General features: G+C 42.8%; 3 protein-coding genes and 1 long non-coding RNA gene across 12 annotated transcripts; 1 reads left to right on the forward strand and 3 right to left on the reverse strand.

Annotated features, from left to right (window-relative positions):
* Positions 1-2,868: 2,868 nt before the first annotated feature.
* Positions 2,869-8,678, reverse strand: MRM1 (mitochondrial rRNA methyltransferase 1). Of its 2 annotated transcripts, none has more exons than XM_042967408.1 (5): positions 7,685-8,678; positions 7,374-7,467; positions 5,546-5,678; positions 5,325-5,444; positions 2,869-2,902 (listed from the first exon to the last, which is right to left on the reverse strand). In XM_042967408.1, exons 1-5 carry the CDS (start codon positions 8,245-8,247, stop codon positions 2,886-2,888), a joined length of 927 nt encoding a protein of 308 aa, XP_042823342.1. In that variant the 5' UTR covers positions 8,248-8,678; the 3' UTR covers positions 2,869-2,885. The 2 variants fall into 2 exon arrangements, with proteins under 2 accessions (XP_042823342.1, XP_007099456.3); XM_007099394.2 differs by lacking the exon at positions 2,869-2,902 and adding an exon at positions 3,141-4,892.
* A 212-nt stretch (positions 8,679-8,890) lies between these two features.
* DHRS11 (dehydrogenase/reductase 11) lies at positions 8,891-19,849 on the reverse strand. The gene is given in 7 exon segments (XM_042966868.1): positions 8,891-9,868; positions 10,100-10,166; positions 10,361-10,453; positions 11,074-11,203; positions 11,603-11,697; positions 14,715-14,927; positions 17,597-19,849. Coding segments are annotated over 7 exon segments (1,116 nt in total). The 5' UTR covers positions 17,954-19,849; the 3' UTR covers positions 8,891-9,707.
* Positions 19,850-19,954: 105 nt separating this feature from the next.
* GGNBP2 (gametogenetin binding protein 2) lies at positions 19,955-54,383 on the reverse strand. 8 transcript variants are annotated; one of them, XM_042966861.1, is made up of 15 exons: positions 54,198-54,383; positions 53,505-53,700; positions 44,264-44,344; positions 42,751-43,004; positions 39,811-39,909; positions 35,889-36,014; positions 35,683-35,796; positions 28,685-28,894; positions 27,191-27,365; positions 25,305-25,484; positions 23,348-23,495; positions 22,931-23,056; positions 22,700-22,848; positions 21,920-22,168; positions 19,955-20,597 (listed from the first exon to the last, which is right to left on the reverse strand). In XM_042966861.1, the coding sequence occupies exons 2-15, from the start codon at positions 53,595-53,597 to the stop codon at positions 20,394-20,396; spliced, it is 2,208 nt and encodes a 735-aa protein (XP_042822795.1). In that variant the 5' UTR covers positions 53,598-53,700; positions 54,198-54,383; the 3' UTR covers positions 19,955-20,393. The 8 variants fall into 8 exon arrangements, with proteins under 8 accessions (XP_042822795.1, XP_042822792.1, XP_042822791.1 ...); XM_042966858.1 differs by having other exon boundaries at positions 25,290-25,484; positions 54,264-54,382; XM_042966857.1 differs by having other exon boundaries at positions 25,290-25,484; positions 54,228-54,382.
* A 54-nt stretch (positions 54,384-54,437) lies between these two features.
* LOC122233628 lies at positions 54,438-55,514 on the forward strand. The gene is made up of 2 exons (XR_006211277.1): positions 54,438-54,729; positions 54,846-55,514. It is a non-coding gene; the product is annotated as an uncharacterized LOC122233628 (long non-coding RNA).
* The last annotated feature ends 3,537 nt before the right edge of the window (positions 55,515-59,051 follow it).

Here is a 59,051-nt window from a genome sequence, read left to right on the forward strand (position 1 = left end):
GCCTAGCCCTACCACCAAACCTCATGGTCTCCCTGTGTGCTCTCTGGGTCTTCTTTCCATGGGTGCAATGAGAGTTGGGCCAGTGACTCCAAGGAGGGACTCCAGCTCTGCCCCCTGCCTGGGAAAGGGGAGGGAGAGGAGCACAGCCCTGAAAGAGTATGTGTGTTTACGGAGGGGTGTGTGTTAGGAAGAGCCCTGCCTCCAGGTGCTAGAGGGAGGGGCTGAGCAACTCTGTGAGTGGAGTCCCATGTTTGTAAACATCATTAATCAGGGATTAGCAGATGGGCATGCTAATTGCACCTGTGGAAGCCGGAGACCTCGAGGTTGATTACATTTACAAACTGTGGGGATCCCTGGCGCCTGGCCCTGCAAGAGTGATGGGGGAGGGTCTAGTTTAGGACCTCAGCCTCGGGGAAAGGAGCTGGCAATTTCCCCTCCTGCCAAAACCCAACCAAACAAACAAACTTCCAGCCCTGCAAGGGGCTGGGGTGCTGGCCACAATTCAGCTGTTCTGGAATACCAACCTTCTGAGACCCTTTCCCTCTTGGCTGGGGAGGCCTGACAAAGGAGGATCTTGCCAATGTCATTCCAATCCCCTCCCCTCTCCAACCCCCTCCAGCTGCTCTCAGGAGTACATCTCCTTGTGTATTGCAGCTGAAATATGTCTTAGAGTCTATGGGAAAATTGAGGCCAGGGTGGCAGGACAGCGGAGCCCATGCAGCTCAGGTGCTGCAAAAACAGCTGCCATGCTCCTCCAGGATTGGGCTGAGGGCTTTACATGAGTGAGCTCATTTAATCCGCACTCTGATCCTCTGAAGTGGAGGCTGTTGGAAAAGTTAAGGGATATGTCCATATTTACACTACCAGCAAATCAGAATTGGAACTCAAAGCAAGAGCTACTTAACAGTCAGTCTCACATTCTTAAATGTGGCTCTTCAGGGTCATCCTTACCCTGCCCTGCAGAGGATGGACCTCCACCTTGCCTCTGTCTTCATACCCACAGCCACAGCTGCCCCAGCTCCTGTGTATTTAACCATACTTGCTGAGCAGCCTGTATGCATCAGGCCACCACAAAGAAATTCAGACCTCATCCTTTGCCTTAGGGTCTCAGGTGCTTCGTTTTGGAAATGCCTGGTTTGCACGACCTAACTACATACCTGTGTGCATGGCAGGTAATTACGGCCTCAATACCTTTTAGTTCAAGTGAGCCTGCCTTCCCAGAGGCCAGCTGGCTTGCTGCCCATGGGATGAAGCAGGGAGGAGCCCCTGTGCCTGGCTTTTAGCACCGAGAGTGGCCCTCTAGATGGCTCGGACTACTGGGACCCAGAAAACTGAACAACATGCCCAAAGCAAGTTAGATAAGTTCCAGACATGACATAGGAGTCCATGGGCAGGAAAGCAGGCTCTGAACCCCGAGTACCCCGAACCCCAACTTCTAGGTTCCATGATGGGTTTGTTCCCAGAGAGCAGAGCTCGATTCTCTACTGCCACATGGAGGGAACACCAGGACATCTCAGTTCATTTCCATCAAGTCTATTAGTTGGGATTCTCCAGAGAAACAGAACCAACAGGTGATATATATATATCTGTATACTTATCTATATACACACATATAATGCTTATTTATTATGAGGACTTGGCTCATGTGGTTATGAGTCTGGCAAGTCCAGGTTCTGCAGAGAACAGCAAGCTGGAGACCTTGGAGAGCCAATGACGCAGTTCCCATCTAAAGGCCAGCAGGCTTGAGGCCAGAAAAAGCCCATGTTTCAGTTCCAAAAGGCAGGAAGAATTCTTAGGGGAGAAGCTTTTTTTTTTTTTTTTTTTTTTTCCTCCCTCTATTCAGGTCTTCAACTGATTGGATGAGGTCCACCCACAATGGAAAGGGCACTTTGGCTTACTCAGTCTACAAATTTAGATGTCAATCTCATACAAAAACACCCTCACAGAAACACTGAGAATAAGGTTTGACCAACTATCTGGGCATTCTGTGGCCCAGGCAACTTGATACATAAACTGAGCCATTATATCCATGTCTGTACTATCATGTGCTAGTCCTGGGGTGCACAGTGCCTAAGATTACAGAATGCTTTTTACTGATACTCTCTCATTTTGTTTTTACAAATCTTTGTTGGGGAGGGGTTGGCTGGAGCAGGTACTGAAGGCACTATCCCCATTTTATAGATGAGGAGGCTGAGAAGCCATCCAGGTAAGAAGCCAATAGAGTCAGGGCTCAAGCCACCATCTTCTGAACCTAGGGACAGATGAAAGGCCAACTGGCCCAAACTTTTAGGCATGCACTCAAAAGGACAGGTATGAATGATTTGGAAGCAGTTTCTTGGACATGAGAAGGTGGCTTGAAGACCAGTGATTCTCAGATCTGGCAGCATACTAGCATCAACCGGGGAGCTCTAAAAAACATGGGACCTGGCTCCTGCCACAGAGATTCTGATCTAATCATTCTGATGCCTCTGGGCAGCTGGAATATTAAAGCTGTCCCTCTCCGCACCACCACACATACCCCCAACCCCACCTAAGGTGTAGCCAAGGTTCAAAACCACATTAGGATCTTGGCTAAGAGTGCAGCATAGATAGGGGAGGCAGTGTGATATGCCCAAGGCTGACACATGCCAGGGTCAGAATCTGTGTGGCAGTTGGGGACAGACAGCTCAAGGGTACCAATGCGGTAGAGATCTCTATGGAGTTTTATGAAAAGGTTCTTCTTCGGGGCGCCTGGGTGGCTTGGTCGGTGAAGCGTCCAACTTCGGCTCAGGTCATGATCTCACGGTCCGTGGGTTCGAGCCCCGCATCGGGCTCTGTGCTGACAGCTCAGAGCCTGGAGCCTGTTTCAGATTCTGTGTCTCCCTCTCTCTCTGCTCCTCCCCTGTTCATGCTCTGTCTCTCTCTGTCTCAAAAAATAAATAAACGTTAAAAAAAAAATTAAAAAAAAAAAAAGGTTCTTCTTCTTTCTTGAGAGGAAAAACTTTGACTTTAAAGCAATCTTAGGCCCTTTTATTTTATTATTTATTTATTTTGAGAGGGAGTGAGCAAGTGGGGGGACAGGCAGAAAGACAGGGAGAGAGAATCCCAAGCAGGCACCGCATTGTCAGCACAGAGCCTGATGTGGGGCTCAATCTCACGAACCATGAGATCATGACCTGAGCAGAAGTCAAGAGTCAGATGCTTAACCAACTGAGACACCAAGGCGCCCGTGCAATCTTGGGCCCTTTTAAAACAAATTCAAATGTCTTTTTAAACGGGAATCCCAAGATAATTTCATTCCAAAGAGAAAAGAGTGGTACCTCTTACTGAGCACTACCGTGTGGAAGGCACTGAGCTCATGTTGCCCTCTCTATCCTCCCACAACTTGGGAAGGTAGGGTGATCCCCCTTCACCAATGAGGAGACTGAGGCTCGGGTGGGAAAGGAACTTGTTCAAGGTGACAGAGCAATTAGGACTTTAACTTAGGTTGCTGTCCTCCAGGATCCATACTCCAGAACAGTGGTTCTCAACGAGGGCGATTGTGTCCTCCAGGGGACATGTGGCAATGACTGGAGACATTTTTGGTTGCCACACTGGGGGGCAGGGGGTGCTCCTGGCATCTAGTGGGTAGAAGCCAGGGATGTTGTTGAACATCCTATGAGGCACAGGACAAGCCATCCAACAAAGAGTTATCTGGCCCAGAATGTCAATACTGCTGAGGTCCTGGAGCCCCTACTCCAGTGGTTCTCAGCCTGGGGTACACATTAGACTCATTTGGGGGCAGGAGGGGGGGGCTTTCAAATTCCTGATACCCAGGTTGCCCCCTGACCAATTACATCAGATTCTCTGGGGGTGGGTCCCCAGTGTGAGTTGTTTTTGAAAGATTGCCAGGTGGTTCCAATGGGTAGCCAAGACTGCTCTAAACTACTTATACCGGGGGCTTCTGCTCCATTTGTGGGACCCTGTGGGAGGAGCACCAAATCCATGTGGGTTGTACAATAAACAGCAACACTGTCCCCACCACTCCACAGAACCAAAGGCCAGGGCTCTGGTTCATTGGTTCCTTTCTCAGAGGTGCACTGACTGATGAGTCACTGGTGAGGAGGTCTGGAAGGCCAGTGAGGTGAGAGGTGTTTGTTAATCTTTCCCTTGCCTCTCTGGGGGCCACAGCCAGGAATCTCCAGAGATGGCTGCAAAAACTTCCAGAAGAGACTACGGATCAAAGAGCAAGGCTGCCATCTAGTGGAAGAATGGGACAGAATGGCCCAGGTGACATTTTATTGGATCCTCACAAAGAGCCCTGTGAGGGACAGCAGGATGAAGCCTCGTGCTCAAGGTCCCCACTGGGGCAGGCAGGGTTGGAGCCTGGATTTGTACCCGTCTAGTCCACAAGAGGAACGAGGCCTTCCTCTACATTCTCACACTGGTTCAAGAGGAATAGGACACCTGGACTAGGCTGCCCAATTCCCTTTGTATGTCTTGACTTCCAGGCAGGGCCCAGGAGGAAAGAGACCCTCTATCCCAGCACAATCTTGGAGACTAACAAGCTGCCACTTCCAACCGCAAGTCCAAAATCAAAACAGGAAACTGAACTTTCCTTTGGTCTCCATCGCAGAGCTTCCTGCCCTACAAGATAGTGCCTAGTAAACAGGGGCCTGGGTGCACTCTCAGGCAAGAGACACCAGTACATTCGATCATGTGGATGTGTGTGCCCTCTAGCACACACACCTCAGACAGTCCAAGTCAGCCCCCATTATGCCTCTCTTGTTCTGGTTCTGAGGACAGTCCTGGGTGCTGAGCCACTCTGGGCCCTGCTGATGTGGCTGAGGTTCCTTGCGGGTCTTAGAGAAGTTGCTCTCTCTTCTCTGCAGAGAAACCCTTCCTCTGGCTGCAAATGGAGTGAAGAAGAATTCCTGCACCAACAGACAAAAGGACAAAAGGGGAAGAGAGAGGATGGAGAAGAGGAAGGACCACGTGTCAGCACTCCCTCTTCTCATCCTCAAAGGATGCATTTGGGGCACCTGGGTGGCTCAGTTGGTTGAGCATCTGACTTCAACTCAGGTCATGATCTCATGTCTCATGAGTTCAAGCCCCACATCAGGCTCTAAGCTGACAGCCTGGAGCCTGCTTCAGATTCTGTGTCTCCCTCTCTCTCTGCCCCTCCCCTGCTCACATTCTGTCTCTGTCTCAAAGACAAACATAAAACAATTTTTTTTAAAAAGATGCATTTTCCCCATCTGGCACATAAAGTGACTGAGGCACAGAAAGACAGGGAAAATTGTTGAGTGTAAAACACCTACACATGTGTGGTCAGAGGGCAAGAAGTCAGGCAACAGTAGACTCACCTGCAGCCACGGAGACATTCAAGGAGTCAAGTCCAGAGGGCAGCTGCCGGCCAGGCAGGATTGTAAGGAGAAGCTGGCAGGAGGCCTGTACCTCCTTGGACAGACCAGAGCCCTCATTACCTGCAGGGCATAGAGGCAGAGGGTTAAGGATGCCCCAGTTAGACACATGGGCACTCTGGACATGCACATCTGAACAAGGAAAAGTGGGGACATCTACCTACCCAGCACTAGGACAGTAGGCCGGTCCCAGAGGAACTCCAAGCAGCTAGTGACAGGGATCTCAGAGAACGAGGAAATCTCAGGCCCCAGGCAGCCCACTGTGCCAGCTACGAGCCAGCCCTCCCGGGCTCTGGCCTGAAAGGAGGAAGAAGAAATCAAGTTCTAGGTCACGAAACCTTCATTCAAGCCCCAGCTGAGGAGCTGGTCTTGTGCATATAGTCATTCCCTTGCTGATCCATTCAATTCATCAACAGTTATTAAGCCTCTAGAATGGGCAGGCTCTGTTCTAAGTGATGGGGACAGGGCAGAGAACAAAATGGGCCCAAATCCCAGCTACCCAGTGGAAGGGTGATCAGGGAAGGCCTCACTGAGGCAATACTGGAGTGGAGACCTGAACGAGATGAAGGAGTACCAAGCATACATCTGGGGGCAGAATAATCTAGGCAGAAATGAGTTAAGTGCAAACGCTGAGGCTGGCACTTATGTGACACATGGGAGGAACAGTGGAGTGGCAAGGTGGTGGCGGGTGGGGAGGGAGGACGAGAGGGAGGGAGACAGGAGAGGGAACAAAGAGCCACATAAGGTAGGACCTCAAAGGCCACTAGAAGGACTTTGGCTTTTGCTCTCTGAGAGAGATGTGAAGGCTTTGAAAGGTTCTGAGCAGAGAAGTAACATGTTTCAACAGAATCACTCTGCCTGCTGGGTTGAGAGCCAATAGCAAGAGATGGGACATTCCCACAATAATGCAGGCAAGAGATGATGGAAGCCTGCGCCAGAGTGGGAGCTGCAGAGATGGGGAGGATTGGTGGGAATACAAAAATACCTTCATGGTAAAACCAAAAGAATTTGTGGATAGGGTGGGCCATGGCAAGCAGGAAGAATCAAGGCCACCACAGCACTGGGCCTAAATAAAGGGATGCGGTTGCCATCGATCAAGCTGGGCAAAGTCTACAGAAGGAAGTGCTTGGCTTTGAAAATGTGAAGTTTGAAATGCCCCTCAGACCACAAAAGAAGCTGTTGAGTAAGCAACTTGATAATATGAATCTGGGGTTGAGAAGTCAGATCCAGGCTAGCATATACATTTGGGAGGCAGCCAAGCATAGGTGGTATTTAATGCCCTGAGACTGGATGAAACCAAGAAATGAACACATACAGAACAGAGATCCAAGGACTGGGCCTGGGAGACCTAGGGGGGCAGATGGTCATGGGAGCAGTCAAATGCAAGGCAAGACTGCCCCCTTGTGTCCATCAATAGAAGCACAACTGAAGACAGAAACTTGGACCAGGAAAGGGGTTTCTTTACTTAGGTTTACCCCTTCCTGGATATCAAAGTTGTTGTTGGTGGTGGTGGTGGTTTGTTTGGGTTTTGGTTTTCTGTAGGGTTGGGGGGCGGGGTGGGCGGGAGAAAGGCATAAGTGAACCTGTCTTTCTTCAAAGAGCCTTTCAGGCTGTGCCCCCACTCAGAATGCATGACTCCTGCCAACCAGCTTCTCACAGTCCATCACACCATTTACTGAAAACCTACTTAGTAGGCAGCGAGGATCTGAGGTATACTAGCCTCCAAGGCAAAGAGGTAGTACAGTAAAGGAAATGAAGGAGTACAGTAAAGGGAATGAAGCTAGGAAGTCTTTAACTTCAGATTCTGCCCTACTTATGGTTTTGAAAATTCCAGAATCCTTCCCTTCCAAAAGGGATTTAGAAGGACGTAGGAAACGATGCCAACATTCCCCTTCCTCTCCCCTTCTTTCATCAACTGCTGGATGAGTGCCCTTGGAGAGACTGAGTTTGTCTCGTTTCTTCTCTACCCACCGTCCGCCTCCCCGCCATTACCTGTAAAAAACTGGCCAGGTCATCAGTGGAGAACAGGTCCATCACCTCCATAGCACCCGCGCTGGCTTTGCTGACTACTGGGGTGAGTGGGCAGCTGCAAATTTCCCCATGCCCTGCATTAAACTGGGTAATCTCAAACCCGGTGCTTTGCCCTAGCCAACCCCCACCTCCCCGCCCCGCCTCCCTGGCCCTGGCCCCCAAGGGTTAAGGGTGAGAATTCTGACGATGGGACGAGGGATCAAGGGTCAAGGTGCTTAGAAACTCGGCTGTGCCCCAAAGCGGGGCACATGGGGATTAAGGGATGTCCATGCCTGTTTCTCCCGCTGGTGATGACTTTATCCACTCCGAGAAAATGAGCAGAACGCAGCACACCCCCAAGGTTCCGGGGATCCTGGAGCCCTTCGAGGACGAGCCACAGCTGCCGGGGGTCGTCGCCTGGCCTCGCCTCCCCGACCTCAGTCCAAGGCCGAGGCTGAAGCGGGCTCACCTCCATGCAGACGCCCTGGTGGGCCTGGTAGCGGCACAGGGCGTCCAGCTTCTGCCGTCTGGGCCGCAGAACTGGTATGTCACGCGCCTCCGCCGCCCGGAGCAGCTCGGCCCGCTCCCCTTGCAACCCTGATCTGCCGGCCTGGAGCAGAAGCCTGGCCACGCGGCGACGAGCAGCTCGCAGAGCCAGGAGACAAGGGGACAGGCCAAACAGACGCTCCAGTCCCTCCGCAGATCGCGGGGTCGGCGCCAGGTCATCCAGTAGCAGGCGGCTCAGCTCCTCCCCGCCGGGCCGCTCCCCACGCCTCGCCGCTTGAGAGGAATGACGCGCGAGCAGGCGACCCGAAAACCGCGAGGTCGCGCCCCTGACGGCCCAGAGCAGTGCCATGGTCGATGCCCCCTGCTACGTCATCAGGATTGGTCACTCCCGCCGCGGCCCGCTCCGGGTCCCCAACATTGGCAAAGGAGACCCGATGGCCGTCTCTACCTCGCCCCCTCAGAGTACGAATAGCCTGGATTCTCGACTTAGACTACCCACAACCAGGTAGCCTAACCAAGGCCGCCCCTCCCCGGCTCCCACGTGGGCTACTCTGCTTCCGGGTTCGGGCGGCCTGCCCCCTGCCCGCTGACGCACTGCGCATGCCCGACCGCCCCGCGGTGCCCACAGCGCCTCCTGCAGGACTAGCTGAGCCGCAGCCTTCTCTGTACTGCGACCTGCTGGGCTGCCCCCTACTACCGGCATCATTCTGTGCCTTTCGAGGTCCCAGAAGGCTGGAGGGCCACATTCACCCAGACACCGGCAAAAGCCACTTGAAAAGGGATGTGTTCCAACCAGGTCAGTCGTGGTGATTCCCCCCCCGCCCCCCCCCCCCCCGACATCCAGTCCACCACCAGGTGCTGGGGATTTTCCTCAGAAGCTTCTGCATCCAGCCCCTCCTCTGCACCTCCACTGCCTTGTCAAACCCTCAGCATCAGTCAACAGGACGCCAGCAGTAACTTCCTGTCCCGTGGCAGCTGATTCTCCAAGTGACAGCTCTGTGCCTCTCCTGCACCTGCTGACAAGCCAACTGATGTCCTTGGCCCATAGGTAATCACCAGACTCTTTGCTCAGCACACAGACCTCCGGTGATTCAGGCAGCAACTTCCTTTTCGGCCCCATCTCACTCCTGCACTACATTCTGTGCTGTTCCCATGACATTGCCTGCTTTTTTGGCCTCCCGGCCTTGTATCCACTGTTGTCCTCTTTCCTGGCTGGCAAACTCCTACCCATTTTCAAGACTCAACCCAAACCCACATCTGCTACCTAAGGTAATCCATACTCCAGGAGTGATGCCCCAAAGCGCCCACCTTCCCACTCACCTGGAAGAAATTCTGAGGCACAACCACCCCTGATCACAGAAAAGGAGAAAGAACAGAAAGATACTCCTAAAGCCAAGGTAGGTTGTTGCAATTTTTCTTTTTTAATTATCACAGTGAAACCCAGTTGGGAGGCAGGGCCCGATATTCAGCTGCCATAGTCAGTGTGGAGTGATGACCCCACTGGGAGCAGAGAAGCCAAGCCTGGGCTGGAGAACTGGGGTGGGTGAAGAGAAGAGGCAATGGGGGCAGTAGGGCAGGGAGAGGAGGAAGCCTAGGGCCTTGGATAGCTATTCAGATAGAAGGTGAGGGCTTCTCTCTGCCCCCTCCTCCTTGAGGTACAGGGGTTGGGGTACAAGAAGATAGGGGGAAGCCCCCCTTTTGGCCACAGTTCCTTCCCCAGGTCAAAAGGAAGAGACCAAAGAGAGCACACAAAGGCCAAGGAGCCCAAGAAGCGGACCAATAATTAACCAAATTACCTGTTAACCAAAGTTAACAGGTAAAACAATTGGGGACACCTAACCTCCTCTCCCCAGCCCACTGTTCATATTTGTGGTGGACATAATTTGATAAGACATAAAAACTTCCAAAAATTTGTAGCCCCTGGTGGGTTGGAGAGAGGAAGCAGAATCCAGGAGTCTGGAAATCAACACCTAAAATCCAGAGGCAGGAGTCAAGCCGTGAGGCGTGGGGACGGAAGACAGAACTCCCCACAGGAAACTAGATCACCTACTCCATGGGCCTCATCTGGATGTCTCCAATCTGCTGGAAGGCACAAGGCTTGAGGCAGACAGGATGCTCTCCCCACCCGCTAGGCCTCCCTGCTGTCCTCCTCTGGGATGGCTGGGCTCTTCCAGGAGGTGGCCAGTCAAGGCCAGACTCACCTGGACACGTGGAAGGGTGCTTGAGGACATAGATGACAGCCTCAGCCACATCTTCAGGTTTGAGACACTGGAGAGTATGAGAGGGATGGTGAGGGCAGAGTGAACCTCCCACCTCTGACGTCCTCTCCAACATCTTCATCCCTACCCCAACCCTCCAGGAGGCATGACAGGCTGGCTAGAAGAGTGTGGTCTAAAGGCCAGGGTTCCCTCTGCATTCACTTAGGGAGTGAGTGGCTCACTGGCCTCAGAGTGAGGCCTCACCTTTATGCATTCATAGATGGCAGCTGCCTTCTCAGGGTCCTTGTTGTGGAGTTTGAAGGAGAATTGTGTCTTCGCCACTTCTGGAGAGATGCACTGGACCAACAGAGAGGGCCTGCTCAGGAGCTGAGCTGAGCCCTGCCTCCATCCCAGTCAGAAGCTAGGCTTAGGGGAGAGGCAGGATGGAAAACATGGGGGCCCCCCTGCTTCACAGTGATGGCTGCCCAATGTCCAGCAGCCACCTCCTCCTCCCAAAGCTGCCACTAGCAATGATCACAATGACACCTACCACCTATGGAGCCCTTCTCAGGTAAGTGTTTTACAAAATGGTGTCCCTTAAGACTTCATCACTGGGTCAGTATCACCATCTCCATTTTACAAATGAGTAAGGCTGAGGCTTGGAGGGGTTAAGTGAGTTGCCCAAGGTCATGTGACCTTCCAGGGAAGAGCCCAGAGTCTGGGTTTACAGCCACGGTTTCCCACAGCCCCTGCTCTCCCTCAGTCTCACCTACTGTGTTCCCTTCTGGTCAGCCCCCTCCCATCTCAAAGTCAGTGACCTGAAGTTCAAAGGGCTACTCAGGGTCATGCAAGCAGCAGCAGAGCCCAGGAGCTCTGTGCCCCTCACACTCCCAGCAGGGCATCCTGAACAGTATGAGTGTGGGGTGCGGAAGGCCTGTGCCTACCCTGTCCCCACCAGGGCCAGGCCTCACCCTCACTGTGGCTCAAATGTGGGTCTGGGCCTCCCGAAGCTCTTGCCTCAGTCCCTTTGTCAGTGTGGTGATGGCATACTTGGTAGCACTATAGAAATGGATCACAGAGTGGGGTGACACTTGGTGACCAGACATGCTGGGTGGAAGAAAGGAGGGGAAAGAAGAGAGTGAAGCTGCTGATGGACCAGCAGTGCCCCCTGCTGGACCAGTCAGCCCCACCACCTAGATGCTGCAGGAAAGCCGTCTCAAGGGGACCTCTTTACAGGCCATCCTGGTGGCCCACTGATGTAGCTCCAGCAATTCAAGCAGCTCCTGTAAGTCCTGCTCTTCCTAGAAGTCCAACTAGGGGCTGGCACTTGATATACACTATTCTTTCTCTCGCCATAATTGTGCCATTTGGCTGTTAACTGGGTATTAAGTCCCTATTTCACCACCAATGAAACTGATGTCCAAAGAGGTCAAATGAACGCAACAGATCACTCAGCTTGGAGGGTGAGTGATGATCTGAGCTTTAGCCCTTGTCCACCTGCCTCACCTGTTGATATTAATGATGTGCCTGTCATCCACCTTCCATTCCTTCATGGACTGGTAGGCTTCCCGAGTGCAGATGCTGAGGGCCAGCATGTTCACCTGCAGGCTGGGGAGGGCAGTGGGGTATCTCTAGCTTGGGCCCATCTGAGCAGGTAATAGAGCCACAGAGCCCGTCCAGGGGAGTGGCATTCCAAAACAGTGTCCAGGTCCTACCAGAGACCAACAATGGTTCCAGGGTACCTTGCCTTAGGTGCCTCTCCCCCTAAAGCCACCAGCCCCAGCAGTGCTAATTCCTCTCCCCAGGTAACCTCCGCCTCCAAGATTCTGTAAACAGCAGTGGGAAACTCCCAAACTCATCCATGACCCAGGAACCCTCCCTGTCTTGGATGTCTCCTCTACAAACAACAGAACCTCTGCCTTAGAGAACTATCTCCTTTTCTTCCTCAAATACCCTCTCCTCTCTTATCTGGGCCAGCTTCCCTGGCCTTGCTCTCTAAAAAGCCTAAAATCCAGGGCGCCTGGGTGGCTCAGTCAGTTAAGCGTCTGACTTCAGCTCAGGTCATGATCTAGTGGTTTGTGAGTTCGAGCCCTGCATGGGGGACTGCACTGACAGCTCAGAGCCTGGAGCCTGCTTCAGATTCTGTGTCTCCCTCTCTCTTTGCCCCTCCCCCACTCACACTCTGTCTCTCTCTCTCTCTCTCTCTCTCTCTCTCTCAAAAATAATAAAAAAATTAAAGATAAAAAGCCTAAAATCCTTCCAAAATGGCTTTAAAAATCTCTCTCCTTGGTGTGCCTGCGTGGCTCAGTAGGTTAAACATCTGACTCTTGATTTCAGCTCAGGTCATGATCTCACAGTTTGTGTGTTCAAGCCCAAACGTGGGGCTCTGTGCTGACAGTGCAGGGCCTGCTTGGGATTCTCTGTCTCCCTCTCTCTCTGCCCCTCCTCCCTCCCCTGTTTGCCTGTGTTCTCTCTCTCTCAAAATAAACATTTTAAAAAAATAAATAAATAGTGGCTCAGTCAGTTAAGGGTCTGATTCTTGGTTTTGACTCAGGTCATGGTCTCATGGTTCATGAGTTCCAGCCTCACACTGGGGTGGGTGCTGACAGCTGGGGGCCTGCTTGGGATTCTCCGTCTCTCTCTCTCTGCCCCTCCCTCACTCATGCGAGCACGCTCTCTCTCGCTCTCTCTCTCTCCCCTAATAAATAAGCTTTAAAAAAAAGAAACCTTTAAATAAATTAATTAATTAATTAAAAAAAAATCTCTCTCCTCAAGTATAGACCCTAGCCTCTCTCTGCCTTACTCAGCTACTCTCTGCTCCTTTCCTATCTCCTCCCTTAAGACTATAAGTAGAGAAGGCCTGCCCTTCCTTCCTTCCATGCCTTCCTCTAGACTCTGTTCCATCTACAAGATTAGGCACAGAGACTCTTTATGGGGGTGGGGTAGCTGGTCAGAAGATGGCAGGGGACCTCCTAAGCACATGAGGGCTTTCTGCCTTCCTTGGCCTCTGCCAGAGGTGACCCAAAATCCCCACCCTTCATGGAACAAAGGCCTGAAGAAGTATCTCAGCTCCAAAGCTCCTGCCAAGCCACACTCCTGCCCCATGAGGACAAGCACAGATAAAGCTTTCAGCAGGTCCTCAAGTCTCTCCTCCTGAGAAGAGACAAGACCAGCCAGGACATTAGATGTTTCTCTTTATCAGGTGTCAGAGCCAGGCATCAGGACAGAACACCCTCGCCATGAACCTGCCTCAGCATTCATAGCAGAAGGACACGAGGACCTTTTTTCTGGCCCGCTTAGCAATGTGTATTTATGAGGCAGAAAACTCAACTCTGAGGACAGATGGAATAAGAGGAACAGGTCCCTGAGACCAGGGGAGTGATTCTCCTAAGGCTGGTGGGGTGGAGGGTGGAGATGTCTCAGAAGACGATCCTAATAGAATTACATAGTGTTGAAGCTGGAAAGGGCCTTAGGGACTCAATATATGTCCCTCATTTTACAGACGTGCAAGATCTCAGATCTCCCAGAAGGCTGTCTGAGGGCAGGGGTAGTGCTTCATTTTCACTGTTCACTGTTTCAATGTTCATTGTTCATTTCTAGGCCCAAGCAACTTTTAGGTGCTAAATCGATTGTGGGAAAAAGATCCATCCCATGTACACACTGTTTTCAACTTCTCAGGATACTTTTATACCCTAATATTGCCCCATAATATAGTCTAGAAGTTGAAAACCCATGTCCTGAAGGCTGTGTTTGGTCTGTACAAAGTTTTAAAACATTTGTAATTCACTCCCAATGTGCACTGGAAGCTTTCATTCCTTCAAAAAATATCTATTGAGTGTTTATGGGCTGAGGCCATAACAGAGAATAAACCAGACAAAAATCCTTGCCCTTGTGGAGCTGAGGTTTTGGTAAATGGGAGGGGTAGGATGTCACATAAAAACCCAGGCTCTCCACTCCTCTCAAAGAAATGGTAAGATCTGGCCACACTGGACCCATAGTGCTCCACAGCAGGGATGCTGGATTTCAGCAGCCACCCTTGTACTTGGCCATGTGCTCTCCCACTTACTGTAGACTCCCCTGACTCACCTCACTCATTTAGCTATTTACCTGGCCCCAGGGGATACTGGGGTTTGTGGCCCCAGATATTGATGTGTGTTCACCCCAATTAAATGTGACAAGGCTGATAGAGAATAACCACCTGCCTGAAGCCACACCATGACTGGCAGGGCTGGGTGAGAACCTCATCTCCTGTCTCTTGTTTCCTTTTCTTGTAAGACCATGTTCTCAAGCACTCAGCACGGTGCCAGCACATGGGAACATTCAATAAATAGCAGTTCTCTTCCCTACCAGTCTTTCTTCCAGTAGAAAGAAATCAGCCTGGACTTTAAGAACTGCCCCTTTAAGGGACTCAGAGGAAAGAAGAATGGAAAAGATATGGCCATTCATCCACTCACTATGCCTCTGGTAGGGAAAGAAGCAAGGGGAGAGTCAAGGTGCCCCAGTTATGAAGCCAAAGTTCCCTCCTGTTACATGTCCTATCCTGAGCAGCCCTCTGGTTCACAAAGCCCTGGCTCCCCATTCTCCTCCCAACCCCCCACTCCAGGTCTGTAGCCCTTACATTGAACATGTCCTTCCAGCTGCTGGTGTTGCCTGAGAGCAGAGTGTCAGGCCGGGCCAAGCCAGCATTGTTGATGCAGATGTCCACACCACTGTGCTGAGAGCAGACAGCCAAGAACGTGGAGAGGATGTCCTCCTCGCTGGACAGATCACATCTGTGGGGGATCAAAGTCCTGGGGTAGCCTATACTCTTAAATTTGGCAGCCAGGGTTTCCTATGAAACCCAACAAGGGGCTAACTGGGGTGAGCGGCTCCCACACCTTCCCACCCAGAGACAGTCTTCTTCTGCTGTCACCACTCAGAGAACTCTCTCCTTTGACAGTCACCTTCCAGCCATATAGTTGTTGGGACTACTTGTCCTCTTTGATCAAAGTCCAGGGGATAAGAGCACTCCCTGAGTGAGGGGGAGTATGGGAATGGAGTTGAAATCGTCAATGGAAGACTCTCACAATAAACTTGAATCTTCATTTCTGAGAAGAGAGTAGGGAGCCAGCGGTCCAAGGCATAGCATGATCTCCATCTCTTCTGCCTCTCCTCCAACAGGAACCTCTTCTCTGCTCATAGGTAAGCTACACCTCTCACCCCACCAGCTTCTTCCACCAGCACCAGGAATCACTGAGCTGATTATGCCAGGATTCTCTCCCCTCCCCTTGCCTCATCTAGCTCCTTCCAGAGGGCTTATGTCTGAACAGTCACCCTCCCTCCACAGAATGCAGCCAGTTGGCTCTCAGATTGGGCCCAACTGCCAGTCTCCCCTTGCCCTACCTATAGGAAAGGTCAGGAAGTCAGGACAGATTCTTTCTCTCTGTCCCACAGTGTACCATACTCTACCCCAAAATTTCTTGAGATATGATGAAGCAAGTTAGGTGGCAGATGACACTGGGAAGCCTTAGTGTATCGACAGGGACCTCAGCACACAGAGGAGCCCTGAGATGGAAAGACCTGAGAATACAGAGCCACTGGGAGGTGGTTGTGAGGGATGCAGACATTCAGAAGCAGAAAGAAACCAAGCTCCATGGCCTTAAAGGCCAGTGAGTGGGCATCTGAGCCTCATAAAGGTGACTGTACATGTACAGGAGGGAGAGAGTTGGGTGGTAGGGGGTGCCCTAGAGAAAGGCCAGCTTGGGCCAGTTGCCTTGGCCTGGAACCCTTCCCTCCCCGCCAAGTCAAGATGGGAATAAAGGGCTGGCTCAGGTGACCTAGGAAACTCTTTTCTGCTTTAACTTTCCAAGAGTTCAAAAGGTATGGTCCTCTGGGACTTAGAAGGCCCCCTTTACCCAATTTCACCTATTCACAACGACCTCAGGAAATAGGGCTTCTCTCTGTCGGAGGCCAGAACTCAAACTCTATTTTAGTATCAATTAATAAAAGCAAACTAGGCACAAGGAAGCCTGGGATTCTCCCCTCCCCTGGCATGCAACTTGTCCCTTCCACCTCCAGACTCAAATCCCTGCAAGAAAGCCAGAATGAAGGGCCTGGGGACATCTTTCTCCCTGTCGCTGCCTTCTCTTTGTCCCACCTGTCCTCATCTATCTTCAGAAATGACCTGAAACCATGTCAGTCCCCTCACAGAACAGGCATTTCCCCCTCATTAAAAGAGTCATCTTGGGGCTGAGTGAACAGCCTGAGGATCCCCCTTGAAGCTCAGGGACCCCCTTTCCTGGCTGGTTTGGGGTAGTAGGAAGAGAAGGCAAGAGTGACTTTAGACTTAAGGAATCCAGTGGTCTAAGCCCTGGTCTGATCCTCTAGGCTCCAAGGCTAGGGTTGGGCCCTGAACTCCTCAGAATAGGAGAAACGGAGGAGGAGAGTAGGGCAGTGGTACAGCTGGGTGACCTTGGGACTATCTAGGTGGCTATAAAGTGTACCTTTGGTCAGCAGAAGGGGAGGGGAAAGCCCTTCTTCTGGTACACCTTCTCCCTCTGTCCCCACCCAAAGCCTCCTGGTGCAGGGATTTTGAACAATGGTGGAAGATAAAGCCCTGCAGCTAATCGCTAGCCCAAACCCTGAGAGTGATCTTGTCAGGTGCAAATCCAAAGATGACCTATGATGAAAATTTCCCATCTTCTTCCTTCCTGTTACAACATGGCCAACTTCATTTTTCTTTGAGCTCTTGTTGCTCACAACTTGGGGCTCCCAACCCTAGTTTAAGAGAAAAACCAGTAGTTCCAGTTCCGTATTGCTTTGTCCCCTCAGGGCTTACATAGTCAATGCCCTATTTCACCCACTCAGTCCCACCCAAGACAGTGCAATTGGAGAAAGGTCGATCTGTAAATATCCCATTGGTCTGTTAGGCCCATTTGGTAAGGGTTAACCCTCAAATTGGGGGTTGGGGAAGGAGAGGGTGAGTTTCTTCTGAAAAGCTCTATTCCCACCCCAACCCCACCCTCAGTGCTGGGTGAAAAATTATCATGATCAAAACCTCTAGCTCCTGTTCATCTGGCTGGCCAGCCACTTTGGTTGTCTTTGTGGGCTTAGTCTGGGGACTAGAGGAAACAATCTAGTAGCCAATTTAGCCACTGAGGCCAGAAAGCTTTCTTTCCTTCTCCCTGGCTGCCTAGCTAGCCCTGATCTCTGGCTACCCTTTTCCTCAGCCGACCTGGGCAGGCAGATAGGCACGGAGAAATATGCCAAGGAGTTGGTACACTGGAGTAGAGGCTGTTAGGAGTAGGGTCTCCTTAAAAGAAGGGACTTCATGAAAGGGAAGGTAGAGGCCTGCCCTACTAGGCATCTCATCCCTCATAGTCGGATCCGGTTGCAAATGGCCTTAGGGGAGCAGCAAGTGGGGGCAGCGTCGCAGCCTAGGTCAGACCACTCCGCCTCCCGGACCGTACACCAGCGGAAACAACGCCTCCCAGAAGGTCCCTCTCCCCGGCGGACGCTTACCTCGATGTTGCTCACGGGGCGGGCACAACCCACTACCTTCAGTCCCTGCTGGACGAGGGCCCGGGCCACAGCCGCGCCGATGCCCCCCGAAGCTCCTGTCACCAGTGCCAGCCGGTCACGCCACTGCTCCATGCCGGTCCTGGCCATGGTCCCCAGCCGCCCGCCCACCTCGCTCCGCGATACGGACATTTGGATCGCGGAGCTCCTCCCGGGTCGCAAGGGCTCGGACGCATTTTGGTCACCACCGCGGCCACCGTTGCCGATCTGCGCCCCCTGGGAGCCGCGCCTGAACCTGCCTCCATTCTGCCCGGCCCCGGGCTGGGGCTCCACCCTCCGCTTCTCTGCGACCGACCACATCTAGCGGGAATCAGTCGCGGCCTTCCCGCCTCTTCCGGCCCCGCCCCATGCCTGACGGGAGGTGGGAAACTGTGCTTTCCTCTGTGCCGGCGGGTGCAGAGGGTTCCCGGGTGGCCTGTGGTCCTGCTTTGGTGAGCTCTTCCCTTAGGGGCAGGGAAACCGAGGTTTAGGGGGGGCTTGCTCCAGGCCCGAGGCCGTTCGTATTCTTGCCCCCTTGTTCAGTCTCCCCTCCCAGTTCCTGACCCCTATGGCAAGAAGGAGAAATTACAGGCTCTTAAGGTGACTCCAATGCCCGCCCTCTGGCTGATGCGAAGCGAAGGATTCAGCCTAGAAAAGGCTGAGTGCCTCAGCTATCATCCCTGAGTTACCCTCTCAACCCTACCTGATCCCTTGGCTTTACTAGAATGACAACTCAAGGTTAAAAATGGAAACACCCTCCAGTACACGTGTTAGGGGATTGTATCCCTACTGGCCTACTGTCTCCAACTGTCCTAGACCCTCCCACTCCCAGTTAAAAAATATATCACTGTGTACCAAAGATTAAAAGCAAAAGCTAACATTTACTGAATGCTGTGTAATTGGCACTTCTAAGCACTTTAAATATATTAGCATATGCACATAAACTCTTTAAGATACTACGTATTAGGCTTCATTTTGTAAGTGACTGAGACAGAAAGGGGTAAAGCATGGTTTGGACTTTAAGCCATGCAGTCTTAGGTCCAGGGGATGTGCTCCTAAACTGCCTTCATTCCATTCTGCCTTTTGTCTCTTCTTGGGTTGTTGGTTTTGCTCTCTGACCACTCAGGATGTTCCATCAAAACTCTGAAAACTGCCTTACATCTGCATCCTTAATATAGCTATCTTCCAAAGAAAAACACATCTCTGCATAACTACTGGAATCCCTCCACTGCAAGCAATGGCATAAGCAGTATGTGAGGCTGGTTTATTCATTCACCAAGTACTCATGTGTTTGGCCCAAGGATAAAGATTAAAACAAAATAAAACCAGTCCTTGCTTTTAGGGCTCTCAGGAGAAAACTTGACGGCAACAAGTGGTTAAGAAAGGTTTGAGCTCAGAGCCAAGGGCTCTGGGGGGCCCTTAGTCATTTTTTATGGATTCCAGGATGAAAGTAAACAAAGGCCAGAGAGGAGTCATGACTCATTTTTACCTCTGCCCCATCCCTATGCAACACTTAGATTTGAAAAGACAACTGAAGAGGTATATCAAAGAAATGCCACCAACTATAAAAATTAAATCTAAGCTTTTGCTGTTGCCCACCTGAAATCTGATTAAGTGGTACACAGCCCATAAAATTCACTGCATCCCCACTGCACAGAGGTATTGACTGTCCCACTACTTGCCTGCTGCCCACCAATATTATCAACATTGAGACACAAAGCTCTGAGCACATGTGTTTATCGAACTATTGACTCAACCTTTTAAATGGCAGCCAAGTGCTATTCCTGGGGGAATCTCTTCTCTCCTTCAGTACTCACAGTTCATGAAAGCAGTAAACTGTAATGCCACAGTGACTTTATTGTTGGAAACCAGATAAGGAGCATGCACTTATGGACCACAACGTGGTTAGCTCTAGGCGCAGTCTTTTGGTCCCAGGTCTACATGCTAAAGTAATTACTTTTCAGACAACCCTTGGTTGAAATTCTGCCAAGTTCTGTTTTCATTCTTCCAGTTCAGTATGAATCTCTGAATTTAAGGCACTTTATGTTAAGTGATACCAGGGAATTTTAAATAATAGCAATTAATCTCATGAGAAAGATGCTAGCCAGTATTTAAGGGTATTGCAGCAAATTTATTCTTTCAAAACAAAAGATTGAAAACTGCTTTTCTCAGCTCTAGTCAAGGGAAGAGTTTTGTCCTCAACAATTTGTATCTCTATCCTCATTTGCTCTTCATCCTAACATCAACACTGGTCAAATACCAAGTTCAGAAGTGGCAAATATTAAAATACTGCCACACATTAAGTAGAAACATGTACACCAATTTTTACTATGCATATTAATAAATATTCTTTATTTTAAATTTTGCACATTGCGCTTTAACATTACATCCAAACATTTTGCAAGTGGATGTCTACTTTGTAAAACCATATATTCAGCTCATTGTCATTTCTGTACAGAAGTATAAGTACAACATTACTTTTTGCCACTAAGTTGCTTTAGTAAGTCTCACAGGAAGAGAAACATTTAATGAAAAGAGATGGCTTAAATCATATGGCAGGCCTGCGCAGCACGCAACTAAAGACACAAGCCTGAAGAAAGAACTAATGAGGTTACCTCCACCGTCTCCCAAAACAAGAAAGAATCACATTGATTTAAAATTTTGCCGTAAGTCACTAAATTAAGAGTTTTTTTTTTTTTGAAAGAGAAGGCGCAGTAGTCATCTTGAGTGTTTCATTGAAAGACAGAGCTATTTTATTTATTTAATTTGCTCCAGCCGTTGTCAACCAGCCACTACAGATGGGCCTCTTGTGATCATTTAAGCGGCAGTATTTATTAAATTTCTCCTTCAGATGCTGTCGGTATTGTTCTCTATTGCTGTAGAAAGACTGGTTATTAGCCATAAATGACTGTATTTCATCTTGTGAGATAAAGATTTCCTCATCTGAAGTACATTCAGACTCATCCTGCAAATTAAAGCAGTAGTTAAGATTATGACTTAAATTAAGAATGCAAAATGCTATGCTGATGGAGGACAGCTAAAAATTCAGGCAAACTAGCCTTTTAATTTCAATTCAGTCACATGAAGTCTTTCATCGAACTGTTTACAGAACAAGCATAATGTCACTCCATCTTAGAAAGTACAAAGTAAGAATAAAATCCAACTTAACTCAGTTTGAAACTCTGGATCTATAATTTGTCTTAGAAGACCTATGAGCCTAAAAGACTCCCAACCTTTGCCTTAGAAAATGACTAATTAGATAACTAGACTTTAAATAAAAACTTGAGGGGCACCTGGGTGGCTCAGTCTTAAGGCTAAGCATCCGATTTCAGCTCAGGTGATGATCTTGCGGTTTGTGAGTTTGAGCCCCACGTTGGGCTCTATGCTGACAGCTCAGAGCCTGGAGCCTGCTTCGGATTCTGTGTTTCCCTCTCTCCCTGACCCTCCCTCTGCTCGCACTCTCTCAAAAAAATAAACTTTAAAAAAATAATAGAAACTTAAAATTAAAAAAATAACAATGTTTCTGATTACAGCAAAACAAACGACTAACTAGAGATGGTTACAACTAGTTACCAAATTTTAAATAACCAGACTGATGTGATTAACTGGATGGTCCTGTGTTGAAACTTTTATCTCTACAAATTAAGTAAAATAAAACCTTTTTAAAATTTAAGAAACTTAACCACCACATAAAAAACAAAAACAAAAAAAAACTATTCTAAAGGATTTGTTTCCACTGGGAGCCTAACTATTAAAGAGAATATACCACCCTTCTCTTTCCTTCCCCCTCCTCTAAGCCCCACACAAACTATGTACTGGGTTGCTTGGAATCAGGCATAATTCGTGTAAAGTACCAAGACTTACAGTCAATCTTAAAAGATTTTGCAAGTTTAGTTATGCTTTTATCCTACATGAACCTAAAGAAAGTAAAAAGTGGGCTCTAGTTCAGATTCTACATTTTTTCCTGGTATGGAAGGCTGGACACCATAAGCTGCCACTCAGAAAGGCAGTCTGCTTACAATAACCCTCTTCAAGGAGGCAGACTCCTGGACACAATGCTAACTCTATCCCTTTTTCCCCAACTATTCTCTTCTCTTCTACAAAGGAGGACAAGGAAATGTGCTGTACAGCAGCTGCATAAACCACGTGTGGAAGAGCAGAAATGAAAAGACCAAAAATAATGAAAGACTGACCTTAATTTCTTAAAAGCTTCCCCAACTCCTAGCTTTAAATTCTCAAATATTGTCCCCTCCCACATCTACCAATCAATAAGATATCCTTACTTACAAGGAGTTCAACTAAGCTCTTGGCACCTTTTCCACAATCAGGACCAAATGATGGCTCTACAGGTTCTGCAAACTGTGGTACATTTTTCCTATGCTCAAACCAAGGCAGTGGCTGCCCACCCTTTTCAGGACTGCAACAGCTTTCAGGATGTGCATCTTTGGTCTTGTCGCGGTGAAACACTGTGTGCACGGTATTTCCTGAGGTCTCTCGATTACCTGGATCTGTAATACAGCTTCCAAGCTTTTGGATCTGAAACCAAGCAAAGGATTACCCAGGTAAAAAGGCAGGGAATAAGAGCAATTATTCCTTAGAGAAAGAAAAAAAGGCCCTGATAGTGTGTTAAGTTTTTAGAAGGAATACTGAACAACAGCAGCAATTGGCACTTAGTAGGCACTTACTACATACCAGATGCTATGTTAACCCATCGATATAATCTCTTTCATCTTCACAGAACTTAATCTGATAAGGACTATTAATTTCCTTCCAGATGGGAAAACTATAAGATCAAGCAAACTGCTCAAGATTACACAGCTAATCCATTTAAAAGTATTATGAAAAGAATGAACTGGATTTATGACTCACATAGATTACTGGACAAGTGACCGCATCAGACAGACACACACACACACAAATCACAAGATGAGCAGCCAACAGAACTGCATTCTAAAGGTACTCATTCTAAAATAATAAATACCAAAAACTAAGCTGCAGACTTGCCACTCCAAAGAAAATAGGTTGTTCTCCCCTCAACTGCAAAGGTTTAAGAACTCTGATACTTACATGTTCATCACATTTCAACATCTTACTTTTCTTTTTCTTCTTTTTATTTTTTCCTTTGGTGTTGTTCTCTTCAGAATTTGCCCAACATTCAACACAACTATCACCATCATCTTCTTTGTCTTCACAGTGATGAACACAGGAGTCGTCACCTGAAGAAATCAATAATCTCTTACTTATGTGCTTTAATCAGCCATGTAGTAGAAATAATTGGGAAGCTTAATCTGAACCTACCGTGTTCATCGTGATTACAAATGCCTTCAGTGCAAGCAACATCCGAACCCTCCCGAGAACCTGTTTCACTCCCTTCCATACTAGATGAATATCCACAATCACTACCATTACAGTGTGGTGATAAGCCTGAAAATAAATTGGTTGAGACTTATAGTTAACATACCAACAAAGAATGAACCAACTGGAGACAACATAAAAATTTCAAAATTGATAGCTTACTAAAAGTAGAAAGTAAACTAAATAATGAAAATATGATGAGGGGTTTATAGTTTTTTGTTTTTGTCAAATAATAACAAATACCATAAAGAAAAAAGAAGTATTAAGTGTCAAAGTTACAGGATCTCTAAAACCTCTTCCATTTAAGAGGAAGAAAGAATAAACTTAAGACTTAATTTTAAGAAGAAACTATTTAGTTACCTTTCTTTATTTTAGGGGACCCCAAAAGATTGCCGCTGCTAGGACAGGTACATGATGTGTTTTCGTTGGTAACAATTACTTCTACACAACTATTACCATCTTCGGTGCTGCCACAGGCTTTGCAGCTGTTTTCTATGAAGTCTGTTTCCTTTAAGGGTCAACATTGAGAGACGGTAAAAAGTCTTACCTTCATATGGTTACATTTACTTTCCTTAACATCAACCAATTAAATAGGAGTTAGGAGGTTACCAACTGAAAAAATTATTCTCATGAAAAATCACTAACCCGCATTAAGACTATGAAACAACTAAAAGCAAATTAAGAGTTAATCGTATCAGGAAAATTTAGGAGAGAAGTTCCCAAAGTGTAGTTTGCTGACCCCAGGGATTCCCTAGATCAAAACTATTTTCATCAGAATACTAATATGTCACTTGCCTTTTTCACATATTGACACTTACACTGATGATACGAAAGCAATGGTGGGAAAAGTTGCTGGTACTTTCGCACAAATCACAGCAGTGGCAATCACACTGTACTAACAGTGTATTTTTTACTTGTCAAGCACTTTCAGGAAATAGATACTTCACTTATGAAAGTCTTCGATGAAGCAGTAAAAATATTTTTTAAGTATCAGCTCATGAGTAGATGTCTGACAAATAGGAAGGATGCTTAAAGCACTTTTGCTGCATACCAAAATACAATGGCTGTCTCAAGGAAAAGCACTTGAAGCTTGTTTGAGTTACAAGCTGAACTAGCTGTTTTTTATCCTGGAACATAAATTTTGCTTGAAAGAAGAGACAAACTGTGGTTATTCAGACTTGGGTATTTAAAAGCCATTCTCTCAGAAATGAAGTCAGCCCATCACCTCAAGGAAAACAATGGACGGTATTTGTTGTGATAAAACTCAAACTTTCAAACTACACTCAGAATTTTGAAAACTTGTATAAACAAGCAGAATGTGCCTGAAGCTTCCCAATACTTAAAGACCCTTCTGATGAGATCAGTAGTGGTTTTAACACGATTATGTGATAATATATATAATGAAATGTCAGTATCTGGCAAGGTCTGCATAACTCAGTAAACCAGTAACTTTCAAATGACCAATTCATGATGTTACAAAATCATGCATGAGTTAAAGATCCATTCAAAGTGCAAGACTGACTAGTGGATTTTAATTTAACTGAGTTACGAAAAGGTCATTCACAGGTGCCAGGTTCCACATTGTAACTAATCTTTAAGAAACTACCACTTGTTGAACTGTAATGCCAAAGAATATCCACAACTATCTGAAAAAGTTTATATTAAAATACTCCTTCCTTTTTTGTGTGAGGCCAGACTTTCTTCAAATGTTTCAACCAAGCAACATATGGAAATAGACTGAATGCAGAAGCAGATATGAGAATCCATCTGATTCCTTTTAAACCAAATATTTAGAAGATCTGCAAAAATATAAAATAATGCCACCTTTCTCACTTCTTTTTGTTTTGGAACAGTTTTCAAAAAATGTTATTCATGTTAACATATAATGGGCTTATTATTTTTTAAAAAGAATTAACGATTTAAAATTTCTCCATTTTAATTTCTAATACAATAAATGTTGTATGTATAATCTACATGAACAAAAAGCACACCGAGCACTGTAATTTTTAAAAATTCCAAGGGGTCCTGAGACCAAAAAGAACTGCTCTAGGTCATACATGGACTTAACTTTCCATATTTGGACTTTGATCTAACAACATACTAAGATCAGGTAAAAAGATAATCACTGAATATTATAAAACAAACACAAGACATTAAAATTTTTGGCTGTACCAATTATAGTAGGAAAAAAGCCAATATACAAGCTGCAGCTCCTCATATTCTGGAAAAGCATAGTAAAAATGCCAAAAATCTAGCAAAAAGCAATACTACATATTTATGAATCAAAATTAAGGAATACTACCTTCTCTTGGCTTACTTCCTTTTCATCTGCTGCTTGTAAAGGAGTAGGAATATCACATACACATTTATTTTTTCGTCTGTTCTTCCGTTTCTGGCGTTTCTTTTCTTGCTTGAGTTCTCTTACTCGTTCCTCCTCTGAAAACTCTTCACAAAGTTGTTCCAATCGGCTAATACCCTGTACTTTTTCCACAGTCATCTATTATAAAAACAAAGTTGAGAATGAATACTGGTCAAAACTACCTTTACTTTCCTTGGAAATTCTCAATTGCTAATTTTAAATGATACCACACACACAAATAATTCATGTTGCAATTTACCAGAGCATTCCTACAAAGAATCTTAAATTTTAATGCTTTATTTATTTAATGTTTATTTATTTGAGAGAGCACGAGTGAGCACAAGTAGGGGAGGGGCAGAGAGAGAAGACAGAGAAAATCCCAAGCAGTCTCTGTGCCATTTGCACAAAGCCTGACATGGGGCTTGATCCCATGACCCCACGAAATCATGACCTGAGACAAAATCAAGAGTTGGATGCTTAACCGAATGAGCCACCCAGGTGTCCCTAAATTTTAATACTTTATTTTTTTAAGTTTATTTATTTTGAGAAAGAGAGAGAGCATGAACAGGGGGAGGGCAGAGAGAGGGAGAGAGAGAGAATCCCAAGCAGGTTCTGCGACATCAGCACGGAGCCCGATGCAGGGCTCGAACCCACAAACTGAGATCACGACCTGAGCAGAAATCAAGAGTCTGACGCTTAACTGATCGAGCCACCTAGATGCCCCTAAATTTTAACACTTTAAATGATGACAGCTTAAAATCTACAGGAAGTGAATATACCACCAATCCCTACAGGGAAGGCAGACTTATTACACACACTCCTCTTCCAAACCAGCAATATTCTAGTTTCAAATTTCAATTCCAACACAGCAAACATTCATTTCTTAACACAACAGAAGACTATTTAACCTGATTAGATGATCTAGTTTCTGAAGTCACAAACATATAAAAAGAAAAGAAAAAAAAGCGTTCAGCAAGAACTAGTACAAATCTCCTCAGACTCCCCAGAACAATGTTTAAAGTTCACAGATGGGCTTCTGAAAAAAAAGGTTTATAGCTTTCATATAATTCACAAAAGGGATCCGTGACCCAGTTAAAGGGTTACAGCCATGCCTCAGAATATAACAAGATGTTCACTAGCCAAAATTTTATGTGCTACAGAGAACTGGGGGGGGTGCGGGGGGGGGTGGGGGTGGGGAAGGTTACCAAATCACAAACACCAAACCCAAAACCAGCACTATAAAGAGGCTACTGGATATCAGCAGACAAACTGAGACTCATGAATTAAGTCGCAAATTTACTCTGGGTTGCTTTTACCTTTTCATTAGCTATACTTCATAGCAACATGCTGCTAAATAATCAACTTCAGTTTTCCACTCTGAGAAAGTCTAAATATCAAAGCTGGCAGAATAACAGGATTAAAATCAAAGAAAATCCATAAACTTTTTTTTTTTTTATGTTTTTTAACGTTTATTCATTTTTGAGAGAGAGAAGCACAGCATAAGCAGAGGAGGGGCAGAGAGAGAGGGAGGGAGACACAGAATCCGAAGCAGGCTCCAGACTCTGAGCTGTCAGCATAGGGCCCAACGCAGGGCTCAAACTCATGGACTGCGAGATGATGACCTGAGCCAAAGTCGGAATCTTAACTGACTGAGCCACCCAGGCACCCCCAAAATCCACAAACTTAAATTCTAATTCCCTTCCCCTAAATCCACCCCCAAATCCATTCCAGTATCAGTGAATCACAGCCCTCTGAGGCAAAATCAGACTGCTAGCTTATATTAACATTCAGTCCAATAACCTAACCAAGCAATCTTAGACAATGAAGCAGGTCACTATTCTTACCTCAAAACTCTTGCGCAAAGCATCAACACCAAGATAGAAAAGCATCTGCCATGTTTGCTCTTCTGCTCGTAGTTTTTGCCAGATTCGATGCAGTCTTTCATAAAGATGAATTCCCAAGCAGGTCAGAACTTCTTCTTGAGCTATATCTATTGTCTTAGCATGCCTTTCTCTTCGTCTGTAAAGGAGAATAAATCACACATAATTCCTAGTACCCTTTGCTGAAAGAGTAAAAGACAGATAAGAGGGTTCAGGGTTTATTTTTTATTTATTTATTTATTTAAAAAAAATTTTTTTTTAACATTTATTTATTTTTGAGACAGAGAGAGACAGAGCATGAACGGGGGAGGGGCAGAGAGAGAAGGAGACACAGAATCGGAAGCAGGCTCCAGGCTCTGAGCCATCAGCCCAGAGCCTGACATGGGGCTCGAACTCACGGACCGCGAGATCGTGACCTGAGCCGAAGTCGGATGCTTAACCGACTGAGCCACCCAGGCGCCCCAAGAGGGTTCAGGGTTTAAACACAATTTGCATACCTGGTAAGAAGCCAGTTATACATTCAAATTAAATGTACATAAAAACACACAAGCATACATGTACATAACCAATGAGAAATACACATGCAGGCAGAACTCAGTCCTAATATTGCTAAAAATAAGATAATTCAGGAACTGGGGCTCTAAAGAGATGGTTTTTGGGCACAAGAAGTCTAATATAATGTGTCCAGCTCATAGGAGGCATGATAGCTCCTTCACCTTCCAATTATAACAAATGCCTATTTGGGTTTTGTAGGTTTCTTTTTTTTGAGGAGTAATGGATAAAGGCAGTGCGAAAGTGATTGAATCATGGACAAAAGCCCTCTAGGCTAGTTTTCAGTAGTAGGGTTCACAGAACTTCACTGGTAAGTCTTTGTGTTCTATGTGCCTAGCACAAAATAGGCACTCAAATGAGAGCTGATACACAAAACACAAAACAAAATGGGTTCATTTTATTCTATGAACCTTTTCTGATTTTATTTTCACAAAAAAGCCAGAGATAAAATTTTAGGTTCCTATATAATTCAGTGATAACATACACAATTCATTAATTACATTCAGTAAAATATTTAACACTTTGCTGCAAAGACCTCTTCCTATGCAAAAACCATCATAATGAACAAAATTTAGATATGGAAATGCATGGATGGAGGGGGAAAAAAAATCCCTTGAATCATTTTCAAGTGAAAATGATAATCTATAATGATGAAAGCCAAAAAAAAAAAAAAAAAGCCTGTCTACTTCAAGCAACAAGGAGCAGAGGACTGAAATGAACACCACAGAACACTTTCTATTTTTATTCAGTCAATTAAGAAATGCAGATTTTAAAGAAAGCAAACTCTTTACAAGCACACCTGAATTTATACATATATATGTACTGATGCAAAAGGTGATGGAAATAAAACTTTCAGTAATAAAATGAAGCAAAGCGCTAGATAGCCCATTCTAGCAAATTACATACTCATACCCTCCTGCGAACTCTGGCTCAGCACGACCCAAAAGATGTGCAATGAAGTCTGTTTCACAGCAAACATGTATGTGCCGTTCATGTGGACAGCACCGCAAACCTTCATAAAGTGCAGCACAGTAGCCCTTCTCTTTGCTGCAATCAAGTTCACCAATAAGGATATTGTATGCTCGGAGAACTTTATTTTTGCAATCAGTGCAAAACCTGTTGAAAAGAAATACTTCAAAATTAAGAAAAGGCTGCATAATTATTCCGTAAAGCATGTAACAGTGTACTAGACAATAACACTCCCCTCCCATATGGCGCATTAAAAAAAATCCTCCAAACACACATTTAAAACATACACGTGTAAGATATATACAATTTTAGGGATTACAGAGTACAGCTAGATTTCCATTTGCAAATGATTTTTATTTTTTTAAATGTCTATTTTGAAGGGGGGGAGGAAAAGACAGACATGAGCGGGGAGGGGCAGAGAGAGGGGGGAAAAAGAATCCCAAACAGGCTTCAAACTGTCAGCACAGAGTCCAATGTGGGGCTCAGTCTCACATCACAAACCTCAAGATCATGACCTGAGCCAAAATCAAGAGTCGGATGCTTAACCGACTGAGTCACCCAGGCACCCTTGCAAATGATTTTTTTAAATACTTATTTATTTTTGAGAGGGAGAAAGAAAGAGAGAGAGAGGGAGGAAGGGAGGGAGGGGCAGAGAGGGAGAGAGAATCTTGAGCATGCTCCACACTGTCAGTGCAGAGCCCGACATGGGGCTTTAACTCACAAACCCTTAGATCATGAACTGAGCTGAAATAGAGAGTCTGACGCTTAACCGACTGAGCCACCCAGGCACCCGTTTGCAAATGATTTTTTAAAGTTTTTTTTAATGTTTATTTATTTTATTTTAGAGAGAGATACAGCGCAAGCAGGAGAGGGACAGAGAGAGGGGGAGACACAGAATGGAAGCAGGCTCCAGGCTCTGAGCTGTCAAACCCACAGATTGTAAGATCATGACCTGAGCTGAAGTCGGGTGCTCAACCGACTGAGCCACCCAGGCGCCCTGCAAATGATTTTTAAACAAGAGAGACACACGGACCTAAAAGAATGAGGCAGATATACACTGTTTGTTCATAACATACATTTCCAGAAAATAGTTGCCAAGGACTAGCATATCACTTCCTCAAGAGCAATTCATACAGGTCAGAAATAAAACAAGAAGCTACAAACCAATGACTCAAAGAATCACTCTCCCTTCAGCCTCTGAAAATAGTTGCTATCTTCAGTCAGTAAAACTTGATTTGAAATTCTGCTACAACATTTTAACACCTCATTAGCTAATAAGCATTGGGAAGAGGGTGGGGGCAAAAAGAATAGGAAAGTGGCACATGGAGTTTTAGTTACTAATAATTTCCAAAAGGTCAAATTCCTTCTTTTTTTTTTTTTTAATTTTTTAATGTTTATTTATTTTTGAAAGAGACAGAGTGTGAGCAGGGGAGGGGCAGAGACAGAGGGAGACACAGAATTGAAGCAGGGTCCAGGCTCTGAGCTGTCAGTACAGAGCCCAATGCAGGGCTCGAACTCACAAACTGCGAGATCAAGACCTGAGCCAAAGTCAGACACTTAACTGACTGAGCCACCCAGGCACCCCATTTCCTTCTTTTTTTAAAAAACTTATTTATTCTGATAGAGACAGAAAGAGCACGAGCAGGAGGGGCAGAGAGAGAGGGAGGATACAAAGCAAGCTGCATGCTGTCAGCACAGAGCTGACCTGAGTCAAAATCAAGAGTCAGACACTCAACAGACTGAGCCACCCATATTTCTGAAGAAAAAAGTATGTTCTTAATACACAATCATAATATTGACAACATACACATAAAAATGTGGTCTAGGGGCACGCACCTAGGTGGCTCAGTTGGTTGAGTGTCTGACTCCTGATATTGGCACAAGTTGTGATCCTGTGCATTTGAGACTGAACTCTATGTTGAACATGGAGCCTGCTTGGGATTCCCCCACCCCAATTAACAAACATTTATTTAAAATGTGGTCTAAACTTAAGTGTTTATAATGTGGCAAAAGTGTAGAAGAGAAAAAAAAAAAGGTGTACAAGACAGTGTGAATGTAGAAGATGATGACATTTTCTTTTAGAAACCAAACATTATTTAATCAGAAAGGAAAAAATAGAGCCTTGTTTCTTTATCTTTGATTTCCTGAATAAGAAAGAACTTAGTCAGGTAAAAAAAAAAAAAAAAAAAAAAAAAAAGGCCAGGCTGCCTCTCTGGGAAGATCAGCTGTAGTGGAATGAAGAAATTTTGATCTCTTTAAATTCATCTCCCTAGGTGACTTCTATTCCCATGGCTTCAGCCAACATGTGTGCCTCTCACCTCTACAGCTCTTGTTCAAGTCTCTGCCCTTGCCTCAGGGCCAAACTCATACTGAAAAAGGGGGGACATCACAGATATGTAATAGGCAACAAGTTAAACTCCCTGTCCGATACTAAGGGCGACACTGTTCCCTTCTAAACTTGTTGAGAACGCCACCATTCAGTCACCCAGGAAGAAAACCTTAGTTAACTACCAACTTCTCCTCAGGTCCTCTTTTAGGGGTGGAGCCAAAATGGCATCAAGTATTATTATTATTTTTAGTATTTTTAAAAATGTTTATTTATTTTGAGAGAGATTGCAAGTAGGGGAGGGGCAGAGAGAGGGAGAGAAAGGGAATCCCAAGAGCAGAGCCTGACCTGGGGCTCAAACTCACAAACCATGAGATCATGACCCAAGCGGAAGTCAAGAGTGGCACTTAACTGAGCCACCCAGGCACACCAGTATTATTTCTTACATCTCTCATCAGCCCCTTCTTTCTGATCCCCCCTGCCCTGTTTTAAACTGCCTAGATAATTCTTTAAAAAGCTTCCTGACTTCCCTGCTTGCATTTTTTCTAGCTCCAATGCATCTCTCGTAACAAAATTTTTAAAACAAATCTGATTATCTCACTCTCAGCTTCAAGACCCCTCCCGTCTATAAATAAAGTTCCAACTCCTTATTAAGCCCTTCAGTGACTTCCTCTCTTACCCCACCTATTTCCAGATTTATTTCCCAAGACTCCCATCTCCCTCATGCTTCTCCCAGTCTACCCTGCCTTTCTGTACATACTGTACAGACAATGGACTACTTTTGAACATAGCTTATGTGTCCTTACTTTAGTCTTTTTTTCTTCTGCTTCCTCCCCACTCCTCTCCACATCCTTCTCCATTTGCCTAAATCATGCCCATCCTTAAAGAAGCCCTCTGTAATTCCCATAACTAGAATTAGCCTTCCTCTGTGTTCCCATATTTGTGATTTATTCTTCTTACTGTATTTACCCTCACAATGCCATGCAGTTGTTTGATACACACATCTTTCTAAGTATGCTTCTTGAAATGAATAGATGTTAAAATAGAAGCTCTAAGTCCACTTAGTAAACACAGGCAATAATGTTGACAAGTCAAATCGCACTTTCATTAATGCTCCAAAAACACTGAAATATACAAAAATTAACACAAAATAGACTATAGCCTAAATATTAAGATCTGAAATTACAAAACTCCTAGAAGAAAACACAGGAAGAAAAAAAAATTTTTTTTAATTTTTTCAAATGTTTATTTTTGAGAGAGAGACAGAGTGTGAGCAGGGGAGGTGCAGAGAGAGGAGACACAGAATCCGAAGCAGGCTCCAGGCTTTGAGCTGTCAGCACAGAGCCCGACGTGGGGCTTGAACTCATGGACTATGAGATTATGACCTGAGCTGAAGCCAGATGCTCAACCGACTGAGCCACCCAGGTGCCCTGAAAAAAAATTTTTTTTTAATGTTCATTTATTTTGAGAGAGAGAGAGTGTGTGTGTATGTGTGAGAGAGAGCGAGAGAGAGAGCAAGAGACAGCATGTGCGAGTGGGGGAGGAGGAGAGAGGGAGAGAATCCAAGCAGGCTCTGTCCACACTGTCAGCGCAGAGTTGGACATGAAGCTTGTTTCACAAACTGTGAGATCATGAACTGAGCCAAAATCAGAGTCGGGCACTTAACGGACTAAACCACACAGGTGCCCCACCCCCAAATTTCATATTGAATAGGTGATGATTTTTTGGATATGACATCAAAAGCACAGCAAACAGACAAATGAGACTATATCCAACTTAAAAGCTTCTGTGTAGCAAAGGAAACAAGAGAGTCAAAGACAACCACAGAGAAAGTATTTGCAAACAGGGCACCTGGGTGGCTCAGTCGGTTAAATGTCTGACTTCGCTCAGGTCATGATCTCACGGTTTGTGAGTTCAAGCTCATGTCAGGCTCTGTGCTGACAGCTCAGAGCCTGGAGCCTGCTTCAGATTCTGTGTCTCCCTCTCTCTGCCCCTCCCCCGCTCATGCTCTGTCTCTCTCTGTCTCAAAAATAAACACTGAAAGAAATTTTTTTTAGAAAATATTTCCAAACCACATACTGGATAAGGGGTGAATATCTAGAATGTATAAGAACTCCTACAACTCAATAATAACAACAAAAAAATTAAATACTGGGCGAAAGACATGAATAGACATTTCTCCTGATATACAAATGGCTAACAAGCACATGAAAAGTTGTTCAACATCACTAATCATTAGGGAAATGCAAATCACAACCACACAATACTACCTTACACCCATTAGTATGGCCACTCCAAAAAAATAAGAAACATGTGTTAGCAAAGATGTGGAGACACTGGAACCCTTGCACACTACACTGCTGCTGAAATTGTAAAATAGTGCTGTCAATAATAGCAAACAGTATAGCATTTCCTCAAAAAATTAAAAACAGAACTATCATATGACCTGGTAATCCCATTTTTGAGTATATATCCAAAAGAACTGAAAACAGGATCTCAAAGAGCTATTTCTACACTCATGTTCATTGTATCATTATTAGAAATAGCTAAGATACAGGGGCAACAACCTAAATGCCACTTAATGTTCACTTAAAAACTGTTTAAGAGTCAATTTGTGGTGTTTTTTTTTTTTTAACCACAATTAAAAAAGTCTTCCCCTTGAGGGAGAGAATAGACTTAAATGCAGAAATAACAAACACTTCCATGTTTTCAGGTTATAAAAGATTTTCAGGTAAATGAATGGTTTTTCAGGTAAATAAATGATTAAATGTTATTCAGCAGCAATAATAAAACTTGAAATATTTCTCCCATATTTTACTGCTTTAAATTCTCATAGTTGATTAATGTATGTATGCATATAACCATAGTTAATACAAGCAAAGAGCAATTTAAAAATACTATATGGTAGCTGTAAGAATGAAAGTGACTTTTCCCGTTTTCAAAAGTAACCTTGCACATAAATGTAAAAAACATTTTAAGGCAGAGGTTTCACAGTTTCTTAACACCTCATTTCTAATAAAATGGCTAGTGTTATCAAATCTTATCAAATCTTCTGTGTTACCAAATCTTCTGAGCACGTTATAGTGTTCAGAAAAGTCCACTAAATAGAACTGCCAAAAAAAAGTACATTATTTAGACATTTAGAAATCATTCTCAACTGATTCTACACATCTCAAAACTCAAACTGTACCTAAAACAAGAACTAGATACAGAGGAATAAGAACTTGCAAATCTTGCATGCAAACATTCACTAATGTGCTTACACTATGTACCAGATACTGTTCTAAGTAAGCCTCACTATGTATCATCTGTCCCCATGACAAATTTAATCCTACAATTAATTAAGTACTATCATTATTTTTGTCTTAAGAAAAAAACTGAGGTACAGAAAAGTCAAGTAACTTGTACAAAGTTATAATCAGTATAACCCAGGATTCAAAGCAATCTCTCTTAATTGTACTTTTCCCCACCCTTCAGATATTTATAAAACAGACTCCACCTTCTTCTAGACAAAATACTGCCATCCAGATACAGGAAATATATACAACCGTTACAGGAAACTCCAAAAGATTAGTTCTAATAACTAGTAATATACCACCCCAAAAAGCTATCTTTTGGATGGACCAATTAATATTTAATGATCAATTCATATTGAAAGAAAGACTCTAATATGGACCTATATATTTAAGTATGTTTTGTGTCTATATAATCCCTCTCCTGCAAAACTCCAAATATTTGACATATTCTCTACTCTCTTGGGTATAATCAAGCAAAAAGGCAAATTCACAAGAAATATTGTAAGTGAAAAAACACCTTAGTATGTAGGTTAAGCCATTACCTCATTGCCATATAAACACCAGTCTTGATAAATGCCAGTTTTTTATCATTTACATTTAATTATATATATATATATATATCTCAGGTCAAAAAACACACAACCATACACCATACATGTGACAAATTTATCTTAAAAGAGTACAACTCCCCCCAAGAACACCATCTCTAGATGGTTCCCTTACCAGTTTCCTTTCCTACTGCACTCTCCCTCCCTACGCATTTCCAAATGTTAATGACACTTAGAAAATTCCTTTGTAAAGTAGTATTCTAAAAAGAAAAATCTGAAGTTACTTTTTTAGTACATGAAGCACACAAATTCCAGCTCTACTTTTAGGTCTTGACAAATAATTATAGAAGAAATAATTCAAAATATTACTAAATGAAAGCTGCTAAATTAAACTTTGATTTTTAAAATGACAACATGAAATGCTTCTATCATAAAAACAAGGAATACTAGAGTTTCCAAAGTGGTTAAGTACACTTTACTCAATTAGGCACACTTTACTGGCTTGGAACTAACAGGCCAATAAAATTTAAAAGTAAAAATTACAGAAAGAGGAGATGCTGGTTCAACATAAGAAGGCTAACATAACACTAAGAGGCATCCCATAAAGGAACTGCTTACCCTAACATTAAGCTCTGCTTAGTACCACGTATTAATGGGAAGACTGAAGTGATATTATATGAAGAGGTGACAGGTCAATTTGGATGACCGAGAGGGCATTAAAGCACCTTCCAACTATACTGTGATGACCTAAAGGTCAAGACTTACCTGTGTTTTCGCAGGTATGTTTCTAGTGTTTCTAAGAGACAACTAGAGTCAATTAAAACTACTTCATCCCTGCATTCTTGGGACATTAGTTCCCAGACGTCCATCCAACAACCTCTGCAGAAAGAAACAAGTATTAGTGAAAAGGAGGAATATATAAGGGTAAAACATTTAAAAAAAAGGCAGAGTAAAGGATTGCTTGATTTTACCTGGCTGTTCCCTGGAAAGGTCCATAATGGAAAATGATCCTACACTTGCTGTCCTTCCTGTGGTCTTCACTACTTCTCTTATCTGTACTTAACTTCTCTGAACTGACACTGCTACTGCTCCCTTCACTGTAGTACAGTATAGTACAAAGCTTAGTGACACTGAGATAATCTGAAGGAATAATTTCTATAGTCTAAATTAAAATCAAGAACTCTTTAATACTTATATTATTAGTAGATTAAGTTTGCAAATTTGTATATAATTACATATTAATTTTAACCAAATTAAAGTGTTATTTAAACATATGCTCATATCTTTATATATAAATTTTTGTTCAACTATTAAATTTATCTGACACAACTTAACATTTACATTTATCAAGATACATCTCATTACGATACTAAGCATTTTATGAGCAAATCTACTTGGAATGCTTTAAAGTTAACAGGGCTAAAAAGTATTACATTATCACCTACAAAATGGATCAATCTTCCAAAAATTATAAATTCTAACAAGTTTTGATCTACTTAATGTGATTTTATAGCTAACCCATGGCAACAAAACTCTTATCTACCTTCACATTTATAAGTAGCTGGGGGGTAAAAAAATCACAGATTAATCTAATTAAACAAATTTTTACATATACTTAAAGAAAGATAGCACACGAAGATGACCACTTTATACAACTTGTATCAGTAAATACTATACAAATAATTTAAAAATTACTAAAAATTTCCCAGACTCTCCTTCCCCCACAGGTTTCAGTATAGCGCTGGTCATGCATTTTGCTTTGTTGCAGATGCGCATTCCAGGAGAAATGTGTGTCTATATTCCATTCAATGATAGTCTTCTTGGTATTTCATGATTCTGAACAACTGGCTCCTGCCTGTTCTGCAGGTCTCACTACAGTCCTAGGAATTCACTACCTTGGATGCCTGAGATGGAAAAACCTCTGAATCTTTACTTAACCTACTCTATATAGCTAAATAGGTATTTCTCAACTCCCTGCCCACCACCTAAGGTCGTATGAACAATGCAGCTCCCTATTCCCTGTCACAAGGGCTCAGGCAAGGTTCAGCAATGTAACTTGAAACAAAAACCTCAACCACTGCTCTGCCTTCCATGTTCCATCCTTCCACTCTTGACTTCCATATTTCCTCTTTTTCTAATTGTGCTTGAGTGACCCATAATCTCCTAAAACTGATTAACCCTCAAACTCAAGTTCTCACAGTTGAGAAAAAGGCTCATGAAATCAGAGGCTGGGGAATGACTATTATATTAGAACATGAAAGCATTAATCTAAAAAATACTTTTAAAAAATGCCACAGCTCAAATCAAAATTTTATCCACAGTCTCTCTCAGCTCAATGTCTTTGTATCACTCCTTCCTTTCAAGATCAAGCTTTCTGAGAAAGAAATCTTTGCACTCCTACACTTTCCACTCACAGATTAATCCATTACACCTTAGACTGCATTCACTGTTCTGCCCATTCTGATCTGGATTGTTTTCATTCAACTGCAGATCTGCTCATCAAGATCACCAATTATTACAGTGTTGCTATATCCAATGGACACTTCTGGGTCCTTGATGACTCAGCAGCACTCAATACAGCTAACCAGAGTCCCCCTGAAACACTCTTTTCCTCTGGCTTCCTCCTACCTCTCTGGCCACTCTTTCTCAAGTTTCTTTACTGGCTTCTTTTCTACCAATAAACTAAATTCCTCAGCATTTTTCTCTCTTACTCTACTCTCTCTATAGGTAGATTTTATAAATACCGCTAAGATAATCTTCAGTCATCAGCTACAGGCCTACAAGTGTAGCCTAAACTTTTCCTTTGGATCTCAAACTTACTCCCAGCCAGACAATAACTTGGGGTTACTTGCATGGATACAAGAACATTCTCCGGAAGGCTGAGCTGGATTGTTGCCACTGATTAGGTTATAACCTAATCAACTGTTAATACTTCCCTGGAGAAAGTCTAACAGAAAGAGCGGGGGTGGGTAACAATGCAAACATGTAAAATGGAGTCACAGTAGCATACAATGGCGGAACCATCCAAAGTGGAGGAGAGGGAGTCTTGGCTAAGTACATTGTACTCCCTGGCCTGCTATCCATGCTTCTGGGAATAACTGAAGCTACCTTAGGAGACAGTGTTCAAGATCAACTCATACTGATTCCATAACTCAGCAAACCACCTTCTAAAACATTTGGCTTCTGATGTAGCAGGGTGATAGCTGAAGGAGAATGTGAGGAAGTTTGTGGAGGTTCGGTTTTTGTTTTAAACCGAACGACAGGAAAACATAGTTGTAAGCCAATTTAGCAAAAGTAGGTAACTTAATAATAAACTTAATGATAAAGCAAAGTCATTGAGAACAACAGGAGATGGAATCCAGAGCAAAAGTAGAAGAACTGATCTTTGAAGGAAGGTGGCAATGAGCAGATATGTAAGATATTGAGATGTCTATTGATCTTTGGTTCCTCAATGAAGAATATTCATAATAAAAAAACCCAGAAGACAGTCTTTTATAATACAATACAGCTGTGTGGCTTTGGCTAACAAGACATTCAGGTAAAGGTTACGGTCTCATGAGAAAATTAGACTGAATTTTACTTTCAAAAAGTCAGGAAATCTCTATAAAGATATTGGTAAACAAGGTACATAAAATAACAATTTTCTTTAGATAACCACTTTAGGTTGTACAGAGCTTTCCTGAGTTCAGAGAACTCTCACAGAGATATCATGTAGTTGGTGATTCTTGTCAGGATCCTGATTCTAACAAATCCACGTAAGAAGACATTTTTAGAGACAGCTGGGAAAATCTAAACTGGGTATTAGATTATTATAGTTAATTTGGTTAAGTGTTATAATGGCACTGTCATTACCAAAAAAATGTCCACGTGTTTAGAGATGGATGTAGAAATATGTAGGAGTAAAATAGCATGATGCCTGGGACTTATTTTAAAATACTTCTGCAAAAAAAAAAGATGGATAAATAAAACAAATGTGACAAATCTTGATAACACTACTGAATCTGGGTGAAGATATCTGGGAAGTGGGGGCAGCAGTTCTTAAATAGTCTCTCTACTTTCCTATGTGTTTGGCAGTTTTCATAATAAAATTTTTAAAAAATTTGTTTCTGAGTATAGGGGAAAAAAATTCTTAATAGATTATTAACATACCACTACCTGGTTTTCCAGGTCTTTTTATCAGGAAGAAAAATATCTACACAACAATGATATCAACAATACCAACAAGATATTAAAAAACTAATTTTTTTTAAGTAATTCAGAAATATAGTTTTCATACCATCCCATTCACTTCAAAACAAAAGTTACTTCTTAGAAACCTCCTTCAAATTTCATGGCTTTCACTACTCTCAACCTCAAGCAATTTTGTAAGCAGTAAATGTGACAATGTGCTGGGAGATGGGGGCAAAAGCAGCCCTGGGCATTGTAGAAAAGAAGAAAACTGCAAATTACATAAATACATATGACTACAACTAATCCAAGGCTTTTTTTTAATCCTTGATAAATTATTAGGGAGACCTAGAGATAAGAAAGACAAGAAAAATAATTTACACATTATGACTATCATATAGATCAAAAAATGATATATCACTACTTTGAAAAACTTAGTATTAACTAAATAAATTTCCATAAAGATCTCCAACCTCCTTCCTCTGTAATATATTTAACAGAAGGAAAAAAAAAAAACTTCAAAAGAAAAAAATCAGACCTATATTGAGACCCTACCCTACACAGTCTCAATGCAAAAAGGCTGTATAGAATTAGAAGACAGATTTATTTTAACCTATGTTATAGTGTAACTAATAAACTAGTTGAATATTTTTTCTTTCTACTAAATGCGATCAACATTTACAATCTTAACAATTACAAAGCATCTTAATAGTTGATTCTACTTACCCCAAAGGTTTTGGTTTGTGTGTATCTAAGGAGTGCAACTGACATCTCTTGTTCTTTTTACTTTTTGGAATAGCATCTATCATGTCGTTTAGTTTGGACCTAATCAAAAATAAATCATTAAAAGTCTGATTAACATTCATTTGTCTTTAGAATTTTCAAAATCTCTACTTACTACCTTTAAAAAAATTTTTTTTAACATTTACTTATTTTTGAGAGACACAGAGAGACAGGGCATGAGCGGGGGAGAAGCAGAGAGAGAGTGAGACATAGAATCTTAAGCAGGCTCCAGGCTCTGAGCTGTCAGCACAGAGCCTGATGTGGGGCTCGAACTCATGGACTGCGAGATCATGACCTGAGCTGAAGTCGGATGCTTAACCGACTGAGCCACCCTACCTTTTAGTGAGAAGTATATTTGAAGTATTGTAGACATATCCCTTACCTTGAAAATTTCTCATCAAACAAATGCTAACCCAGAAGAGTCTGTATACTTGTCCTCTCCATTCCATTCCCAGGCTGTCAGTATGTTGGAAGAGACCTGTGCTATTCAATGTACTCACTCCCTTAGACTGTATCTGTCTCATTCACCCCTGCATCTGCACTGTATCCAGCAGTGTGCCTAACACTCAAATATTTTATGACTGATTGCTATCTCTCAACCATCTTCCCCTGTGCAAACATTATCTAAATAAGCACTATCCTTGATAAGAAAAAAACCATCAATAGGGGGCGCCTGGGTAGCTGAGTCAAGGTTGGGCATCCGACTTCAGCTCAGGTCATGACCTCACAGTTCAAGAGTTGGAGCCCCAAATCAGGCTCTGTGCCAACAGCTCAGAACCTGGAGCCTACTTCGGAATCTGTGTCTTCCTCTTCCTCTGCTCCTCTCCTGCTCATACTCTCTCTCTCTCTCTCTCTCTCTCTCTCTCTCAAAAAGGAATAAAAAATTTAAAAAATTCTAAAAAAAAAAAAAAAGCCATCAACAAAAATTTTGTGCAAATATAGAAATGCGTACAGCTAATATCCACACCCTGCATGCAACCAATCAGCAAAGCCTGTCAACTCTAACTTTTGAATATATCCAGAATCAAATCACTTATCACCTCCACCATTACCACTCTGGTCCAACTCGTCTCTCTCACCTAGCCAACTGCAACAGCTGGCCTCCCAAATGGTCTCCTTGCTTCCACCTTTTGCGTTTACATTCTAGGCTTAGTAGCTGGAGTGATGTTTTCAAAACAAAAATCACAGTATGTTACTTCTCTGTTCAAAAACGTTCCAACGCTTTTCTGAGGCAGAGTAAAATTCCAAAGTCTCTACCACCACCTCTAAACAGAGTTTGGTCTTCAGACCTCTTCTCTTTTCCTATTTACTCACACTTTGGTGACCATTTGATCTTATGGGTCTAAATTATGTACGTATGCATACATATAGCTCAAATACTGTACGTATAGTTTAAATATGATATACATACGCTGATGACACCGTTTTTATCTCTAGAGCAGACCTCTCTAAACTCTACCTGGATGTCCAATTGGTATCTCAAACTTAACATGTCCAAAAGTGAGCTCTGCGAAATTGCTCCTCCTAGTCTTACCCTTCTCAGTAATGGAAACCATTTGTCCTGTTCTTTATTCTTGATCCTGAGATCAAGACCTGAGGCTGAGATCAAGGGTTAGATGCTTAACCCACGAAGCCACCGACGCACCCCAGTCCTATTCTTTAGATCCCAAATCTGAGAATCATCCTTGATGCCTTCCTCCATATCCATTCTATCCAAAAAATCCTACTGGCTCATTCCTCAAAATATATCCAGGATCCAACCATTTCTTACTACCTTTGTGACCACCATACTGGTCATCATTATCTCTTGCATGGACTTTAAAACGGCTTTTATTTCTCTGCCCTTCAACCACCCTTCCACTTATTCTTGACAAAGAGATCAAAGTAAACCAAAATTCAAGTCAGACCATGTTACTCCTCTACTCAAAACACTCCCAAATCTTCCAGTCTTACTTAGAGTAAAAAACAATAAAAGGGGCACCTGGGTAGCTCAGTTGGTTAACTGTCCCACTCTTGGTTTTGGCTCAGATCATGAACTCATGGTCCATGTGATCAAGCCCCAAGATAGGCTCTGTGCTGGCAACACAGAACCTGCTTGGGATTCTCTCTCCTCTCTCTCTTCCCCTCCCCCACCCCAGCTCTCCCTCTCAAACATTAAAAAAGCAACAACAAAAACTCAGGATGGCACTACATAAGTAGGCTTTTTATTACTCCTCTGATCTCACCCTTTTATGTTTATTTTTGAGAGAGAACACGTGTGCACATGTGCAAGCGGAGGAGGGGCACAGAGAGAGGGAGACAGAGAATCTGAAGCCGGCTCTGTACTGACAGCAGGCAGCCAATGCAGAGCTCGAACTCACAAATGGTGACATCACGGCCTGAGCCAAAGTTGGACGCTTAACCAACTGAGCCACCCAGGTGACCCCGGTCTCATCTTTTATTACTATTCCCTTCATTCATCTGGCTCTAGCCACAATGGCTTCCTTACTGTTCTTCAAACAGGCCAGGAAAACTTCAACCTCTGAAACCTTACAATTGCTGGCTCCTTCTCTTCCTTCCCCTGGATATCTACATGGTTTACTTACTCATTTCATTCAAGTCTACATTCAATGTCATTTTATTAGAGAGGCCTTCCCTGATCATCCTCCATATTAAATCCATCCAACCACTCATCTCCTCTACTTGTAACTTAACTGACAGAGCATATATTTGCTTACTGCCTGCCTTTCTTCATATGAGAACAAAAACCATATAGTCATTGGCACACAAAAGATACTCAATAAATTGTTCAAGTTGAACTCAAAGCTTTGCCCCTACCAAATTTAGTAAAAAAGCTACCAGTGTTACCAACAAAGTCATCTTCCCCTCATTGATTATACTTACCCATGTACATAAAATAAGGTATAAAGCTTCTTTGCATCAGTCATGCAGCTTCGAGTTACAGACAGGACTCCCTTGGGGCCTACTGTCAGGGGTTCAAGGGCAGGATTTCCAGACTCTACAAGCTGGGAAAAGAGGCGCTCCACACTGCGACGACAACCAACACATGGGACAAGCTGAGAAAGTGCACTCAATACTTCCCGTGATGTCACCACCATGGCAATACTTAGATCTTGCTGCTTAAGCATACTATGTCGCTGAAAGAGAAAGAAAGAAAATTGAAGAACAGTCCTTGAGACATAAAATTTCTCTTGACTACTTCTGGTTCCTATTTTTGTGTAGTAAGTACAACCTGGAAAGGGTTTGTGATCTCTATCTGCAACTGAGTCAGAAAAATAAGTCGGCTTTCCCCATGGTGTACTGAATTTGCTCCACAAAGCTCCTGTTTTGGCAATTAAGGTATAAAAAACTCCGCTTAGCCTGTCAGGACTTAACAGTATGTGCCCCAGCATGGTGAAAAGCAGCCCTGGATCTGGAAATTTAGTGTTTGTTCACTGAGTATTAAGCTTAGTACACTCACTTGAAATAAAAATTTTAAAAGGCAGAAAATAAAGGAACAACACAGCTTTGCCATGTCTTCCTCTCAACTTTTAACAACACACTATGTTTAGCTACAGGAATCAGGTTAGGATGATGATCACGTACAGCAGCAATTCTCAACCTGGAGGTATGGGCAGGTGTTTTACGGATTAGTAGGAAAGAACAAGGCCTATTTTACCCATGTAGGAGCCTACAGTGAGTAACTAAAATGCTGGTGCAGCATATGAATGTTATCTGTTGGTTATGACAAGGTAGAAAAATGACTGAGAATCTCACCACAGCTGTAGAGAAACGGGCAAAACTCTAGTAAATAACTTTTACCCGGATGGAGTTAGTTATACTACAAATAATGCTTCCAGCTTTACAAAAAAGGATGGGAAAGTAAGATACTCCTAAGAATTTTCTCACAGTTACCATCAACCTTTCATTTTCCAAAGTAGAAAAAGAATTTTGAAGTAACAATTTACCTTCCATTATCTTGATTACATACAGGGTTTTATAAAATATCACAGTTTAAAAATTAAATAAAAATCAAAAAAATTAAATAAAAATCATAAAATTTGCAGCACAGGATTTTTTTTCTTTTTTTTTACTTGAACAAACAATCAAACAATCACTACAGAAGAAAAACAACAAGTTCTCAATGAAAAGTTATATATTTTACCTTTCAAAAACAAGCAAAGATGGCTTGGTGAAACTAAAGCCTTAGGGACACAGAAAATGATAACATCACCAAATCTCTTTCACATAACAGCAACATAAATATATTCATTGTTGCACTAGTGAAAGAAAGCAATTTCAGTGCAATCTTAAGGCCTAGAGAGTCCTAGGTATTAATACTTAAAGCTAAAATTTTAAATGACTCTTCAAAACACACACATACACCATTTAAAACATTGATTTTTAAAAATATTACCTGAATAAACTGCTTTAGTTGTGCACTATTATTTTGATGCCCATCGAGATTTAGTACGTTGTCAGGAAATTCCATCACCATCTTAATATGCAAAAGAATGGAAATCAATTATTTTATCTTCTTTGAACACATGCTACAAACTATTTTATAAACTCCTAGGACAGAAATAGACCCCTAAAGCAGGATTTGCATATCCCGGTCCTGCCCCGTCAAAAAAAGTTAGAAACAAAACAAAACAAAAACTCAAGTTATCCACATTTCTAAAGCCAGAAATGGTATAGTAATTAGAAGCAAGGACACCGAAGTCAGGCAAACAAGAGTTTAACTCCCAGCTCTACCACTTACAATCTAGGTTGTAACTCTGGCAAGTTACTTAACCTGTTTGATTCTAAGCTTCCTCATTTGTAAAATGAGTTTAAGTAATAATGTTTAAGATCTCATAGAGTAGGTTGTGAGGATTAAATTACATTTAAAAGTGTTTGTTGCAGTGCCCAATAATAACATTTAATAAGTAAAATAACCTGATATCTTACATTAGACAAGCATATTTTTAGCTGTTTCTTTTAACTACAAAATAGGGTAAATTTTATAATGTAAATGATCATGGGGCACCTGGGTGGCTCAATCGGTTAAGTGTCTGACTTCAGCTCAGGTCATGATCTCACGGGTTCATGAGTTCAAGCCCAGCATGGGCTCTGTGCTGACAGCTCAGAGCCTGAAGCCTGCTTCAGATTCTATGTCTGCCTCTCTCTCTGCCCCTCCCCCGCTCAGGCTCTCTGTCTCAAAAATAAATAAACACTAAAAAAAAAAAATTGTTTTTTTTATAATGTAAATGACCATACACACAATATATGAAATACTCAGAACAGTACCGGGCACATACTAAATGTCTGCTCTGATTATGAACAAAAAGGATATAAGGTATTTATTCAACTGTCAAAATTCCCTACCAGAGGAAGATCATGGGGAATTACTAATTAGCACATGTCACTTGATCTGTGATACCACTGATTATGAGAAGTACCATAGTTACATACCACTGAGAAAGAGCCATTATAACTGTTAGCTGTCAGCAAATGAAAGAAACATCCCAATTTCAGAGATATTAAAACGTGGGGCAAATAAAGTATGCCTTTCAAAACAATGAAATAAAGTAACACATTTATATCTTAACTAAAACATTGTTAAAGGTATCAAACATACTGTGCTAGGACAAACTTCTATTTCTAGATGACAAGGATCACGAACTCCTACATACTCAGAGTGAAGTCATGATAAAAGACCCATTTGAGACAAAAACAAAACACTACAAATACCCCAACCAGTTGAACATGATCTTAAAACTAATTCCTCCTGCACCAACCAGCACCACAAAGACCTGCTTTTTTAATAGTGGTAACCATTCTTTTTCCTCCACATTAGACATGAGAGCCCTAAAACATGCTTGTTCTAACAATAAACTAAAGACTGAACAACAAAGACAAGTGTAAGCAATAGATTGATCTTTTCTTGACTTGATAAGGGGGCGGGGGGTGGGAGTACAGGATATGTGAAGTAGAGACAAGTGGATACGAAGGACGGACAATGATGCAAGCAACAACTCAACACTCCAGGACTCCACTATATTTCACAAAACGAAAAACTCCAGGTACAATATGATTCAAATGACTGTATGTGTGCATTTTCTTACAGAAAAAGAAAATACATGATATATTAGATGTGGCCTATCTCTAGGCAGCGAAAAGATAGAGGACTTTTTCCTTTATGTGTTCCTACCTTTCCCAAATTTATTACAATGCACATATACTGTTTATTATCAAGGAGAAAAATTAGTGTTCCTTGCTTCCAATTCTATATTCATTATACTGTACTTAAGAGACATGCTTCCATCTCAATAGCTTTTACTGTTCTGGAAGTTTCTTCCCTCATATAGATTATATATCCAAATCTCATAGGTTCAAGGATCAATTATCGAATTTCAGGTTAATCGACTTCTCTCTAGTTTTCCCTCTCATAGTCTTATTAATGTCTCCAAGAGTGTTAATTAATTACTATTAATATCTCCAAAGAGTAGTAGTAAGAGGGGAAGCCATTTAGCGTAGCTTCATTTACACTGGGTATTGTTCTAAAGAAGCACTTTCATATGCTAACTTTACCAACAGTACTAAGTAAAACTGGTCACTGGTCTGCTTTAACAAGGTGGCCCTAAATGAATTGGTGAGAATGACAGAAATAAATGGGCAAAAAAGTCTAATGATCCATACTATTATATTTAGCAGTGTTTGCTCAAATTAAAAAAAAATTAATAATCCCCAGACTTCCAGCTGAATTACAAAGCTGTAATCATCAAGACAGTATGGTATTGGCACAAAAAATAGACACTAAGATCAATGGGACAGAATAGAGAACCCAGAAATGGACCCACAAATGTATGACCAGCTAATCTTTGACAAAGCAGGAAAGACTATCCAATGGAATAAAGACAGTCTCTTCAGCAAGCGGTGCTGGGAAAACTGAACAGCAACATGCAGAAAAATGAACCTGGACCACTTTCTTAACACCATACACAAAAATAAACTCAAAATGGATGAAAGACCTAAATGTAAGACAGGAAGCCATCAAAATCCTCGAGGAGAAAGCAGGCAAAAGCCTCTTTGATCCTGACCGCAGCAACTTCTTACTCAACACGTCTCTGGAGGCAAGGGAAAACCAAAGCAAAAATGAACTATTGGGACCTCATCAAGATAAAAAGCTTCTGCACAGTGAAGGAAACAATCAGTGAAACTAAAAGGCAACCGACAGAATGGGAGAAGATATTTCCAAATGACACATCAGATAAATGGTTAGTATCCAAAATCTATAAAGAACTTATCAAACTCAATACCCAAAAAACAATCCAGTGAAGAAATGGGCAAACAACATGAATAGACACTTCTCCAAAGAAGACATCCAGATGGCCAACCGACATATGAAAAATGCTCAACATCATTCACCATCAGGGAAATACAAATGAAAACCAGTGAGATACCACCTCACACCTGTAAGAATGCCTAACAACAACAACTCAGGCAACAACAGATGTTGGCAAGGATGTGGAGAAAGACGATCTCTTTTGCACTGTTGGTGGGAATGCAAACTGGTGTAGCCACTCTGGAAAACAGTATGGAGGTTTCTCAAAAAGTTAAAAATAGAACTACCCTATGACCCAGCAATTGCACTCCTAGGTATTTATCCAAGGGATATAGGTATGCTGTTTTGAAGGGACACACGCACCCCAACGTTTATAGCAGTATTACGACAACAGCCAAAGTATAGAAAGAGCCCAAATGTCCATTGATGGATGAATGGATACAGATGTGGTATATACATACAATGGAGTATTACTCAGCAATCAAAAAGAATGAAATCTTGCCATTTGCAACTACATGGAAGGAACTAGAGGGTATTATGCTAAGCGAAATTAGAGATACAATGCAGATGAACATAAAGGAAGGGAAGCAAAAATAATATAAAAACAGGGAGGGGAACAAAATATAAGAGACTCTTAAATTTGTAGAACAAACAGAGGGTTACCGGAGGGGTTGGGGGGGGGGGGATGGGCTAAATGGGTAAGGGGCATTAAGGAATCTACTCCTGAAATCACTGTTCCACTATATGATAATTTGAATGTAAATTTAAAAAGTTAAATTAAAAAATTAATAATCCCAATTATTAGATCTATGAAAACTGGTAGAAGATAAAAAATAGTTAATAGTACTGAACAGTTAACTCACATTATGTTATCTGGAATCACTACACGGTTTAAAACACAAACAAACTGAACTGTCAAGTCAGAATAAACGTGTAGGATAAACTTTCAAAGCCATGTAACTTAACAGAACACTGCAGGACACTCAAAATCTACCATGTAAGCAACTAACACCTTGATTTGCATTCTCACCAGTTTGGTACAAATGTATCAAACAATTACATATCTACTGCCACCATAAAAAAGAAAATTAAGATCAAAGCGGCCAATTTAAGGAACAAAGAATGCCTCTTATTTAACCAAATCAAGGTCTCTCCTGCTTGGTTCATAGATGAAATCCTAAATTCTCCATATAAATGAATTATTTTTATTCTTATCAACTATGTTTTATTGTTTCAATAATTAAAGCAGAGATCAAAGAACAAATCTAACATACTGAGACCTACCAGCTGACCTTTAAAATATATATAGTGTAGGGGTGTCTGGGTGGCTCAGTCAGTTAAGCATCCAACTCTTAACTCCAGCTCAGGTCACGATCTCCCGGTTCATGATATGGAGCCCTACATTGGGCTCTGTGGTAATGGTGTGGAGCCTGCTTGGGATTCTCTCTCTCCCTCTCTGCCCACCCCTTCTCCAAATAAACTTTAAATAAAAATACGTATTATTTAATGGGATAATACCTGCATTGGGAATCCTTTCTAAAAGGTACAACAATGCACAGGGTGAAAAAAAGTTTCTTAATGCTCATTTCAGATCATTTCATTTTCATCAAACTAGTAAAGATAAATGTCAAGATTGGGTCTATTACCGTGTTTTTCCTGTGTTTCACTGGCTTGGATAATTCTAAATTTTCTCTTGTACTTAATCTATACCACCCTGGTTACAAACTCTGCACTTAATATTTTAAGTGTCCTTGCCTTTCAAACACTTACAGTAATGGCTTTTTACCTTGCTGTTTTCTGGCCAATCACTACATGCTCTTTAATGTTGAGAGAAGACAGTAAGAAAAAAGGAAAAAGAGAAGGCAAAGAGGATAGTAGCACTATTTTTCCCCATTCTTTAAAACCACTTCCTTGACTTAATATTCAGTTTCTAGGTTACCTAGAGGAAGACAGTCATGTAAAATATTTCAGGTGTGGTTTCACAGAGGCATCATTAGTGTTCTGCTTCATGATGAGGCTGCCTATCCCTAGCTAGCCAAAAATAGAACCAGTCACTGTCCTGCAATTACTGTCTTATAAAGTTTATTGAATCCATTACCCACTTTCACTCTTGAATATCTGTCCTGACCATAAATAATCTGTTTTTAGCACATTTTCACAAGCTCTAACCAACATTATTAAATTTTTATTTATTATTTAGCTTTACTTTTCTACTTCATCCTCACAGGTATTTATAACATCTATCGCCTCTGGTAAAATCAATTAAATACCTAAGAGTTGTAAGAAAACACTAAGTACTAAATTTAACAAATGCTAAACACCTAATCCCCAAGTGGATATGCCACCATTTATTATGTTTTAATGTCTTTGTTAAAAACCATTATCAAGGTCACACCTGATGGCTCAGTTGGTTAAGCATCCCACTCTTCATTTTGGCTCAGGTCACTATCTCACAATTCTTGAGAACGAGCCCCATGCAGGACTCTGCACTGACAGAACAGATCCTGCTTGGGATTCTCCACCCCTCTCTGCACCTCCCCTGCTTGCTCTTTCTCTCAAAATAAATAAATATACTTAAAAAAATTATCAGGGGTGTCTAGGTGGCTCAGTCCATTAAGCGTCCATCTCTTGATTTCGGCTCAGGTCATGATCTCATGGTCCGAGCCCCACGTAGGGCTCTGCATTGACAGTGTGGAGCCTTCTTGGGATTCATTCATTCTCTCTCTCTCTCCCCCGCTCCCCCCATGCTCTCTCTCTAAAAATAAATAAGCTTAAAAAAATATTATCTAAGTCTTTAGTCCACTTAGATTATTTGAATTAGGAGAGTAAACTGCATCCCAGCAATATTGTAGCAATTTGACAGCATGTGTCAAGAACTTTATAAAAGGTTCTTATCCTTTGATCCAGTAACTGTAGTTCCAAAGCCTGAGGAAAAAAAAAAACTTTAATGGAGAAATTTATGCCTTATTTATATCCCTATAGCATTATTCATAGTAAAAAATAGAATCATCCCTATATCCACAAAGGAAAAATGATTAAATTATGGAATGTTACACAACAAACTACTACATGGTCAGTAAAGCTACTTGGGGGTGCCTGGGTGGCTCAGTTGGCTGAGCATCTCACTCTTGATTTCAGCTCAGGTCATGACCTCAGGCAGTGAGATGGAGCCCTGCACTGGGGTCCTTGCTAACAGTGTGGGGCCTGCTTGGGATTTTCTCTCTCTCCCTTTCTCTCCGTACCTCCCCTGCTCATGCCTGCTCTCCCTCAAAATAAGCAAACATTGGAGAAAAAAAAAAAAAAAAAGGTGCTTAAGAATGAGAAGAGCAAATGTCCTCAGTATTACATTCAGCAAAAAAAGCGAGATATAAAATGTTCTAGTAGACAATACATTTCAACTCTGTATCTATGTGTCTTTGACTAGAATTACAGCAAATGCTGCTATATCCTTAGTTATCTCTGGGAAGCAGAATTAAGGAGAATTTTTTTGTTATATGGTAATATTTAAAGACTACTTTGTAAGGATATAAATTTTGACTATTCTTTTAAAAACTACTCACTTGAAAACTATAATTCTTCAAAAATGTCTCTAAAATAAAATCTGTAATCTGTCCATCTGCTATTTTATAATTCTAGTAACACAAAAAGAATTTTGGCCATATAGCATACCACTTTTATAAATATTCCACTAGCTTACTTATTTGGTATTTTCTTAAATACACTTATATCAGCACTGTACTCTAGTATTCAAACCACAAAATTACAAAATGAGTCTTAAATGTGGATTCAACATGCCACATAAGAGGAGGCTACTTCCTCATATACAAGCTTCTCGATTTTATTTTACAAATCCTAAGGTAAAATCACAGGTTGAACTAAGGATAGAAGTTTCAGCTTCTGTTACCAAAACAATACAACATCTGTACCTGAATTGTGAAAGTTGTAACCAGGCTTAACACCTAGGTCCTAACAAAATTCTAAAACCACTTTAAAGATCACACAATGTTTTTTCAATACCTACGGACCCTAAGAACAAAGACCAGACCAAACGTTAACTTCAGGGATACACTGCCATCAAACTATCAGTGGACCAGTGAGAGCATAAACTTCTGCTACAGGCATCTTCCCTCCTTCTTCCCCAACAGGTGTTTGCTCTGCATTCTTCTTTTAAGTAGTATTTGGTAGAACAGTTCTGAAAGAAACTTATTTTCTTAAATATAATGCATTCTTGACAAGAATTTTCACTAAGCACCATTCAGGGACTATGCACAAGTTCTGAGACAAAACAATTAATAGTCCCACTCATTCCTAGTGACAAAAACCAATCTAAAGCCAAGAAAAACTGTACCTTTTGCTAAATTAATGCTATTGTAAGATATTTAAATTAAATAATCCTAAATTTTATTTGCTTTGGCCACAAGTCCACAATACAATAAAAGCAAAACTCAACTACCAGGTTCAATCCAATCCCAACTTCTCTGGAGAAATAAGTACAATAATATACCACAGTGCAAGGTTCCATCTTTTTCTATGGAAAATTTTAGAAATTAATACCACTGTACAGAGAATATAAAAACACCCACTGCTTTAAAGTTCTATATGACAGATGTATCAAAGCTGCATTCACACAAAAGGTGGTTATGTGACATAAGGAGAGAATCAGTGCCTATAAAAACTCAAATTTATGTTGGTTTCCCCTATGTTTTGATATCATACATTCAAAAGTAATCTTATGTCTAAACCCATAAGATTTTTTTTAAACATCAAAGACATTCTGGGACAATAATCATAGAAGATTGATACCAAACTATGGTGCTCTAGAAAAAGTGTTTGTGTTAGAGTTGGAAGAGAAAAAAGTAACAAATGAACATCTATTATTTTTCAAATTGAGAAATGCCCTCATTTCATTTGATCAGAGTGCTTGTTTTTTTTTTTAACTTAAAATACAATTCCGTTACACTTTTAATGCAAAAAATGCAGAAATCATAACAAGATATACAAGCACTTTCAAATGCACCAACACAAATTCTATTTACCTTATGTCAGGCCAAATTTACCTTTTTCTATGAAAAAAAAAATATATACATGGGTAAGTATAGATGCTTTCACTTAAAAAGTTCTAACAAATCAAGTCATTGAATAGCTCTTCTAATCCTTTTAAAAGTACTGCAGCTCAATCAAATTTTAATTGAGACTGGCAAACAGAAAGGCATAGAGTGGCAGCTCTACAATGACTTGCATTTTATATAAAATTTGAAAAAACTTCGATATTTGCCCAAAAAATTCAACAACAAAACAGAACTGCTTCTGAAAAACAGAAAGGTACAGTTAATAAGGCAAATGTGATAATATGAAAAGACTGAGTTACACCTATCAAAACAGGCAAATGTATAATACAAAGCTTCAGCATCATCAAAATGCAGATTTCAAAAATATTTGGAAAAGGTTCATTTCATTTCTTAAGAAATAGTGGCAACTGCACTCATTTCCTGTTCAGATTCAATTCAAATTTCTGCCATTTCCTTTCAGAGGAAATAGTACAGCAACACAGGGCAGAGGGTCAGTAATGCTCTACTATCATCAACTCTAAAAAACAAAACTACCCTGAGTGGGTTTTGACACTCAAGATGAGCAATCAGCTTTTTATAATGCTCTTACACATTCAATAATTTTTGCTTCATTAACAAAAGGAGAAAAGGCTACCTGTAAACTAAAAAATAACTATTGCCAAGAAAACCCATTTTGAAGAGTCACGGCTTAGCAATACAATCATTTCAAAGAGTTTTAATATACTGGGCGATATGAGGCTATTTGCAATGAAACCAAATCATTTTAGTGAAATCTTTCCTGTACAAGAGCATGTCACTCTGCCCTCAGTAATTATGCTTCTGTAGTGAGCTACAGTATTGAGACAGAAAATATACAGGTAGCAGTGCAGCTGCGACATTTCCAGATAATTAAGACTCCCCGAGGGTAGGTGGATTCTGTAAAGGATAGGCCCTAAACGCCCAGGATCCTTCAACCCCTCTCCGAGACGCATGCTTTGGCAAAAGCAGCGTCTCATAAAGGGGCAGGGGAAAGGAAGAGGGTTCAAAAAGGAAGGAAAACCTGGCGAGAGAGGCTCGAAATGCTTACGGAGCGCTGGGCTAGGAGCCCGCAGAGGTTACCGTGCGACACACTGCAAAGGCGAGTTTGTGGGGCCTGCCGGAGAGAAGGCCTCGCCTAGGAGTTGCAACACACTCTTTCTCCAGTGCGCAGCGCTCGGCCTGGGGGAGGGGGAGGAGGGGAAACAGCTGCCAGGGGAGCGGCGAGCCCTGCCCGGCCCGCTCACCGTGAGAGTGTCGTCTATGTAGAGAGGAATCTGTCTCCTCTCGAAGGGGAACTCCTCCTCCCCGTCCCTGCACACTGCCACCAGTCGCGCCATCGTTCCCGACGCTGCCGTTGCCACCGTCACCACCTCCTCCCAGCTGCCGCCGCTGCTACTGCTGCTCCTGCTGCTGCCGCTGCCGCCTCCTCCCAGCTCCTGCCTGCAACAGCCAAACCCCGCGAGCGTAAGCACCCGCCGCCTCGCAGCACTTTCGCCACGGGGGTGGGGGGGAGGGAGAAGAGCAGGAGGGCACGGGAAAGCGGGACTGCGTTTCCCATCACCCGATTCCACACGCGCTCAGCCAATCAGCGCCGAGCAGTGCCGGGACCCGCCCCCTCGCGCCTCTCGCCCTCCCCAGCCCCCACCCCCGCCGGCCTCCAGTCAGGGTCCAAAGGAGAGGCGGAAGGGACCCATCGGCCCCGGGGCTTCCCCAGCCCGTCACCAGAGTCCCAGCTCTAGGACCCCACCCACGGCCTCAGCACCACAGCCCACCTCCTGCTTTCCGCCGCCGGGGACCCCTTCCTCCCCTTTCTTGGAGCGCCCCGCCCAATCAGTCCCCAGGGCTGCAGTTGCCCGGCACGACCCCGCCCCTGGGAGGGGTCGACCCCGCCTCAGCTCTGCGGAGTCTGTAGAGGGAGGCGCAGACCCCTTCCTCACCCTCCTCGGAAGAGACCTCTCGGTTCTGACCTTCACCGTTTTCCTGGTCGCCTCCCTGACCCCCACCTCTGCTCCCCGTTACCGGCTGACGAGGCCCGCGTCAGGGCCGGCCTTGGCGGGAGCGCGGCTCCGAATGCCGTTTCCTCTCCAGGCTCAGTCAGCCGCTCGCGCCACGGGGAGTGGGGGAGGGAGGGCGGGGGACGTGGGGAGGGTGGGGCAGGGAGGGGCCGAGAACGCTGGGCGGAGCCCCGCCTCCTCTCGCGATACTGTAGACCGACGCTCCCGGGTCGCCTCTTTCGAAATTCTGGTGGAGGGGGTGGGGTGTTCCCCAGGGTACCTAGAGCGTGTTACCGACCCTTTCCCCCGAGTCTAGCTACCCGAATAAATCCGAAGTAGGGCTGCCAGGAGTGAGTAGGCCCAAACCTCTGTCCCTGGCCGCAGGGGCCTGGGAACGGCTCTCCCGAGGGCCGAAAGGAGCCGAGCCGAGCTGACTCAGGGCCGACCCAAGGGTCGAGGCCCTGGGAGGACTTCGGTAAGTGGGGAGGAGCTGAGGCTTTCGCAGTCAGTGGTAGCAGAAAGCGAGAGTGAGGGAAGGGGAGAAGACGAGCGTCTGGACAGTAAGAGACAAACTCTGAGCTTGGTTTCCAGGTACTTGACGCCGCTTTCCCTGACACCCTGATTGACCAGGGGCCTGCCGCATCACTGCTTCCCTGATTGAGACTGCGTCAAGATCCCACTGAGGGAAACTATTAAAGTGCTGATAGGTTAGTGTTCTAGTTGCTACACTAGAGGCAACTAGGAGACTATCTGGAAAGTGGCCTGTGTGCAGCCTGGCCAGAGAAACTTCTTGGGCCCGGTTAATATTAACAGGGACACAGGACACGGATTCCCTTGGGCAAAAGTACTGGTACCGGCCAAAGGCCCTTCCCCCGACCCTCTTCTGAGAAGCAGATCCGCTGTAAAGAGGATTCATCTACCCTCTGTGTGCCACAACGTACTCATTTTCTACCTTGAAGGCTTTGGAGGCCTGTTGTAAAACCAAAATAGTTGTTGGGAAGTATTTTGCCTATTAAAGTCTTGACGATTTTAAGGATAAATCCATTTGCTGCTCTTAAAACTAATACTGATGACAGATCTATATTTCCTGGTAGAGTATGCTAGAGCAGTGATACTGATCTTTAAAAAGTATTTTGGTCATCACCTGAAATCTTAGAGACTCACAACAAAAAACCCCACAGTGCATCTTTAGCCATGTTGACTTATGACATTGTGTTGTCACTGTTAGGGTAGGTGACATAATAAACGGAAAGAATCATTGTTCAGTCCCAAAGGTGTGATTATTCAGTGAGTATTATTTATGTCTTTTGGCCATGTTAGGAGAGCAGAACAATATGATAGCTTGGATCCGATAGACAAATAGGAAGTGCGTGCAGCTTTTGACAGGTTAGATTACATAGCCAAAATCTGGACTTTTGGATGTGTCATGTAAAAACATTCCTCTTAGGAAAAAATACTGTGGGTTTTAAGATCTAAAGGTGCTCTTATAAAGAGTAAATTAATGTACCTACTTTATACCTCGTTTTATTTATTTATTTATTTTGAGAGAGAGAAAAAGCATAAGTGGGGGAGGGGCAAAGAGAGAGGGAGAGAGAGAATCCCTAGCAAGTTGTGTGCTGTCAGCACAGAGCCTGATTTCAGGCTTGATCTCACAAAGCGAGAGATCATGACTAGAGCCGAAACCAAGAGTCGGATGCTTAATCTACTGAGCCACCCAGGTGCCCGCCCCCCCCCCCCCGCCGCTTTATACCTTTTAAGCTTCCTTTGGATTGTAGTTAGTAAAGGACATTGAAGATGACAAGTTCAATATATAGGTGCTGATTTTAATTACTTTCATTATTGAGCACACACTGGGTACTAGCAAAGAACTGAGTATTCACCCTGGGGATTTAAATCTTAAAAAGGCATTAAAACCCAAATATAAAACATGATGAGACCACAACAGTCTCTTTCCATCTGCGATTACTTTCCCTGATTTGGATTTGTTTTTTATTAAGTAATCTCTGCATCCAACATGGATCAAACTCACAACCCTGAGATCAAAAGTCCCATGCTCTACTGACTGAGCCATCCAGGTGCTCCTGGGTTTGTCTTTTAAATCCACTAAATACACTGCTTAACAGTATCTTTGGACAGTGTTTCACATACTTTAGGTATTCAGTGAATACTTACTGTAAGGTTAAAAAGGTAGATAATTTGCTAGATAAGTTGTTCTTTCTCAAGCAAGTAAGGTGATATAGCCTGGGTGCTCCAAATATGATAAAATCAATATTTGAGGGGAAATGCTTAGAAAATTATTTCACTGGGAGCACCTGAGTGGTTCAGTTGGTAGGGCATCTGACTTCAGCTCAGGTCATGATCTTATGATTCGTGGGTTCGGGCCCTGTGTTGGGCTCTGTGCTGACAGCTCGGAGCCTGGAGCCTGCTTCGGATTCTCTGTCTCCCTCTCTCTCTTTGCTCCTCCTCCACTCATGCGTGCATGTGCGCTGTCTCTCAAAAATAATAAAATAACATTTACAAAATTAAAAATTATTTCACTGGAAAACAATTTTTAGAAGTTTTATCTATTGGGGGGGGGGCGCCTGGGTGGCTCAGTCGGTTAAGCGTCCAACTTCAGCTCAGGTCATGATCTCACAGTCTGTGAGTTCAAGCCCTCCTTCCGGCTCTGTGCTGACAGCTCAGAGCCTTGAACCTGCTTGGGATTCTGTCTCCCTCTCTCTCTGCCCCTCCCCCACTCATGCTCTGTCTCTCTAAAATGATTAACATTAAAAAAATTTAATAAAAAAGTTTTAACTATGTATCTTCTTAATTTTAGAGCAGGCACTCATTTTCACTATTGGTCTAGCTTCAGCTAAAACCAATACTGCTGCAACAAATATTTCATGACTTAAGTCATGAAGAGAGCCTTTAGAGAATTTAGAGAGCCTTTAGAACCTAAGAACCTTTAGAGAACTTAACTCTAATTGACAAAATAAGTTATTACATAAAAAAGCCATTTGTTGCCTATTTTAAAATTTCAATATAGGTATTGTGAAATACAAGGTTGAAGGATTGGAAAGGCCAGGAAAGAAGGCAGTCAACAGCAGAGGACATTTTGCTGGTACCTAGTAACAGTTGAGTGATGGAGAGGTGATAAATCATCAACAAAATACCATTCTTTTTCTTATTTGGTCCCTAATGTGTGAGAGCCAGCCATAAAACTCAAGCATGAATGAGATATGACTATTTGCCAAGCTACTTAGGGTTTAAGAGAAAGAAGAGGACCTAATTTTTCCTTATATTATTTCTTATCTTCATAGACCACACATAAATTCTTGTGGAGCAAAATAAAACTTTGTATGATTTATGCATCATATTGGACATCAATGCTCAATAAAAATAAAACTGGTTGCTATCTTCCAAACACAAGCTAGCTATTGATACATATTGGTAGGTATCTCCAGTTTAAGTTGGGTAATTTAAAGTCATGGGAATGAGTCAATTCCTTAAGATCATCGATAGAATAAGGTCCTAGACCACGTTATACTCTTTTTTTTCCCCCTTCCTTCTCTGTCTCCACAAATTGATAGTTGAGGGTCACCTAGCTGGCTCAGTTGGTGGAGCATGGGACTCTTGATCTTGGGTTTGTGAGTTCAAGCCACATGTTGGGTATAGAGATTACTTAAAAATATTCCAAAAAATTGACTGTTGAAAATTAGCTAATTAGAATAACTTATCGTTGTTTTCATAATAATAACCACATTGTTTTACGTGGTAGTAAAATCAATAGCAGAATGTAAATTTATTTAAATTGCCGTGGTTGTCCAAATCTGAGGATCTGTGAATTTGGTTTTCTTTTTCATGAACTGACAGTGGGAAGTTTTGTTGTGTCTGTTGAAAATAGAGACACACAAGGAGCCTGGGTGGCTCAGTCAGTTAATTGTCTGGCTTCTATGCAGGTAATGATCTTGCGGTTCATGAGTTCCAGCTCCCCACCAGGCTCTCTGTCAGGGTGGAGACTCCTTTGGATCCTCTGTTACCCTCTCTTTCTGCCCCTCCCCTGCTCGCACACATTCTCTCTCTCAAAAATAAATAAAATTTTAAAAAAAAGACACATTTCCTCCACTTAAATTTTTTTAAAGGGAAAATAATGTCTACAAGTTAAAATATAAGCCCCTCGAAGGCAGGGACTGTCTTACTTTTCGTTTCCCCAGTATCTATACCTGGTACATTGGAGCTCAATAAATGAACGATCTCTTTCTCTTCTATAAACTAGAACCAAGTCAGCATGGTCTTTTCTTACTAATTGTTTTGTTTTTATTAAGCTATTTCATTAGCTTTCTCTTACATGACTTTCATAATTAGAGGTGGAAAAAACATAGAGTACACTTTGTTCTTTTATGATTCATTATCTGTAATTGTGAGACATAAACTTGAGAGATATTTAAGACCTGGAAAAGAATGAAGGAGCAGTTACTGACAAGAAGCAGCAGACCAGTTAGACAACGTGATCATTTAGTCATGAAATAATTTAAATTACTTTTTTTTTTTTTAATGAGAGAACAATATTGTTAGAGTCTCCTCAGCTTTCCAGCTTGGAGACTCGAGCCTATTTCAGATTGTGGGTCTCCCTCTCTCTCTGCCCCTCCCCTGCTTGTGTTCTGTCTCTCTCTTTCTCTCAAAAATAAATAAACATTAAAAAGTTAAAAAAATAATAGATTAATTCCAAATATCATTGATTATAGTTAGCAAAAATGCCACATAAATACTAAATTAGCCATTAACATAATAAATTGAAGTAAACCAATTAGTGTAATA

Source organism: Panthera tigris, chromosome E1, assembly GCF_018350195.1.
Source record: "Panthera tigris isolate Pti1 chromosome E1, P.tigris_Pti1_mat1.1, whole genome shotgun sequence".
NCBI lineage: Eukaryota > Metazoa > Chordata > Mammalia > Carnivora > Felidae > Panthera > Panthera tigris.

Bases quoted from the DNA above. Each gene is read 5' to 3' on its own strand.
- MRM1 (XM_007099394.2), bottom strand. From the start codon at position 8,247: ATGGCACTGCTCTGGGCCGTCAGGGGCGCGACCTCGCGGTTTTCGGGT. The intron at 7,468-7,684 runs GCATGGACATCC...GGAAATTTGCAG, and splicing joins ATCACCAGCGGGAGAAACAG to CTGCCCACTCACCCCAGTAG. The intron at 5,679-7,373 runs GTAATGGCGGGG...TCCTCCTTTCAG, and splicing joins ACCTGGCCAGTTTTTTACAG to GCCAGAGCCCGGGAGGGCTG.
- GGNBP2 (XM_042966858.1), bottom strand. From the start codon at position 53,597: ATGGCGCGACTGGTGGCAGTGTGCAGGGACGGGGAGGAGGAGTTCCCC. The intron at 43,005-44,263 runs GTAATATTTTTA...TTTCTCTTTCAG, and splicing joins AACTAAAGCAGTTTATTCAG to CGACATAGTATGCTTAAGCA. The intron at 22,849-22,930 runs GTAGGTTCAGAT...TGATTTCTTCAG, and splicing joins TTGTAATCACGATGAACACG to GTGACGACTCCTGTGTTCAT.